The sequence below is a fragment of the Hibiscus syriacus genome, unplaced genomic scaffold, assembly GCF_006381635.1.
Source record: "Hibiscus syriacus cultivar Baekdansim isolate YM2019G1 unplaced genomic scaffold, ASM638163v2 tig00111213_pilon, whole genome shotgun sequence".
In the NCBI taxonomy this organism is placed as follows: domain Eukaryota; kingdom Viridiplantae; phylum Streptophyta; class Magnoliopsida; order Malvales; family Malvaceae; genus Hibiscus; species Hibiscus syriacus.
Window position 1 is genome coordinate 6389551 of NW_024063022.1, and position 72089 is coordinate 6461639.

The window sequence follows — 72089 nt, forward strand, 5'->3', positions numbered from 1 at the left end:
AAAATTAAAATTTACAATCTTCGCATAAAAAGACAACCGAAAATTAATTCTGGCCTGACTCACTTACCGGTCCCCAGCGGAGTCGCCAAGCTGTCGTAACCGTCTTTCGGTTGGGCCCCGGAATTGGGCTTCGACTTGAAAAATTGGGTTGGAGTCGCCACCGATCACTTTAAAAATATTTAGGTGGATCGGACACCATCTTACCTGATATGCGTTGTACCAGAAACGTGTCGGGTTCGGGAGTCGGTTACGGTCAAGGAAGGATTAGCACCCTTGAACCGCCCTTTCGGTACCAATTAATTTATCGGTTGTCTTCATTACGAGAAATTAGAAATTTAAATTAAAATTTAAAAACCCAATTCGAATCACTTACCTTTAATCGATCGAAAATATCCCTAAAAAGTCAAAAAGTGTTAGATAAAGAATAAAAAATAGTAAATAAATCAAAGAAGATAAAAAGGAATTAAAACAAAGAAAGAAAAAAATAAAAATGTTAGAAGTAAGGAATGAAATAAGAAATAAACACATAAAATAAATAGTAATTAAAAAACCGAAAAAAAAGAAAAAAAAAAAGGCTATCAAACAGTGGGACCAAATCTGGAAATCATCAAACATAATATATGAATTAGTGACTGAAATGAAAATATAAAAAAATGAAGGCTTAAATTGAAAAAAAAAGAAAGCTACATTAATGGCTACACGTCAGGATTATAAAATAAGGAGGACCAAAAGGGAGATTATCCCTTTATATTCAGAAAACACGGATGGTAAGGGCGAAAACGACGTAGTTTTAACGCACCCTAAAACGGCGCCGTTTCACTGAACCCATAAAACCCCCAAAATGCATCTAATTCTCCAAATTCCTCCCATTTTCCAGTTTACACTCTCTCTCTCAACAGATATCTCTCTCTCGTCCCTCTCTACATTCCTTCGCTCGGTGAGAAAGCCGGCCCCTGACCGGTAGCCACTCCGCCTTCCGCCGCCGCCTCCGGCTACCACCGGCGGTGGCCGGAAAGTCTAAACAAGCCCAGAACACTCTCCTTGACACCCCGAGCGCCAATCCAAAGTCTAAATCCCACAAATATCCCCAAAACGGCGTAGATCTAAAGTGTAAGCTTCAGTTTTTTACCCTTTAAAACCGGCGTCTCTTGAGTTCCGGCCACTCCTCGGTTATGGCTAGGCTCTTACGTACTCTCGATGAACAAAACCGAGTAACCCTCGATTTTCTGTGATTTTTCTAGTGATTGTTGCTTTGGCTTTTGGTTTCTGTTGTTTTTTGTGTTTGTGGTTTTTGGTTGTCTGATGTGTGTTTGGCTTGCTCCCGATGATACTTGGGTATTATTCTCGTTGTGGGTATTTTGGCTTTAGGCTTGTGGTTCTGTGTAGAATGGTTTTGTGGTCGATGGTTCTCGGTATCTCTCGATGATGCTGTCTTTCTCCTCCCCCCATTTTCTCGGTGTACCCTGTTGGTATTTATATAGCCCCCAACGGGGTTGTTTCCGGCGATGACGGGGTCATTCCCGTACCTTTCGGGCCTAACGTTGTTTCACGTGACCGGGAATCCCGGGATGGTGCAGTCCCGGTTTTCCCGGCCGTTCTTGCTCTCTCTTTGACTGTATAACTTCCCCATGCGCGGCGCCTGTGACTTGATGTCTCTTCAGGGTTTTCCAAACCCTAAACCTGGACGGGTTGGGTCAGGCTCAAATCTGACTGGACCAGACTAGTGGACCCTTTGCTGGATTGATTATTGGACATGAACAATAAAAATAAAATTAATAAAAATAATAATAATACTAAAATAAAAAAAAAAATGACAATTATAATAATAAAAAATATTTTTCAAAAACCTATATAATATATATTTTCAAAAATATTTTAAAATTATATATTATATATATATCTTTTTAAAATGTTTTCAAACTCATAATTTCAAAAATGTTTTGAAATTATATGTTATATGTTTTCAAAAATGATTTCAAAAACTATATAATATATATTTTTTCAAAAATATTTTCAAAAACTATATATTATATATTTTCAAAATATTTTTTAAAAAAAATATATATTATATAGTTTTCAAAATGATTTCAAACTATATAATATATATATATAAATAATAAAAAAGTTGGACGAAAATTAGTGTCTACACATCATAATCTGGGTTTCCTTCCTTTTCCTGGAAAAATCTTTCCTTTTGTTCCATGGGTAAGCCCTTTCAACCCTCTTCTAATCCACCTTTCCCCGTTTAAATTTCAATGGATTGATCCCTTTTTTTGTGAATATTGAAAAAAATTATGGGTTTTGTTCAATTGTAGCTGATTTATCTGTCTCAGTTGATTACCTGTTACTTTCTTTACAATTTTTGTCCTTTTTTGGTAGATGTGTGTGTGTATATATATTTTGTTGCTTTGAGTATTTACTTAGATCTGCCTTGAATTTTCATGTACTAACAGGTAATCATCAAGTGGAAAGAAAAACCAGAGTAAAGAAGGGGTTAGTTGTTTTTATCCCCATAGAATTGGAAGAAGAAAAAAAGATGATAACTGTTATGGATTCTAGGAAAGAAGTGATGAAAGATTCCGAAAAATGCTTAGATCATCGGCTATGGCATGCCTGTGCTGGTGGAATGGTACATATGCCATCAGTGAACTCCAAAGTGTTCTACTTCCCTCAAGGTCATGCTGAGCATGCCAATGGAAGTGTGGATTTCGGGAATCTCCCAATTCCGTCCCTAGTCTTATGTCGAGTTTCCGCTGTTAAGTTCATGGCGGATCTCGAAACCGATGAGGTTTATGCCAAGATCATGTTGGTTCCTTTGAGAGAGAATGATTTTGGGGTTGAGGATGATGCTTTTGATGGGAATGTTGGGGGGGTTGAGAGCCCCGGAAATTCGCCTTCCTTTGCTAAGACGTTGACTCAATCCGGTGCTAACAACGGTGGAGGGTTCTCGGTCCCGCGTTATTGCGCGGAGACTATATTTCCTAGGTTGGATTATAATGCAGAACCTCCTGTTCAGACTATTCTTGCAAAGGATGTCCATGGTGAGGTTTGGAAGTTTAGGCATATATATAGGGGGACGCCTCGCCGGCATCTTTTGACGACGGGGTGGAGTAATTTCGTGAATCACAAGAAGCTTGTGGCTGGTGATTCGATTGTGTTTCTTAGAGCGGATAATGGAGATCTTTGTGTGGGAATTCGTAGGGCGAAGAGAGGACTAGGGAGTGGGCACGAGTATCAATCGGGATGGAATTCGGGGGGTGGAAGCTCTGTTTCACAAATCGGGGGTTACTCTCCGTTCTCGAGGGAGGGGGAGAGTAAATTTATGCGGAAGGACTGTTATGGGGATACGAGGGGAAGAGTAAGGGCTGAATCGGTGATTGAGGCTGCCACTCGTGCTGCAAACGGGCAGTCCTTTGAGTTTGTTTACTATCCAGGGGCAAGCACTCCTGAGTTCTGTGTGAAGGCCTCGTCGGTTAGAGCTGCAATGCAGATCCAGTGGCATCCTGGGATGAGGTTCAAAATGGCTTTTGAAACAGAGGACTCTTCACGGATTAGCTGGTTCATGGGAATGATATCTACCGCTCAGGTTGTCGATCCCATCCGTTGGCCTAACTCTCCTTGGCGTCTTCTGCAGGTATTTTAGTTTTACTCCATCGATTGCCATTGAATAACTAGCATCCATATTTTCTAAGAATTAGTAATCAGCTCATGGATTTGTTCGATTTAACGTCGTCCAGGTAGCATGGGATGAGCCTGATTTACTCCACAATGTGAAGCGAGTTAGCCCGTGGCTGGTTGAATTGGCCACGAACATACCAGCAATCCATCTTAACAGTCCTTTCTCACCACCGAGGAAAAAGATGCAGCTTCCACAGCACCCGGACGTGCCCTTACCTTACCAAATTCCGATGCCATCTTTTTCCAGCAACTCTTTCAGGTCCAGCAGCCCCGTGTGTTGCATTACAGACAACATTCCTGGAGGCATACAGGGAGCCAGGCACGAACCGTTCGGAATGTCTTCATTAGATCTCCGCTCCAACAAGCTGCATCCAGGTCTGTTTCCACCTGGTTTTCATCAATTTGATCGTACTGCTCCACCTACTAGACTCTCGGGTGACAACTTTAGCAGCGACAATCGAAACAATAGGAATATATCTTCCTTGTTAACAATAGGAAATCCAACCCAGAGTTTGAAACGAAACAATGAAACAAAGACACCCCATATCTTATTGTTCGGCCAACTCATTTTCAGTGAGCATCAGGCTTCTCAGAGCTGCTCAGCTGATACTGTCGGAAACAATTCATCGGACGGGAATACAGAGAAAACTGTGGTCTCCTCTGATGGAATTGGATCCGCCTTACATCAAAATGCTCGGGAAAATTCTTCCGATGAAGGGTCTCCTTGGCACAAAGAACATAAAAAAACCGAGCTTGGTTTGGAGGCTGGTCATTGCAAGGTGTTCATGGAATCAGAGAATGTGGGAAGAACCCTCGATCTTTCAGTTCTCGGATCATTCGAAGAGCTGTATGGGAAGCTGGCTAACATGTTCGACATAGAAAGTTCAGAGATGCTGAGCAGCGTGCTCTACCGCGATGCTTCCGGTTCCGTTAAACACACTGGAGATGAGCCCTTCAGGTACACTACAGCTTCCTTAACATCAATTCCTTATCCTTCCTAAACATTTGCTTTCGGTTTATCTGACGTATAATCACTTCTCTCGCAGCGAGTTTTTGAAGTCAGCAAGGAGGCTAAACATTCTTATGGATTCGAGCAGCGACAACTTAGAAAGATAGAGACGAACCGATCCCCGAAAATTGTACAGTTTTTTTCCCAATACTTTGTTTTCGATTCCCATTTCATTTCTTCTCTGGTAGTTGCGAGAAAGCTCCATTGTCAACCATTCCTATGGAACTAAAATCCACATTAACTTGAATTTTCTTTCGACATAAGAAGGATCGATGTCCTTCGTCTTGTTCATTTAAGCAGAGTCCAAGAAACTGTACATTTTACGAAAGAAAAATAGTGCAGGCTGCCATTTTGCTCCTCACAGAGTGTAGTAGGGCTACAAAATGCTTAATAAATTTTCCTAGTTAAGCCTTTGTTTGTCAATTTTATCATCAAGACATTTGCCTGACCTTTTGATACATGTTTGATAAGGTGTTCTTTGAACGTTGCAAGAATCAGACAAAAAGATCCATGACAACCTGTTGTGTTAGGTCATGGGGTCTTGAATTTGTGTCTTTGACACAAAGATCACATCTTGAGATGGAAAAGGAGTTGTTTATTTTATATTAGAACTTTCGAATGTCGACTTTTAACGATGGTCGTATGAACTAATCGAGCGAGACTCCGAAAACTTCGAGTTTAAGGCGCTTTATATATGTTTATTTGATAGGGAGACATTCGTATTTCTTAAGATGAAAGTCGTTGATTGATTAACGGTCAATATGTCGTTTTCAGTGTCATCGGTTTTCGACTCAAATAATTAGATGGACTGATCTGAAAAGATGAGCAAAATACGAGGACTTGATGTGATGCAACAAATGAATGGGATCTTAGAGTATGCCACAGGTCTAGGATCCATTTGGTCACGTGTGTAAAAGTCAACGTCTATAGCATGGGGATCTCCTGTCACGTGAATAGTGCAAACATATAGATAGAGTCAACAAACATATAATCCTTAAAATGATAATATGTTTTTCAAAAGTTTAGGGAGTGGAATAAAATAAAATATATAATTAAAAATAAAATAAAATTTGAAAGTTTGAGTGATTAAATTAGGAGTAATTTGAAAGTTAAATAATTAAATTAAAAAATTTAAAATTCAGTGACCAAAATCGAAATAAGAAGATAGTTGAGTGAAAAATGATGTAATTTACCCATAAAAAATGAGCCACGTTTAAATCATCTCTTAAGTTTTTAATGACGAGATATCAAAATAAAACAAAAATTAAATATTGTGTATGATTTTTTTTTAAAAATAAAAATTTAGGTACTAAAACAGATCAAAAATGATAGTTTAAATACTAAACACGTAATTTACCCATGATTTTTTTTTTGATTTTATCGAGAAGAAAATAATAGAATCATGAATTATGTATACCAATTATGGAGAGAAACTATCATTTTATAAGAATCACTGGGCTATCACCCTCTACGATTGTTGATCATTTTATCAGTCAATAAATAAATGAGAACAAAATATGACTGAAATGAAAATTAGGTAAATTACAAGTTTAGTATCTAAACTATCAATTTTGATCTATTTTAGTAATTAAACTTTTAATTTTTCAAAACCATATATATCGTTTAGTTTTTGTTTTATTTTAGTACATTCCACTGCATTTTTATGTGTAAATTACATCATTTATCACTCAACTATATTCTCACTCTTATTTTGGTTATAAAGTTTAAAAAATTTCAATTTAACTACTCAACTTTCAAATTATTCCTATTTTAATCACTCTAATTTATTTTTAATATTTTTTGTGATATGACATTTATTATTATTATTATTATTTTATTAATATAGTTAAAAATAAAATAAAATTTGAAAGTTAGAGTGATTAAATTAGGAGTAATTTGAAAGTTAAATAATTAAATTAAAAAATTTAAAATTCAGTGACCAAAATCGAAAAAAGAAGATAATTTAGTGAAGAATGATGCAATTTACCCATAAAAAAGGAGCCATAATTTCAAATCACCTCTTAAGTTTTTAACGACGAAGTACTAAAACAAAACAAAAACTAAACGTTGGGTGTGATTTTGAAAAAATTAAAAATTTAGGTACTAAAACGGACCAAAAGTGATGGTTTAGATACTGAACACTTAATTTACCCATGAAAATTTTGATTTTATAGAAGAATAATAGTTGATGTTGAGGCTAGCTGAAGGCTGAAGCCAGTTGAAGGAACAAAGGGCAGTCAAAATTCTTGCCTTACTGGTTTTAATGGGAGTTGAAGAAATGATTTAAATGACACTCAACTATTAGTGAAAATCTGATAAAATTTCAAATTTGATGCATCAATGTCAGGGAAGGTTTGTTCAAGCTGTTTGATGTTCGGTAACCATTTCTGCCACTCGGAAACGACGACGACGAAAGCAGCAAGAGCTTAACATACAGAAAATTGCAAATTTTATGCATCAATGTCAGGGAAGGTTTGTTCAAGATGTTTGATGTTCGGTAACCATTTCTGCCACTCGGAACCGACGACGACGAATGCAGCAAGAGCTTAACATACAGAACCGATTCGAAACATTAACATTACAGACGATAATTACAGTGTAACTACAAATATCTGAACCAAATCTGATGATGTTCAGATTATATACAAACTAATTTCAGATATGCTACATATTTGCATCTTCGATGAGTTCTTCGGTTATCTTGCTGTGTTCGTAAAGGAATTTACGCGGCCGTAGGGGCTTTAAGAAGCTTCATCATGAAGTTGAACCTCACGTCCGGTCTTCGGCTGTGGCCAACTTGCTCCTTCTGGTACCTTGATGCATCTGAAACCTTGGTCTTTGTACAGTTCTATTGCACCGGGTTGTTCAAACCGCAGTGCAACACCCCAAAAGTAGGGGTCAAATTATGAGTTCATGAAATTTATAGACAAATATTTATAGTTGCAGGAATACGGGGACCAAACCCGTAATTAGACCATTTTCCTTTATCAGCAAAATTTAAACCCTTCCCCAAATCGTGAACCCCGATAACTCAAATCCCTAACCCCCAAATTATCAAACCTCGTCGGCCTCCCTGAGCGTCGCCGTCCGGCCAACATTGGAGTGCGCCACTGCCACCAATCAACTCCCCTCCAACCGGCGACTAAAGCCCGAGCATCGTCAAGCAGTGAAACACCTTATATCGCCGTGAATCGACGATTGTTCACGCGATTAAAATCCCAAATTTTGCCGTCGTTTTCTTCAAACTCCGGCCGACATAGTCGACGTTGCCATTCACCGCCCTTCTCATCGAGTTCCTCATGTGTTTCCGATAAGAACCCGACCCATCTCGTCGCCTCATCCTCATCATCGACCAATATAAGGCCTCGAGTTAAGCTCATCTTCTAGGACATGCAATAAATAGTCCGCATCAAACGAAAATATCGAGAATAGAACAACATGATTTGATAATTTATGTCGAAACTTTGGAACATATCCAGCTTCTGGTAACATCGAGCTCGATTGAATTTTTTAACGAGTCGAAACGAACAACCAGATACTCAAATCAAAAAAACTCAAGAGTAATTTGAAAAATAATATTTTAAATTTCTAGATTTTTTTAAAATTAAATTATTAATAATATTAACATTTACATGTTATTTAAAAAAATATAATATAACACTTTTATGTACATAAAATTTAAGTTCATGTTTAACCTTCAATAGAGTTAACTTTGAAAATATTTCGAGGTCAAATTTTTTCGAAATCGAGTCGGGCTTTAATTTCTAATTTCAAGTTGAGATTAAAAATTTTAAACTCACAAGCTTTTTAGTCGAGTCGAACTTGATAATTTTAAAATCATAAATTTTTGAGTTAAATCGAACTCAATTACATTCTTTTCGAGTCGAGACAAACTCAATAATATTCAACCTCAACACGTTTATAGCCCTACTCAACGTTTTCGTTTTAAGAAAGTTGAGGTCTTAAGAAGGTTGAATTAAAATAGAAGAAATAAGAAAATGACTAAAATATAAAAGTATAATATGGATTTTATTAAATAAAAAAAAACTGTACATGGCACGTGTTGGGAGGATGAATTAGGGTGGACGATAATGATAAACGTGTATAAGTCTTATCTTCAATAGTTCAATAAGTAAATATTTAAGCGTATATATTTAACCATTTAAAAGATCAATATCTAAATAATGTGCTATTTTTTAAAAAAATTATATCTAATATTTAGTTTTCATTTCATTTTAATATCAGTCGTTAAATTTAACTTGTTTAATACCTACACTATTAGTTTTGATCCATTTAGTACCTAAACTTTTAGTCTTTTCAAAACTTAACGTTAAATTTTAAACGAGTTACTGAAATGAAACAAAAACCAAAGTTTTTAATTGTGGGTACTAAAATAAAACAAAAAACTAAACTTTATATATGATTTTTAAAAAATTGAAAGTTTAAATACTAAAATAGATCAAAACTAACAATTTAAATACTAAACACATAATTTACCCTTTAATTATTTAAATTTTAAAACATTTTCCCAAGACAAATTATCTTTTTTTATTCATTAAATTATTAGGCTCAATATAAAAATAAGTGTTCAGATTATACTTAAAATTAACTTTTTGGTGTTTAAAGATATTTTTGTTAAAAATTGATGTCTAATATTTTCTCTTTTATATTTTTACGTGTCAATTTTTAAAAAATATTCGTTAAGTGACACTTGTCATGTCTATATTTTATGTTTTTTAAAATAAATTATTTTTAAGAAAATCTAAACTTGACATGTGACAGTTAACGGTTTTTAAACAGTATGTACCTAAAAGTGTAACGATAAAATATTAGACGCTAATTTTTAACGAAAAAATCTTTAAGTACCTAAAATTAACTTTGAATATAATTTAGACACATACTTTTATATTAAGTCAAACATTTATCTTATCAATTAAATTATCTATAAAAATTGAATTTGTTAAATCAACTCAATGATTAAAGGAAATATTATTGAGTTTGAGTTCGTAAATTATTAAAAAAGATTTTGAATAGATAATTCATGAATTGTCTAATCTCGAACCCGATAATTCAAACCCGGTTCATCAACGGGTCATATAAATTCCCAAAATCCCCAAAGAGGCCAGTCACTTTCCAGAGAGGCAGGCGGAGAAACGGTTTAATTTCGGGTCACCACTCACCATCCCCCCTTGAGAGATCCCGGCGGCCGGCGGGACCTCTCTTTCTACCTTTTCCACCTCCATTTTCCGATAACCTTAGAAAACCAAGAGAAAAAACAAAACTACGGTAATATTTCAACCTTCTTCTAGTATCTTCTGGATCTTTCTCTAAAATTTAGTTAGGGTCAGGGTTTTAGTTTCTCTTTTCTTCCTTTTTGAAACTAGAAAGAACTATGTCTGGGATACATCGGTCTTCGAGCGCGCCATTGAAGAACGGTCTTCCTCCTCAAGAGCTCCTTGACGATCTTTGCAGGTTTCAGTTTTCTTTTTGTTTCTGTAGAATTTGGTGTTTAATTCCAACTATTCGTTGTGGTTTTGGTTGATTTTGACTGATTTGGGGTTTATAGAAGAAGTAGCTGAATTCAGTTGCTTAATTGTTAAGTTAGGTTTATTAACACATGAATTTTTATGTTCCTTGTTTGAAAATGTCTGTTTTTGAAGGTGCTTACAGAGAATGGATTTGTTATGCAAACTAAACCTAGTTTTATATTGCACATTTCGGTATCGGGAATTCTTAATTTGAAGTGCTCAAGAATTTTTTAGCAAAATAATGTCTATGGAATTATCTTTACAAATTAGTAGTTGGTAATCAAGGGTCATTCTAACTATATACAAAATCGTTGGTCGGAAAACGATAATTATTTTGTAAAACTACATCGTCTATGGAATGAGTTCCTATTTCTTGAATCATGCAAAAGAGATTAAAAAACTGTGAATATTGTGTGCTTTTGTTCAGAATATAGACTTTGAGTAAGCAAGAGAAGATTGAATCAATATAACTCCTTTTTCCAAGTAGCTGTAGCCTTTATGTGGGGCCAATCAGTTAAGTTTAAGGTTTATGCTCAAGAATCTTTAGATGTTAGATTGACTTTTAGCCTTTTAGGTGTATCATTCGCCCAAGTATAACTCACAAGAATTTTTCCTACTAATTATTCTTTGGCAAGCTGTTTCACCAGTTTTTCACTGGATATGTTCTCAAAACCAGCAAAATGCACTGAGGAATTTGGTTTTGTTTCTAGGAAGTTCATATCTTATGTTTCACTGATATAATCCAATAATTAGCTGATGCTCTGTTTGTACGATGCTGCACTCTCTCTCTCTCACACACATTGCGTTTTTTTATCGCCCCCTCTGATTTTATCTGAAGTTATCGCTTATAATTGTTGTGCAGTCGGTTTGTTTTAAATGTGCCGAAAGAGGACCAACAGTCATTTGAGAGAATTCTCTTCCTTGTGGAGTATGCACACTGGTTCTATGAAGACAATACAGTGGAAAAAAATCCATCGCTTAAGTCACTGAATCTGAAGGAGTTCACCTCTTTATGTATCCTATATCTGATGCATCTTTACTGCTTTGTAATCTTGTTGCTACTTGCTAGCACCAGGGTCCACTACTTAAAAGCATGAGTTCAACATAATATTTTGGTGACCACTACGCAATTAAAAATTTTAATCGGTTAATTATATTGCAGTTATCATAGGTGATGTACTCCCCTAGTTTATATCATGAATTCATGATTACAAACGTCTGAACTATCTCATATAATCTGTACCATTAGAAAAGGGAAAACCATTATTTTATAACAGGGATTGGAGCTTGAGCTTATACTTTTAAGCTCCAAAATGGAAGTTAGAATTTATGCTATTAAGTGTAGCATAAGTCTAGATATCTTTTGACTTGGCATGCTATTTTACTGTTGGAAGACTATCTCTATTGGCCTTTTCTGACTCCTTTTTGTTATTCCATGCTCTGAGCCTGGTCTTTTTTTTTCTGTCAGCAATATTCTCTATTTCCTTTTCCAAAAACCAAAAACTGTTTCCTTAACTTGTTCCAGTGTTCAACAGCTGCGATGTTTTAAGGCCTTACGTTGCTCATATAGATGATATATTCAAAGATTTCACTGATTACAAGGTTCGAGTTCCTGTAACCGGGGCAATTATTTTGGATGAAACTTATGAACGGGTGAGTCTCTTCCTTTTCTAGATAAAAACAAGAAGTCCTTTGACCTATATAGTTTTTATTTTGAGTAAATATCACTTTCTTGTCCCTTGTTAACCAGTTTAACAAGTTGATTTCATGGTGCTCAACTTTAGCCCTTTTAATACGCTTCAGGCATAGGCATTCATGTCTGTGCTAAAAAACAGAACTTTCCTGTTCTCTCTCTCTCTCTCTCTCTCTCTATTCCTTTTAGTCTTTCCAAAAATTTCTGATCTTCTGATATGTTTATCAGAGATTTTTCTTTTAGTGCATGCGCATCAGTTTTTTCATCCAATTTTGTTTTCTAATTGATGGAACTCAAGGAAAGCTATTTTTTGCAATTAAAGTCATGTTGTGTAACATTTTCTAGTATTATCATGTTTTTTGGTGTTAATTGGTAAACTTTCATTCTAAGATTGTCTTTACTAAGTTTGTTTCCGCATTTAATAGTGCATCCTAGTCAAGGGATGGAAAGGGACAAGCTGGAGTTTCCCACGTGGAAAGAAGAACAAAGACGAGGAGGACCATGCATGTGCCATTCGAGAAGTAAGCTTATTTCACATGGATTAGGTTTTATTATTATTATTAACTAATTTTTTGTGAAGGGCTGGAAATGGATTCCTAAGGAATCACATTGAAAATTTTTGTTGATGGTTTAACCTTCTGCACACATGATAGATCTATCCTGTGTTGTATGAGCTTTTCAGACTCAGCGAGTAGTAAATTAGTAACTAGACTCTACTAGCTGATGCAGATGGCTATAGATTCAACAATTACGTAAGAATGATCTTACTATCTAGTTGTACAGATGGTTATAGATTCAATGGTTACTTCAGAATGATCTTGCTTTCTAGTTGTAAATGATACGGCTGAGGAAGAAATGTGGAATGTACTTTTTTTTTATTAACTAGCTTTCTTGTCTGTTCATTCACCTCTCAATAGTAAAAGCTACAGTTGAGTTGACAATCTCCCTATTAAACCTGTTATTAAACTTTCTTTGGGATGGAGCTAATGGATATGTAAATTATTACCTGTAATCTGTTCATTGCATGTTTCCCTTTTTGTTTAGAGAACTAACAGAGCTGATGTTGTACTAAAAAGATGCATTCAGTTTTTGGTGATAAGGGAATCCAAATAACTATTGAATTGTTATTGAATTCTTTTACCTCTCTTTTGTTTCTTCATCTATGCTTGTTGATGTACTTTCAATGAAAATACAGGTCTTAGAAGAAACAGGCTTTGATGTTTCAGCTCTCCTGAACAAAGATGAATACATTGAAGTGATATTTGGCCAGCAGAGGGTGCGGCTCTATATAGTTGCTGGTGTAAAGGATGATACAGCCTTTGCCCCACTTACAAAAAAGGAGATCAGTGTATGTTTTTCTTTTTTATTGATAAGTGCCATTACTTGGACCAAAATATTTTTGGATTAATGCCCGGATAGAAGTAAAATTAAGAAAATTAAGACCTGTAGAGAACTTTCTTTGCAAATAACGGAGAGGCTATCTAAGATATTGTATCTTTTAAATAGTAAAAATGCTGACAGCCAGCTTTGGTATGGTTGCAGGAAATTGCTTGGCACCGGCTTGATGATCTTCAACCAGCAACTAATGAAGTAATATCTCGTGGGATCACTGGCCTAAAGCTTTATATGGTTGCCCCCTTCTTAGCGTGAGTATTTTGTTATTAGATTATGATTAATTTTCAAATGCTTTTTACATTGTTGGGTAAATTGCTCATATGTGATGTCTTTATGCAGATCTCTGAAGTCATGGATTTCAAAGAATCCTTCCCCACTACATCCAAGACCAGATTTGCCTCTAAAAGGTTTTTCCCTTTCCCTTTATTTTTCGGTTTGCGTTTGAGGTACTTAGCTGTATCATTATTAACAACTACTTTGATTTACATTCTGCATTAGCTTAATCTACTTTTGGAGTTTGATCAGATAAAGATTTGAAAGCCTTATCTTAATCATATTAGTTTGATTGATTGATTTTAGCACAGTTATTATGTTCCCTAAAGATTTGGAGTACCAGGTAGGGATGGGCATGGGACCCGAACCCAACGGGTTCCGACCCGATCGGGTCGGGTTTTTTTTAAAAAAATCGGGTTTGGGTCGGGTCGGATTCGGGTTTAGGGTGAAAAATACATGACTCCGAAAAAATATAATTTTACCTTATATATTTAAGAATAATTACAATAATACCTCTCTATATATTATTTTTTTTCAATTAAATCACTGTTTTTATTGAATAAAAAATAATATTTTTATTATTGTTTCGGGTCGGGTCGGGTGGAAGGTATATATTATGCGGGTCGGGTCAGATTTCAGGTGGAGGAGTCATTGTTCTCGGGTCGGGTCGGGTGGACCTAAAACCCGACCCATGCCCATCCCTAATACCAGGGGTGTCTAAAATACAACTTGTTAATACAAGGCTAAAAAATGGTATAAATCGGTTGCAATCGAAAATTTTACTAATATCGTAACTTTTTAAGTTGGACAAGGTAACATTTGAGGTTGAAACCAAAAATATTACATTCTTACTAATATTTTAGGTTGAACATGATAATATTTTAGGTTGAAAACTGCCTTAAATTAGGCTGCCGCACTGCAAAACTACATAAACTACATGTACCATGGAGATGTTCTAGTGTGTGTTTTTCTGATGCGTTGTTTTTCGAATTGTTAAGGAATCTCTATTTGGAAAGCGAAGAACACTTCCATAGGAAGTAACTCAATGATTGTGGAGAGAAAATCTAATAAGCTTCCATCCGATGCTAAGCCGCCTGACGCCGGTCCTGGAAAAAGCTTCAGAAACTTTAGATTCGATACCGCTGCAATATTAAAAGCATTGGAAGGAAGCTTTTCTTCCTGAAGATCAGACTCAGTTGTTATCCGTGACATCCTTTAATGTTGGCACAGCAGAGACTTTTCGGTTGCTAGAACTTCTTCGGTCGTAAAAAAAAACATACAGCGTCGTGGCCCCGATCGGTTGGATATTCATGTGTCATGTCCGGGTTCGTTCGACATGTAAATTCTGTACAGAAAAAGAATGTTTGGTGGCAACTTATGCTGGTCTGCAAGTCCAAACCTGGTGAATGGTGAAATATTAATACTATAGAACCCCTTTAGTATGGCTAACAGCTCCATCACTAAATGCTACACACTTTGTCGATTCTTGTTATCTTAATGTTGTATTTGATCTGCTTTGTAGTACTTTTTACGATCCCAATATTATTCTTTTATCTATTGGTTCATAGACTAAACTTTTAAAGCCTTAATCAAAAAATAAATAAATGCTCATTGTCTTAGTAATAGGTTTTGAAAGTTCTTTTTAATTTGGGTAAATTACACATTTAATATCTAAACTATCAATTTTGGTCTGTTTTAGTATTTAATTTTTCCCCAAAATAATGTCTAATGTTTAGTTTGTGTTTTATTTTAGTATCCCGTTAAAACCTTAAATTGTTTTTTGCTTAAACTATCAATTTGGGTATGTTTTAGTACTAAAATAAAATATAAACTAAATTTAAGTACGGTTTTGAAAAATTAAAAGTTTAGATATTAAATCGAATCAAAATTTATAATTTAGGTAAGCTTATGAGCAATAAAGCTAGTGAAAGAAAGTTAGAGTCCAACTAGAATAACTTAAATTTTTTAGTAATGAGTAGATTGATTTTTAAGTTGAATCGAGTCATTTGACTCTGTATGATATATACATATCACATATGAAAAAAATGAAAGAAATATATATGTATTGTATATGGTTATAAAAATCATTTAAAATGGAATCAAATATTATCATAATATTATAAATATTTATAATTAAATTTTAACAGAAACTAAAAAACTCAACTCGAGTCAAACGACTCAAATTTTGTAAATTCGACTCAACTCGACAAAATTTCAAATCAAGTTTAAGTTATAAAATAGGACTCATAACTCGGAATTTTTTTACTCAACTTTATCGAATGCTCACCCCTACTTATGTCTTTGACATATTTTAAAATCTTATATTTTTTATTATTATTTATTTTAATTTTGACTTTATTTTTTACTTATTATTCCATAGAAATGATATACTTAATGCATATTTGATGTTATCGCTTATATTTTTTAAAATAAACAAATAAAATTATGTATAGAACTTAAAACCGTTAAAAAGATACAACCTCTGTTAAAATTAAGTTCTAGCTCCATCCCTAGTTGACACATCTCATCTCCTTTAGGTTGTCAGTCCAATATCTATTAGGATCAAAATTTATCTTCCCCTCTCTTACGTAAAAATTGTTAAAAAAATTCATCAAGTTATCTCAACGGATAAAGAGAATATTGTTATTATTAAAGTTTTGCTCGAATACAAAATGACACAATTTAACTGGAAAAGTAATAAACTTGATTTGATTAAAAATAGAGAACTTTATTAAAGTAGCTTTTTACTTTATTTACTTTTTATAAATAGATACTAAAGGTTAGGGTTAAAGATCGAGTTGTCCATATAGACTCCTTTTGTATTATTCTTCTCTTTCACATTAGTGAATTTTCTCCTCTTCTACCCGTGATTTTTCTCGAAAGGGATTTTCACGTAAAATTTTGATGTTTATTTTATTTGATGATCATTACGCATGCCGTTATCTTCTAACAGTCTTCCTTAAAGATTATGAGTTAAAACAACTACATCTACCTAGTATATGTGTAAAATATATTTTAAAATCCATTATCCTAAATTTTAAAGTCTAAATAAGATGCATGACAAAAGTAGAATCTAATTTGTAAAATATATTTTACCGCCAATATATAAAATAATGATCTTTAAAATACAATGATATTTTATGAATAAATTTTTGGATAAATTATCTATTTGGTACTCAACTATTCATATATTTGAATTTTATTCATCTAACTATTTTTTAAAATCACATCTTATGTTAGTTTATATTTTGGTATCTCGTTGTTAAGTTTGATCGCTGACTTAACATAAATGATATCATAATATGAAATAATAATACTTTTAGTCTCAAAACATACATGTTTTCCCTAATTCAAAATATTTTGATAAATCCTCAAATTTTAAAATTATTATTCAATTATTAGAATTTTAGATTATTATTATTATTCAAATGAAAATAAAGACCAAATTAATAGGATTTTTTAATATTGAAGCTTTATTAAATTATTTTAAATAATATCCAATTTAATAGGATGTGTAAATTTTGAGGACTAAAATTTATAATATTATCATTTGTTTGTCAAGCAGTCAAAATTAACAACAAGGTATCAAAATAGAAATAAAATATAATGCTAGGTACATGGAAGATCTAGGTGAGCTCAGTCGCCCCCTTGAAATTTTAAAACTACCATATATTTTAGAATTTTTCTATGTAATTTCATTCAAAATTTATTTTCGCCTCTAGAATTCTATAAATTCGAGTTTGCCTATTTTGAAATTTTACAAGTTCAAATTCATCCCAAATATAAAATCACGTGTATATCCCGGAGTAATAGGTTATTTCTCTTAAAACATCCTAATATATATAAGGAAGAATTAAAATTCTAATCAAACAATTCAAAAACAATAGGTACAATCAAACATTATACTATCAACGGTTTAGACCTCAACGTTTCATTTTAGATGAAAAACCCTTATTTTGGAACGTTAATCGTGTGTTAACTAATAATTTTCATCGATTTTTTTTATTTAAAATAAAACATTAAGGGCTAACTAATAATAATAAGAGAAAATAACCTCAGTGACCAAAAATCCCATATAATATACGATTTTAACCAACTTTTTCCGGATTTACCAAAATGACCAACAAAATCGCAATGCGATCGCTAATTCGTAACGCGATCTCCATTATCGCAAATTCGCGTTGCATTTTCGCAATGCGATAGTTGAAAATCGCGTTGCGATGGTCTACAGTATCGTTGCGATTTTCCCAATTCGCAATGCGAATAAGTAAATCGCAACGCGAATTGGGAAAATCGCAATGCGAATAAGTAAATCGCAACGCGAATTGGGAAAATCGCAATGCGATACTGACTATCGCAATGCGATAATAAAAAATCGCAACGAGATACTTACTTTCGCAACGCGATACTGACTTTCGCAACGCGATAATACATAATCGCAATGCGATTTTCAAAGCGCCATTAGTATCCTGGCCAAGTATTTTATTTTTAAATTCCAAACATGAATATTAATATATTGGAACACTGAACTGTCCACAGTATATCCCGTAATCGCAACTCATAACCTAAAACCTAAAATCACAACTCAGTCCCATCTCCATCTCTCACTCTCTCACCCATCTCCGATGAAATCCGTCCCCATCTCCGGCGAAATCCGTCTATCTAAATCTCTCAGAGCCACCCTCACAATCAGAAATGGAAAATCAACCAAATCAACCAACGAGGGTTAGTTTTTTTAATTATTTTCTTTTTGAAATTTTTGCATTATTATTAGGTTTTTCATATTGAAATTGATGATAAGTTTACTTGTAATTTCAATAATAGATTAACCATTTCACTTAGATTGCTTATTAAATCAACCAAGAATCGCAACACGAAATGCAAATCGCAACGCGATTTTAGTTTCGCGTTGTGATTCTCTCGTTGCGATAGTCATTTTCGTGTTGCGATTTTCATTTTCAGAAACTATTCTTCTTCTGCAAATTGAAACTTGAATGAATTGCATTACTTCAACCAAAAACAAAGACAAATACAAAATTCACAGTGTTGCATATTTAAGTTTGAAGAATAAACTACTACTATTTATGTTTATTATTGTTTTTGGTATATCTTCACAGTGTAGTTTTTGGTATATCTAATTTAGTATGTTTATTGTTTTTGTAGAACTTTTATTCGGCTCAATTGACCTTGAGAAATAAAGTCAGCCTGGCCAAAACAATTGCGTCGAAGCTTTCACCTGCACAAAGAAAAATGTTTGAGGATACATGCTTCGGGCCATGGCTGAAAGTACAACATCCCGGTGGAGATGCGATGTTGACACACCTGTTTCTTCAAACCATGACTAGAGATCTACCAGAGACTATACAACGTCGTGATGAAGAGATATGGTTTGATTTTCCACCGGCGTATACGTGTTTTGGGCGGGAGGAGTTTTGCTTAATCACCGGTCTACGCTTCGGACACGATGATGTAGGTCGGTACACTAGACACATTACCCGCCCATCATGGCTATCCTGGGTTTTTCCTGAGCTGGAGAGGCCGAGTCTACACGTAGAAGACCTGACAAGATTTTTGAATAATAAAGATGGTTTTACTCGGATGGATGACGTCGACGTTGTCCGAGTATGCCTTCTAATTCTTTTGCATGCCGACTTTTTAGGCAGAGAGGCCAGACAACCTATTCCAAATGATCTAATCAAATTGGTAGAAGACCTAAATGCGTGGAACCTGTTTCCGTGGGGCTCGTATTTATGGAAAGCTACATGGAATAAGTTATCGTCTGCCTTGGATGATCGAAAAAGTTTGCATGGCGATGGTTCCAAATACACTTTGACATGCTTTATTTGGGCCTTTAAGGTAAGAATTTTTATATAATGTTTCCAAAATTATAAGTAATTATTTAACAATTACTAATGTTTGTTATTATATTGTTTGTAGATTTGGATATTTGAGGCCTTTCCCGCCATGAAGACATATGCAATAAAAACTTCAAATAATATTCCCAGGGCTATTTCCTGGAAGAGGAAACGAACCTTGCAATGGGAAGATTTACTACGGTATACGACAATAAATAATGTAAGTTAACATAAATACTACCATATGTTTATAAACAAGTTATTACTAGTACACATTTAACTTTGTTTGAGCTTTTATATTTTTAGGAGGCCAACACTCCTCTACAGAGGCTGACACCCACGGAAGCTGAGCTTGCCACTGATTGGTGGCAAGCTAGTAAGCGTTTTTTTGATGGAACGGTTGATGAGCAGCCTCCACTTCGGGAGCCATCACCTCGGCCAGAGCTATCACCTCACCCAGAGCCATCATCTGATCGACCCGGCTATACACCTCCACAACGACAGCCATCACCTATTCTGTCACATCATCGAGCCTCTTCTCCACCATCACCGCAAGATAGGCGACCGGCAAAGATGCCACGACGTTTATCTCCCTGTTCTCCACCTCCTCCTCAACGGGATGAGTTAGGGGAGTTACGTGATGAGGTCAATGCCTTGCGTGAGGAGGTCGGTACTTTACGCAAAGACGATGGTGCATGGCGTGTTGAGGTGTCTACATTACACGGTGAGGTAGCCGCTCTACGTGAGATGGTAGCATCGTTGCAGAATGAGGTTCATACTCTACGCAACGAGGTAAGTTTAAGATTTTTCATACTCGTAATTCATTCGGTTGCTGCCAATCTGTTTTTGTTAGTATTTGTTTTTGGTTTTGTTTTTGTCTTTTGGTTGAAGTAATGCAATCCATTCAAGTTTCAATTTGCAGAAGAAGAATAGTTTACTTTCGCAACACGAAAATGACTATCGCAACGCGAAAATGGCTATCGCAATGCGAAATGAAAATCGCAACGACAAAATCGCAATGCGAAATGAAATCGCAACGACAAAATCGCAACGCGAAATGAAAATCGTAATGCGATTTGTGTTTCGCGTTGCGATTTTGTCGTTGCGATTTCATTTCGCGTTGCGATTTTGTCGTTGCGATTTTTATTTCGCATTGCGATAGCCATTTCCGCGTTGCGATAGTCATTTCGCGTTGCGATTTTAAGTTTCGTGTTGCGAAAGTAAACTATTCTTCTTCTGGAATGTTTATATATGTTGTCCTTTTAAATGTTTATATAAGTGCTTACTTCTGGAATGTTATCTGAGCATTTTGTGAACTATGATAGAATAATGATTTGGGTGAATACAATGCTAGTTTGAAACATATTTGTCTTTGTTTAATATCATGTCTGTTTATTTACTGATTTATGTATTAATTTTTTTTAGCGGCCCGATAAGGTGGATGCTTTACGTCGGGTTTTCCTTGCACGACGGAGTTCACGCATCAGACGGCGTGGACGTGCTATTACGTCTCCGTTCACCCCAATGGTGCGAATACTCCGCAAGAAGAAGCCCGACTCACCGGTCATCCCTCAAGAGTCCCCTCCAATCGTTCAAGAGGCCCCTATTCTCCCTCAAGATTCCCCCCACCGTTCAAGAGGCCACTGTCATCGTTGAAGAGGTCCCTCCCACCATTCCAGAGCCCGATTCACATGGGGTAATATATCGAAGTATTGAGAAACCCCCACCGGTTCCGGACATGATGGATGAGAGTTGGCTCTCGTATGAGTTATCGGCTAGTACCCTTCCGGTATCTGAAGTGGAGAGGAGACAACTACCGAAAACAATTGTGGATAATACCCTTTGGGCTAAGACCGCAGTTGATTTTTATCTACATGAGCGGAGCCAAGGGTGTTACACTGACATCAGCAAACTCAACGATGAAATGTTTTTGTTGCTTGATCGGTCTTGGTGGGGTGTGCTATTAGGGGTTGAAGACAGTGGCTATTTGGATGGGGAGGTTAGACTATATTTGTCTTATATATGATTTTGATTAATTTGTTTAAAAATTAATGTAATTCACTAATATATGTATTTTTTTGTAAAACAGCATATCGATGCGTGGGTGTCACGTCTACTAATAATAAGGAAGCTTAGGAAAAATAAAAAAAATTCGCTATATACAATAATGCCGACGGCTTTTCACGCAGTTCACTTGAAGAATCAACGAGATGAATCGTTTTTGTTGGGCAATGGACAAGCTAAACTTTATCCTGCATGGTGGGAGGTCGATAAGGTTAGTGTTTATTTTTTAAATTTTTTAAAGGTGTTAATAAATAAGTGAGCAAATAAATGAATTATTACTTATGATCGCAGGTGTTTATCCCTGTTTTGGAACGTCGTCACTGGCTTCTCGTCCAACTTCAGCTCCCATCCCTGAAGATAATAGTGTATGACAGCAAGATCAATTACATATCGCTGTCTGATTTGAGAGATATTTTCAAGGGATGGAGCTCTCATTTGGCTAAATTCTTGGATGGGATTAAGTATTGGAGTCATTCTGGACACAAGAAGCCAAAGAAGTTCAATGTCACAGTTGTCAGAGACGAGACCGCGCCACAGCAATCGCCGGGAGCCAGAGGGGATTGTGGTCCTCTCGTATGCCTTTGCTTGGCGCGTTTGACGACGGGAAGCACAGAGTTTTTACCTCCCACCGATAGAGATAGAGCTGCAGTAGGCTTGTGGTTTCGGCATTATATGGCTAGAGCAATATATTCGAGACGCTGCCTACCTGCATTCGCGTTATGAAAGTTTCCATTGTTAATTGGTAAGTCAAATGCAAGTTTTGTTAACATATATACTCCTTTTGGTTTGAAAATGTTTGGTTAAGTACCTAGAATTCAATAATTTGCTGTTTGTAGGTTTTAGATGTGTAAGAAGTCTTGTTTGAGCAAATGTTTGGTTTCTGCAGGTTAATCCTTAAGTGAGCTGCGTGAAATGGATGTACGGGGTCACAAAGTTGTTGATTCATTGATTCAATAATTGATGAAGAAATAAGAATTATTATTATTTTTTGATTGTTTAATTGATTTATAAAAGATGATTTGTAAATCTTGATTTGTTTAATTGATGTGTACATAATTTGTGTTGAAATGTAATAGTTGATTTGTTGATTTTCAATCTGCTTTATGTTGAAGGCAAAACAGACTATCGCAACGCGAAATGGCTATCGCAACGAGAAAATCGCAATGCGAAATGAAAATCACAATGCGAAATGAAAATCGCAACGAGAAAATCGCAATGCGATTTTCATTTCGCATTGCGATTTTCTCGTTGCGATAACCATTTTCGCGTTGCGATAGCCATTTCGCGTTGCGATAGTCATTTCGCGTTGCGATAGTCAAATGAATGTCTAATAAGTGATGACAACTGAACAAATCATAGCAATGTTCAAACTCAAGTTACTAATACATGCCTAACTGAAAATGTTAAAAGTGCACACATAAAATACACATAATGCAAGTTTTGTTAACATATATACTCCTTTTGGTTTGAAAATGTTTGGTTAAGTACCTAGAATTCAATAATAATTTTTAAAAGTTTATGCATGTTAATCCTCGTTGCCTTTTTCATTTCGCATTGCGATTCTATCGTTGCGATTTGCATTTCGCATTGCGATGGTCAAATGATTACCTTTCGCAACGCGATTCTGACTTTCGCAACGAGATAATACAGAATCGCAATGCGAGTTTCAAAGTTCGCAACAGGTTTTAGTTTCGCAAGCCAAATTTTGAGTGTATATATATACGCAGCAACAACAACTCATAACCTAAATCCCTAAATCGCAACTCATTCCATCTCTATCTATCACTCTCTCCGGCGACATTCGTTCCAATATCCAACGACATCCTTCCCCATCCGGCAACAGGTCTTAGTTTCGCATCTCGTTTGTTTAGTTACAACCATGAAATCATCTAATGTTGATCATGTTTGGATAGATTTGTGTTTTGGAGGGTCATGGGAGAATGTTCATGGTGTTTTACAATATATGCCTTTACCCATGAATCTTCAACTAAAACTGTCATTAAAGAAGTTAACTTATGAAACCCTAATGTTACGTGTTTCAAAGAAATTGAATTTAGAGCCCCTAAGTGGATTTAGGCTATCTTATCAGAGAAATGGTAAAGTTTATTTGTTAACCGACAATGAAGATGTTGAACGATTCATTGCTTACATTAATGTTTCAAGTGATGATGTTACATTGTATGTTGTTGAACCTAGAAGTAGTATTGTTGGGTCAGTAGCGGGTAGTAATCAACTAAGTGGGTCAAAAAACCCACAGCCTTTCTCTAATCCAAATCCAAATCAACTTTCAGCACCAAATTCCGGTTTCGTATTGACCAATTAGACGATGATGAGCCAAGAGAAAAAATTGTGAGTACTAGTCAGTATTCGAAATTTGATCTTGGTCAATACCCGGACTTTGATATTGGTCAATACACGGATTTTGATGATGTTTCAGAAGAAGAAACAGACCCTGCGTGTAATGATTTTGATATTGGTCAATACCCGAATTTTGATGATGAAACACCCGTTGCCGAGGAAGATGTTGTTGATGATAATGAGGAGGAAGTTACGACTGTGAATGAACATGTTGAACATCCATTCTGTAATTCATATAATCCTGAAGAAGAAAAAGAAGAAGAAAAAGTCCCCGAAGAAAAGAAAATGCCACGGGAGTATAACTGGAATATGCCAGAATTACTTCAGTTACCGGAAGAAGAGTTGGCAAAGAAAGCAGTTGATTGTTACACAAAAGTTATTCGTATCAAGAAAGATGATTGTTTTGATACAAAGGAAGACTTGAAGATAGCTTTGTATACGAAATGTGTGGAAGATGGCTATCAACTAAAAGTTAACAAATCAAGCAAAGATCGTTTCGAAACAAGGTGTACGATTGACAAAAACTGTACGTGTCGTATGATTGCAAAGAGGATAAAAGATTGCGCAATGTTTCAAGTTAGGACTTTTATTGATAAACATACATGTTCAAGAACCCAAGTTTTTCCTCACCATAGACAGGCAAACAAAAAGGTGTTGGGTGGTTTTCTGGCTGAGTTAATGTTTTTGAATGGCAGGGTATATCGGGGACATGAAATTATGACTGACATGAATGCTCGGTTCAAGATTAGTATATCATATTCTCAAGCTTGGAGAGCCAAATGTTATGCCTTGGAATTGTTGAGGGGGTCGCCAGAAGCATCGTTTGCCCAACTGCCGGCTTATTGTCACAATTTAAAGCTGAAAAATCCTGGGTCGGTAACTCATATCAAAACAGATAGAGATGGACGCTTTGAGTTGCTGTTTATCGCCATTGGTGCTGCGATTAGTAAATCAATATAATTCTGTTGACTCATTTCTGTTAGTTACATGCATTTAAAATTTAAATGATTATATTTCTTGTGTATATTATTTTGTAGATTCGTTCGTTTATTACTTGCATGCGCCCAGTTATTATAGTTGACGGAGCACATTTGAAAGGTCGATACCTTGGAGTAAACTTATTAGCAGTAGCCATGGATGCTAACAATGGGATATTGCCAATAGCTTACGGGGTTGGCAAATCTGAAACCTCTGATTCATGGACATGGTTTATGGGGCATCTTAGGGATTGCATAGGTCCTATTAGCAATCTGACAATCATATCCGATAGGGCAAACTCAATTGACAACGCTGTTAGAAGGTGTTTCCCAGATGCTTTTCATGGACTTTGTGGTGTTCATTTGTATAGAAATCTAAAATCAAGGTCTGCTGGTATAAAAAAGCACAAATGGACATACTGGAAGGCTATAAAGGCTTAACGGGAAGTGGATTTCAATAAGCATATAAACTGTTTAAGACGTGTTTTGCCTCAGTGTGCTCAAACACTAGAAGATGTCGGGTTTGAAAGATGGTCAAGAGTACATCAACTTGGAGCAAGATATGGTTTCATGACGTCTAATAGTGCAGAATCAATTAACGCTCTAAGTCGTCATTCCCGGAAATTACCCATTACTATGTTAATGGAGTTTTTTCGAGCCTCTATTCAACAGTAGTACTACAAGAAAATAAACCATGCATGTATTATTTCTTTGAATTCGTAACTTATCATATATTTTACTAAGTATTATTTATTTAAATTTACAGGAACATTGGAACATCGTGTTACACCATGGACTGAAAAAAAGATAGCGAAACGTGTTGTGAAGTCAATGTCATGGAGAGTTGAACCATGTTCAAACACTTTGTTTGAAGTACTGGATAATAACTTAAATGGGCTTGTCGATCTAAATGCAAGGACGTGTAGTTGTATGAAATGGAAAACATCTGGTTATCTATGTGGCCATGTTATAAAAGTTGCTCTTCATCTAAACCAAGATGATTCAAGCACATACGCTATGGATTGCTACACTACAGAAGTATATCGACAGACTTATGCCGAGATTGTCTACCCTATTTCACATCCTTCTGAGTGTGATATACCAGATGACTTACAAACAGTTTTGCCACCAGCCATGGACAGAAGGCTACCTGGCCGACCAAAAAGTCACGATCGTATACCGTCTAAGGGTGAAGAGAAGAAGAGATCGACATGTAGTCGGTGCAAGGAAAGTGGTCATACAAGGTTGACATGTGGATCACCAGTGCCATCACAATCATCTTTTCCTCTACCAAAATATGGATCATCATCAAAATCCAAAGCTCATATGGTGTCAAGAAAAAGGCAATCAAAATCGCAATCATCTTTAAAATCCCAATCACAACTGGCTTCACCTTTTGGGACTGTTAACTTAGGTGATTTTTAAATGCAAACGTTGTATTATGTAGATTTGATGTGTGAACTTTTAACATTTTCAGTTAGGCATGTATTAGTAACTTGAGTTTGAAAATTGCTATGATCTGTTCCAGTTGTTATCACTTAATAGGCAATCATCTTAATGTCCATCGCAACGCGGAAATTACTATCGCAATGCGAAATGAAAATCGCAACGAGAGAATCGCAATGCGAAATGAAAATCGCAACGCTAATTTCGCAATGCGAAATGAAAATCGCAACGAGGGAATCGCAATGCGAAATGAAAATCGCAATGCGAAATGAAAATCGCAATGCGAAATGAAAATCGCAATGCGAAATGAAAATCGCAACGCGAATTTAATTTCGCGTTGCGATTTTCATTTTCGCGTTGCGATTCTCTCGTTGCGATTTTCATTTCGCATTGCGATAGTACTTTTTGCCTTCAACATAATGCAGATTGAAATCAACAAAATCAACCATTACATTTCAATCAATTAAACAAGCACAAATAAGAATTATGTTAACATCAATTAAACAAATCAACTTTTACAAATCACCTTTTACAAATCAATTAAACAATAAAAAAATAAGCAATAATTATTAGAGAAAATAACACTTCTACTATTGAATCAACTTTTGCAGCCATACATCATTTTCACGCAGCTCACTTCTGAGATTAACCTGCATAAACCAAACATTTGCTCAAACAACACTTTCTACACATCTAAAACCTACAAACAGCAAATTATTGAATTCTAGGTACTTAACCAAACATTTTCAAACCACAAGCCTATAAACATACCAATTGTTTATGGACATTTTTATAACGCGGATGCAGGTAGGCAGCGTCTCGTATATATCGATCTAGCCATATAATGTCGAAACCACAAGCCTACTGCAGCTCTATCTATATCGGTGGGAGGTAGATACTTTATACTTCCTGTGATCAAACGGTCCAACGCCAAGCATACGAGAGGACCACAATCCCCTCTGGGTCCTTTCGTTTGTTGTGGTGCGGTCTCGTCTCTGCTAACTGTAATATTGAGCTTCTTTGGCTTCTTGTTTCCAGAACGAGTCCAATAATTTATCACATCCAAGTATTTAGCCAAATAAGAGCTCCATCCCTTAATAGTATCTCTTAAATCAGCCAATGATATGTAATTTATCATGCTGTCATATACTATAGCCTTAAGGGATGTGATCTGAAGCTCGACGAGAAGCCAATGGTTACGTTCCAAAACAGGGATAAACACCTGTAATCATAAGTAATAATTCATTCATTTGCGCACTTATTTATGAATACCTTTAAACTCAATCTAAAATGAACACTAACCTTATCGACCTCCCACCATGCAGGATAAAGTTTAGTTTGTCCATTGCCCAACGCAAATGATTCATCTCGTTGATTCTTCAAGTGAACTGCGTTAAAAGCCGTCGGCATTATTGTATACCGTGTATTTCTTTTATTTTCCTTAAGTTTCCTAATTATTAGTAGACGTGACACCCACGCATCGATATGCTGTTTTACAAAAAATACATATATTAGTGAATTACATTAATTTTTAAACAAATTAATCAAATGAAAATATAAGAAAAATATAAGACTTACCCCTCCATCGAAATAGCCATTGTCTTCGACCCCTAATAATACGCCCCACCAAGACCGATCAAGCAACAAATAGATATCATCATTGAGCTTGCATATGTCAGTGAAACACCCCTGGCTTCGCTCATGTAGATAAAAATCAACTGCGGTCTTAGCCCAAAGGGTGTTATCCAGAATTGTGTCCGGTAGTTGTTTCCTCTCCTCTTCAGATACCGGTATGGTACTGGCCGGTAACTCATACGAGAGCCAACTTGAATCCATCATGTCCAGCACGTCATAGGGTTTCTCAAGAATCCTACATATGACGCCATGTGAATCGGGCTCTTGAATGGTGGGAGGGACCTCTTCAACGATGACAGTGGCCTCTTGAACGGTGGGAGGGGACTCTCGAGGAATGATAGGGGCCTCTTCAACGATAGGAGTGGACTCTTGAGGGATGATAGGCTAGTCGGGCTTCTTCTTGCGGTGTCTTCGCACTATTGGGGTATACGGAGACTTAATAGCACGTGCACGTCGTTTGATGCGTGAACTCTGTCGTGCAAGAAAAACCCGACGTAAAGCATCCACCTTATCGGTCCGCTAAATAAAAATACAAATATCAGTAAATAAACAGACATGATATTTAAACAGTGAAAACAAAGATAAATATATTTCAAACTTTCAACCAAAAGACAAAACAAAGACAAATACTAACTTCACAGTGTAAAAAGTTTAGCAGTTTTGGCAGCAACCGAATAAATTTACTAAGCAATCTAAGTGAAATGGTTAATTTAAGTGAAATTACGAGTAAATTTATCATCAAGTTAAATATGGAAAATCTTAAACTTACCTCGTTGCGTAGAGTATGAACCTCATTCTGCAACGATACTACCATCTCACGTAGAGCAGCAACCTCACCACGTAAAGTAGACACCTCCACACGCCATGCACCATCGTTATCGCGTAGAGTACCGATCTCCTCACGCAAGGCATTGACCTCATCACGTAACTCCCTTGACTCATCCCGTGGAGGTGGAGAACAGGGAGATAGAAGTCGTAGCATCTTTGTCGGTCGCCTATCATGAGGTGATGGTGGAGAAGAGACTCGATGATGTGACGGGATAGGTGATGGCTCTCGTTGTAGAGGTGTATGTCGGGTCGATCAGGTGATGGCTCTGGGTGAGGTGATGGCTCTCGAAGTGGAGGAAGTGGAGGCTGCTCATCATTCGTGCCATCAAAAAAACGCTGACTAGCTTGCCACCAATCAGTGGCAAGCTCAGCCTCCGTGGGTGTCAGTCTCATTAATGGAGTGTTGGCCTCCTAAAAATATAAAAACTAAAACAAAGTTAAACGTCTACTATTAATAACTTGTTTATATATGATAGTATTTGTGTTAACTTACATGATTTATTGTCGCATATGGTATTAAGTCTTCCCAATCCAACATACATTTCCTCTTCCAGGAAATAGCCCTAGGAATATCATCTGAGGATTTTAATGCATATGTCCGCATGCTGGGGAAAGCCTCGAATATCCAAATCTACAAACAATATAATAACAAACATTAGTAATTGTTAAATAATTAATTATAATTTTGAAAACATTATATAGAAATTCTTACCTTAAAGGCCCAAACAAAGCCTGACAAAGTGTATTTCGACCCATCGCCCGCAAACTTTGCGGTCATCAAAGGCAGCCGACAACTTAGTCCAGGTAGCTTTCCATATATACGAACCCCACGGAAACAGATTCCATGCATTTAGGTCCTCTACCAATAATATTAGCTCCTGAGGAATAGGTTGTCTGGCCTCTCTACCTAGAAAGCCGGCATACAAAAGTAGTAGAAGGCATACTCGGACAACATCGACGTCATTCATCCGAGTAAAACCATCTTTCTTATTAAACAATTTCTTCATGTCGTCGACGTGTAAGTTCGGCTTCTCTATTGACTCATCAGGAAAAACCCTGGATAACCATGATGGGCGGGTGATATGACGAGTGTACCGGCCTACATCATCGTGTCCGAATCGTAGACCAGTGATTAAGCAGAACTCCTTCCGCCCAAAACAAGTATACGCCGGTGGAAAATGAAACCATATCTCTTCCTCACCACGTTGTATACTGTCGGGTAGATCGCTAGTCATGGTCTGAAGCCACAAATGGGTCAAACTAGCATCTCCACCCGGATGCTGTACTCTCAGCCATGGCCCGAAGCAGGTTTCTTCAAACAATTTTCTTTGTGCAGGTGAAAGCTTCGAAGCAATTGTAGTGGCTAGGCTAACTTTATTCCTTAATGTCAATGAAGCCGAAAAAAATTTCTACAAAAAAACAATAAACATACCAAGTTAGATATACCAAAAATTACACTGTCAAGATATACCAAAAACAAAACAATAAACATAAATAGTAGTTTATTCTTGAAACTAAAATTTGCAACACTGTTTTTGTCTTTTGGTTGAAATGAAAACCGCAACGAGATAATGAGAATCGCAACGCGGAAATGACTATCGCAACGAGAGAATCGCAACGCGAAATGACTATCGCGACCAGACAATCGCAACGCGAAATGAAAATCGCAACCGCGAAATGAAAATCGCAACGCGAAATGAAAATCGCAATGCGATTTTGGTTTCGCGTTGCGATTTTTATTTCGCGTTGCGATAGTTATTTCCGCGTTGCGATTTTCATTCTCGAAACTATTCTTCTTCTGCATTACTTCAACCAAAAGACAAAACAAAGACAAATACTAACTTCACAGGCTAAACAGTTTAGCAGTATTGGCAGCAATCGAATGAATTTAATAAGAAATCTAAGTGAAATGGTTAATCTATTATTGAAATTACCAGTAAACTTATCATCAATCTCAATATGAAAAACCTAAAATAATGCAAAAATTTCAAAATAAAAATAAAAAAACTAACCCTCGGAGGTTGATTTTCCATTTCTGAATGATTGTGAGGGATTTTTGACTGTGAATGGTTGTGAGGGATTTCGCCGGCGATGGGGACGGAAATCTTCGGAGATGGGGACGGATTTCGCCGTAGAGAGTGAGAGATGGAGATGGGACTGAGTGTTGTGTTTTTGGGTTTGAGGTTATGAGTTGCGATTACTGTGGACGGTTCATTTTCCGATTTATTAAGAAAAAATACGTGTTTGGAATTTGAAAAAAAAATACGCGTTAATACGAATGGCGCTATGTAAATCGCGTTGCGAAAATCAGTATCGCGTTGCGAAAGTAAGTATCTCGTTGCGATTTTTTATTATCGCATTGCGATAGTCAGTATCGCATTGCGATTTTCCCAATTCGCGTTACGATTTACTTATTCGCATTGCGATTTTCCCAATTCGCGTTGCGATTTTCCCAATTCGCGTTGCGATTTACTTATTCGCATTGCGAATTGGGAAAATCGCAACGATACTGTAGACCATCGCAACGCGATTTTCAACTATCGCATTGTGAAAATGCAACGCGAATTTGCGATAATGGAGATCGCGTTGCGAATTAGCGATCGCATTGCGATTTTGTTGGTCATTTTGGCAAATCCGGAAAAAGTTGGTTAAAATCATATATTATATGGGATTTTTGGTCACTGAGGTTATTTTCTCTAATAATAATAATAAAAAGGGTAGAGGCCAAAATATACTCCCATCAGCACACAATCCACGCCTCCCTATATAACCAACATTTCCCGCCAAATAGAAAGAAACGGTTAAAAGGGAAAAGAAACTCTCATTGCTCAAATCTATTTCAGAAAAAGAAGAAGAAGAAGATCATTACTGGTAATCAACAAATCTCTCCTCTCCTCTTTCGTTCCTACTGAATCTGTATTTGAAAGTTGAGAAATAACTTCTTTGTTAATTTGCAGGAACCGGTGTTAGGCTTTGATTTCGAATGGCGGCGTCTCCGAACATCGTTACCTTTTCGGAGGATGACGGTCATTTCTTCTTTTGCCGTTCTTGCGGCAACTACATCCTCAATGCCATCGGGAACAACTTCTTTTTCCGAGTGAAAATCATCTCTCTCTCTCTCTCTCTCTCTCTCTCTCTCTCTCTATATATATATATATATATATATATATGTCTGTGAGAGTGATTCTTGTTTGGCTCAAATTTTCAGATCCAAGTATTGTGAGTGTGATTCTTGTTTGGCTAAAATTTTCAGATCGAAGGGACGGCGGCGGATGGAGAGGACGTGGATGGAATTCTGTGCAAGGCCAACACACCGTAAGATATCTCCGTCGATCATCTTTAATTTGCTACATTTAATTACGTAATAAAGGACAGTAATTAATTAAACGCTAATCTTCATTGATATATAGTGTCAATCTGCGATTCGATTCTATAACGAATGCTAGGAGTCACAACGGTCGACCGGCGGTGGATGTGTTTTGCAATGAAGATCATTGCTCCGCTCTCCTTGGCAAGAAATTTGTAACTATTTCTCTCTTTTTTTTGGCATGCCCCAGCATTGAGTTTATATATTCTAAATAATCATAGGGTGAATTACGATTTTTAATATTTAAATTATCAGTTTTAATCTGTTTTAGTACATAAACTTTTAATTTTTTTTAAAATCATACTTAACGTTTAGTTTTTGTTTTATTTTAGTACCCGTTAAGTTTTGAAAAAAATTGAAAGTTTAAGTATTAAAACAGACCAAAATTGATAGTTTAAGTATTAAATATTTGTAATGGAAGACACTAAAATAAAATAAAAACTAAACGTTAGATATGATTTTGAAAAAGTTAAAAGTTTAGATACTAAAACGGATAAAAACTGACAATTTAATCAAATGCATAATTTACCCATAATTATATATGATATCTCTTTCACTCACTGTTTCAGATTTCGGGTGGTCGAGTTCTGAATGGGCTTCCGGTTCAGGTTTACATAGGAGAAGGACATGAAGCGGTTTTCCTTTACTTGTAAGTTTTATATTAGTGAATCACATTCGAAATTAGAAAAACTGTTTTTTTTAAAAGAAAATGGCAATCGGGCAGGACCCATTTGCTGTTTTGGAATGGAGACGGGGACGTTCGCCCTGACGACCAATTCACCGACGATGACGACTGAATCCCCGGCAAGGGAAACTAATGCTGTTGGTATTGTTTTTCATCTTAGCTTTGAGTTTACAGGCAAAGACAACAGCTTTGCATGCATATAGGATCTTTCATGTGCTTTAAACATGTTGCCTTTTCTTATGCTGTGCATGAAGTTTGTTTGCTGCATTTTAACCTAGAAATACAATTCTATACATTGTAAATTCTCAAATCACAATTATAGATCATTAAGTAAATGTAAATTAATATAGGGTAAAGTACACAAATGGTCCCACTATAGGGTATTGCTTTATTAAATCCATCGACTATTAAAAGTTACAAAATGGTCCTTTGACTATTCATTATGTTTCAAACTTGTCTTTTTTCATTAAAAAATTAGTAAATATTTAAGTTTGACGTTAATATGGTGACTAAGATATGATAGTTGTTTGAAATTCTAATATCAGATTTTATCATATCATAGTTAACAAATTAATGTTCAACTCAGAATATCATCCATCTTTTAATGAAAAAGGACGAGTTTGGAATATAATAAACAGTCAAGTGATCATTTTGTAACTTCTAATAATCGAGAGACTCAACAAAACAACACTCTATAATCAGAGAATCATTTTGTAACTTTTAATAATCGAATGACTTAATAAAACAATACCTTATAATCGGATACCATTTGTGTAGTTTACCCACTAGTATATTAAATTAAAAGTTGGGAATAAGAATTTTTTTTTGAAAAAATGAGTGGACAATCTCAATCTCTTTCTTTTTCATTTTTATCTTTTTTTCATTTCATTTTGATATCTATTCTTAGTATTTGAGCTTTTTTGTGTTACACTTTGGAGTTGTATATAAATCAAATTTTAAATTAAGTGGATGAATTAAAGATCAAAATCTGGATTAATTTAGACAGATTAAAAGAAAAGGAAAAAATAAAAAAGTAATTTTCTAAAACAATATTATTTTAGTATAAAATTATTTTTTATGAATTTAAAGTAATGTTATTTTGATATAAATTATTATATTATCAACGTTTATAATTTCCTAATCGATTGATAAATAAAATAAATATTAAATGATTAAATTAATTTTTTTTAAAATTAAATGATCAAAATAAAAATAATACAGAGTTGAGCAATGAAAATGATAGTTTTTCCAAAATAATATTTTGGAAAAATATTATCCTATATATGGGACTGAAAAAATCAGGCCATGTTTGATTTTAAGAGATAAATGCTATTTTTATTTTTATTTTCTTAGAAAATAAAAAATATTGATAAAATTAGGTTTGATTATAAAAATAAAATTTATTAAAAAATAAAAAATATAAAAAAAAATCATTTTATTTTAGAAAATATAGATTATTTTCATTTTTTTAGAAAACATTAAAGAAAATATATTTGATTGTAAAATTAGAAAATAATTTCTGAAAAATGAAAACAATTTTTTTTGAAAATTTAAAAAATAAGATAACACGATATCTAAATTTTTAATTTAGTTTACACAAATTAAAACATTTCTAATAATATTTTTTTCGGATTTAATGGTTTTTAAAACCATCAAACTTTTATAAAAATAATAATATGACCCCTAGATTTTCTTTACACTCAATATGGTCCTTAAACTAATTTTTTAATAATTTAATTTTATAATATTTTATATTTAATGTATTAAATATCTTAATAATTATTTATGGTTTATATTTAAAATTTAAGTACTATCTTATTTATTTAAATTTTTAATACTTTAATTTTATAATATTTTATATTTAATGTATTGAATTTAATAATTATATATGGTTTATTTTTCAATTTAAATATTATCATTATTTTAACAAAATTAAATAAGTCCTCAAACTTTCTAAAAAGTCAATTAGGTCCTCAAACTTGTTAAATAAATCAATTAAACTCATCTACCACATTATCATCTATCTTGTACTGCCACAATAACATTATGAACTGTCATATCAATATTGTAAATTATCATGCAACCTTTGTGATTTGTTATGCATCATGACCCTTTAATTATGTTGGTCAAATGATTAAATAGATTCACTAGTTTAAGAGATACAATAGTTTTTTTTTTAAAAAAAAATTGAAGACCTTAAATTCCACTAAATGTATTATTTTAATGATACTTTTGTGTGCTATTGTTTAATGACACTAAGGGGCCGGGCCGGGGTGGTAGTCCCTTAAATATTTAAAATTATCATATATTATAGATTTTTTTATATATTTTCTATTGAAAATTTATGTTCATCCCCTGAACTTTTATAAGGTCGTCCATTTTTAAGATTTTAGAACTTCGCTTCCTTAATATAGATTTTTGCGTTTGTCTTTAGGTATATTTTGAAAATAAAAATATTTAAATTTATTTGTTTTAAATAAATCCCTACTTCTCTCAATTCAAACCTAGGAGTGTTTAATCGGTCAATTCGGTTAATTGACCAAATCGAACTACAAAAAATTGTTAACCAATTTTTTCGTCTTCTTGTTAACCATTAAACAAACTAATTTTTTTTCAAAAAAAATTAATCGTTCCGAATAAAGTTAAGTTAATCAATCGGTTAACCGAATTAATCTAAATTTATAAATAATATATATTATATATTATATATATATTTTTAATTCGATTAATTCAGTTAAAACTGAAGTTTAAACACTCCTAAGACTAAGTATTATATAAATAGTATATATATAATATATATAATTTTTAAAATCTCGATTAATTTAGTTAATTAATCGATTTCTAACATAATTAACTGATAATTAAAATTTTAAATAATCTTAATTGGTCGAATAGAAAATTAACCGATCAATTAACCGAAAAAACTTTAACTCGTTCGATTGATTCAATTAAAACCAAACTTTGAACAAATAGTTAATTAAATTACCCTTTATTAATTAAATTATTAATTAATTGGAATATTATGCCAACAACCATTAGAACATATAGTTATATGTTTTTAGTTAACATTTTTCTCTTTAAATAAAAATTATTAAAATGTAATCTAAGATATTATAAAGTAATATATGTTCAATTCCTTTTTTAGTCATTCACAGTTTCATAATACGCACATACACCATACATACGTAATTGCTTAAATCCAAGACTATTAGAAATAACAATATTTTTTAAGTATTGTACTCGTTAGATGAATTTAATATCTAAGTTATTATTTAGATTATAATTAATAGGTATATAAACATAATTATAAAAAATAAATGGATTGATAATTAAAATATATGTAGATATATATTAAAATAATTCGAGATAAGATTTGTTACACTGAACAAATGTGAATTAATAACTAGAGATATTTTCAAAGTTAGACTTTAATATTTTAATTTTTATTTAAAATATCCCTTGTTAAATGAAAAATCGTTCAACAATGTTATCAATACGAATTTTCACATATGATTAATTAATGATGTGTCACGTACTACATCATAATTTTAAGTGACATGTCATATATTATATCATCATATTTGGTGATGTAACACACCCAATATTTTCACCTTAGGTAACGTAACACATGCCATGTCATCACCCTGGGTGACGTGGTATGTGATACGTCAGTAATTTAACACATATGAAAATATCATGTTATCAACCCACATTAACCGTTAAATAATTAACGGTTTCCATCCAAAAGAGATATTTTCAATCATTCTATAATTTTGGTTTTTAGATTCAGATTATTTTCAATTTATTGTTAATTCGAAATGCTTCCGATTCAAGTTACTTTTAATTTAGGTCAAATTGGGTATGTGCATAAATGTCCAACTATAATTTGGGTTAGCTTTGATTTAGTTCGGTTTTAGGTTTCGGATCAAGTTTGTGCCAACACGTGTGGATCCATATTGAATCTCAACAGAGAAAACCAATTCAGATAATCGTATTTTGGATTAAATTTGATTAATCATATATCAAATCTCGAATCGAATAAACCGGTTCATGTAAATGGATTTGGATCAAATTTCTCATACATGGGCCAATGTACCTCAAAATGGTCAAATTCCCTTTCCAATATCTTTAAATTCTAGACTTTAAATATGGTGAGTATGATATGGCTCATTAATTTTGGTGAGTTTGATTATTTAATGGACTGAGCATTTGAATTGTAAATGTATATATTGATGACATCTTTTGGTCGAATTTGGTTTTGGTCCCTTTACTATGCTTCATCTTACTTATTCCTTATATACTTAAATTTAATGCAATTTGGTCATTTATTATTTCGATTAAAATGACACTTATTTCTATTGAAATATAAATTCTATTCTTATCAGTGACAGATCTTGGGATTGTAATTTGGAGGGTTTATCATTTTTTTTTGAAAATTCTTGAAATCTAAATTAGACTTTTAAAAATTTTGGGAATGGATTAAAAATTTTAAAATTACTTTTTAATTTTAAATTTTTAAAAGTTTCGAATTAAATTTTTAAAAAAAAATGAAGGGTCAAAATTTGATCTTTTAAAGTTTAAGGAATTAGGGACCTTTTGACCCTTTACCGTCCACATAAATATACAAATATTTTATCCATCATAACTAATGGTGTATTGATGTTGATTATTTAAATTATTTAATAATATTATAAAAATAAACAGATATGATTATGTCATATTATTATGTAGAGACCAAATACAAAGTTTGAGTCTATTAAAGGGACCAAAACCAAATTTGACCAAAGTGTTTATTTACATATTCCGACCGTTTATCACGGACCAACAAACGATCAGCGATTTTCCTGATATATCACCGGTGACCGGTAATATTACCGATCTAACACCGGTCATACTATATTTCTCGATCTAACACCCTAAGCAGTAAAGCGCTCCCCCTGCACCGCGCTATACGATGATTTGGCGTCACGTGGGGTATAGCGCACCCCCTGCACCGCGCTATACGGTGAGCTGACACCACGTAGGAATAGTGCGGCCCCCTGCAGCGCGCTATATGCCACGTAGGGGTATAGCGCGGATCAGGTACCGCGCTATACCTTTACTCCTGACATAATTTTATATAGCGCGGGGCAGGTACCGCGACATACCTTTAAACATAATTTTATATAGCGCGGATCAGGTACCGCATTTTGTATAACTTTCCTCGCTATAAACATCATTCTCCGCCGGTTAATTTCTCACATCTCTCCTCTCAACTTATTAATTAATACAACAATTCTGTTAACGAGTCAATAATTCTGGCAATCTTCTCATATTTTATTTAGAAGTTCATGCGATTTTTCGTTATAAGGTAATTTTGTTATATTTTTTTATTATATTTATTGTTTATTATGATTATTTGAAAAAATATTATACTAATTATTTTCAATTAATTTTTGTGTTTGTAAAATTGGAAAGCGGGAGCATACGTCGAAATAGTTTTGCGGTGCAAGTAATAATATTAAATTATATTATTTAATTTATTTAGGTTGATGTGTAAATTTTTTTTTTGTGTTATATGTTCGTTCATATATAATTTATTAAAACATGTTTGTTTCATTTATTTTTTTTGCAGATTTAATAGTGCCGCACTTTTAAACTCAAATAATGGTGCGACTTTCAGTTATTTTTTATTATGATGGTGAAATTCGAGAAGATGAAGCCGGCGTTGTTTTCGTATCAAATGAGCGTGTTAAAATATCATTCAAGAGAAACATAACTCTTGAGGAGCTGATAAACGAAGATTTCGAGGAAGATTCATGTTGGAAGTAGTAGAAGAGTGTCGTCGTTGCAGTATAGATTTCCAACATCATTGTTGCCATTAACTTATACAGCGTTTGAACTTTCGAACAATGATGATGTTGAAATGATGGTTGAAGCTCAAAGTAATTATTCAGACGCCGCTATTGAGATGTATGCACATTTTGTTCAAGTGCGTGCTGTTCGGGGTCAATCATTAAGCTCCCACTATGGGCTGACTGAGTAAGTTGATCAAGTTGACAACCCGACGACAGTAATGTGTAATGATTTTAATGCTATAATGGGGAGACATTCATCCACAACTCCTTACTATATATACCGAGGTAGGTTCACGAACAATCCGTATGGCAACATCGCGTCCAGTTCAAGGGGAAGACATTCATCTGCAAATCCCTTTGACCTTAATATGGAGATGCCATCGACGCAACCATCTGTGCAGTTTCCATTTGACGTGATGGCTTCAAGCTCTAGGGGGAGGCATTCAACTGCGAGCTTTTTCGATCTCAATGTCAACATGTCTTCCAGTTCAAGGGGAAGGCGTGCAAGTAGTAGGTTCTTCGACCTAAATGTGGAGAGCATGGAGGAGCCATCATCTCCACCAGAAAAACCGCTTCGTGAGCCTGGTGCGGATGGTGCTGAGACTGGACTATTCATTGACCCAGAATCACCGCAATTCAACTCCGATGATGATGAAGTTCCAGGAAATGTGGCACAAACTGACCCTCCTGCACACATGTATGAAGCTGATTATGGTGCAATGTACGGGCCAGAATTTGCGGATATGTCTCATCTCGGTGACTATGGGTATTACTCATCAATAAATAATGGTGAGTTATCTTTAGGCATGGAGTTTTCAAGCAAAGAAGAAGCGATGATGGCTATCAAAAATTACAATATCCGTAATTCTGTTCAGTCCAGAGTAGACCGCTCCACGACCGAAAAATATGTATGTTACTGTGCCTAGCGCGAAAACGGATGCAATTGGATGGTATGCGTATCGAAGAGGAAGAGGAAAAATAACAGATGGGAACTAACAGTATACAACGGTCCTCACACATGTTGTGCTGGAGGGGTCAACCAAGATCATACCAACTTGGACTCTGAAGTGATATGCCAAATCATCATGCCCATGGTCAAAGCAAACTCTCATATAGCTGTTGCAGTGTTGATTTCAGCTATACAATCGCAGTATGGGTACACCGTCTCCTACCTCCGATAAAATTTTTCAGGACACGTCCTAGACTATCACGACACAAAGTAGTCCAAGAACCGGAAGCTATCCCCGATATCACATCTCCATCCACAGGAAGCCCCAGGTGCATAGAAACATCCTCAAGCGTGATCGTGCACTCTCCGCACGGAAGATGGAATGTGTGGGTCTCCGGCCTCCACCGCTCTACTAAGGCAGAAATCAGGTCTGGCTCTATCTTACAGTGATCCTGATATCTACCTATGTAACCGAATCCAACCTCTACTAAATACGGCAAGACACGGCTGGGTATCACTAACTTAAGATTCCTAATAAAAGGATCTAATACACGGTCCTTCTCCTAAAAATAAATAATTACAAAAATTAATTCTTAATCTAATAATCATGCATTAAATGAATCAACTAATTATTACTAATAATTTAAATTAAATTAAAACGTTAAAATGTTACCATATCAGCAAAGTGTCGAGATATTTAATTCTTAATCTAATAATCATGCATTAAATAAATAACTAAATATTACTAATAATTTAAATTAAATTAAAACGTTAAAATGTTATCGTATCAGCAAAGTGTAGAGATATATGATTTTCATCCGAGCGAAGTAGACTGTCTTCCATTATATATCTGCAATTAGTAAAATATTAAATAAAGTAAAAATATTATAAAATATAACTTAAAAAGAGAATATTTGAGATAAATTTAGAGAACTTGAGAAAATTTGGTGTGATAAAAGTGATTGAGGATGAAAGTATTTATAGGGAGGATGAGGACATGAGTAATTAGGGGTATAGCGCGTCTCCTGCACTGCGCTATACCTCACGTGTCAGATATACATGTATAGCGCGCTGCAGGGGCCGTGCTATATCCACGTGGCATCAGCTCACCGTATAGCGCGGTGTAAGGGGCGCGCTTTACTACTAAGGGTATTAGATCAAAAAATATAATCTGATCAATATTTGATTGTTAATATTACCGATCACCGGTGATATACGAGGAAAATCGCCCAAACGATCACATCCGTCAGTTAATCGTTGCTGCTCTTGAAATGGTAAATTCAGTACTTTATATTTTATTAGCATTTATTTATAAAACTAAAATGAAGCAGACATCCTCTGGAAGCAAACTGATGTTCTTCTTCTTCCCTTTCTCGTTTCTGGGTTCTGTTCTTCGTCTTCTTCCTGGGGTGGGTCGCTTTCATTTTCGAGGGATTTTTATTTAGAAAATCGACATATGTTAGAATAGATGGATATAATTTTGAAGAAAAGGATTTGGTTGAGCCTTCTTTTCAAATAAGGTGGTACTTTGATTTTATGTTTATTGTTTGTTTTGTTGTTTTTGAAGCTAAAATTACAATTTTTTTGTCTGGGCAGATGAAACTGGCGTTAATCTCAAGGTTGAATACGAAGTGGTGTGTGATTTCATAAAAAATAAGAGATTTTTGGGGTTTTTTAGGGTTTTTGATGATGTCGTCGACTGCTTCATCGGAGATGCAAGAACCGAGCATCGACACCGATAAGTTGAGCTACGAAATCTTTTCGATTCTCGAAAGCAAGTTTTTGTTTGGGTACGACGATAATCAGAAGCTGTGGATTCCGAAATCGATTTCGCCGCCGTTGATTCAACTGGGCGACGAGAATCCCTCGTCGGCGATCAAGAACCAGAGAGGTAAAATCTGTATTCTGAGCATCGATAGCGGCGGCATGAGGGGGATTCTTAGCGGGAAAGCTTTGGCTTATCTGGAACACGCCTTCAAATCGAAATCTGGTAATCCGAATGCCCGAATCGCCGATTTTTCGACGTCGCCGCCGGTTCCGGAGTCGGTGGAATCTTCACCGCCATGCTTTTCGCCACCAGAGACGGCAGCCGCCCGGTTTTTACCGCCGAGGAGACGTGGCGGTTCCTTGCCGAGAATGGGAAACGGATGTACCGGTCCGGGAAGGGTAAAAACGGCGGTATTTTGAAGAAGATTTTGAAAAACGGTTCGACCGGGTCTGATTCAACCGGTTTGGAAATGGTGGTTAGGGAGGCGTTCAAGGCGGACGGTCCGGACCGAAGGAGTTTGACGTTGAAGGATACGCTGAAACCGGTTTTGATCCCATGTTACGATCTTTCGAGTACGGCGCCGTTTCTGTTCTCGAGGGCGGACGCCCTCGAGACTGACAGTTTCGATTTCCCGTTATTGGATGTCTGTCTGGCCACGTCTGCTGAACCGGGTTCATTCGAACCGGTTATGATGCGGTCTGTAGATGGTCAAACCAAATGCGTGGCGGTCGACGGTGGGTTGGCAATGAGCAACCCGACGGTGGCTGCGATCACGGACGTGTTGCATAATAAACAGGAGTTTCCGTTTGCCCAAGGGGTCGAGGATTTGTTGGTGCTGTCGTTGGGGACCGGTTCGTTACTCGAAATAAGCTACGAATACGAAAAAGTCAAGAATTGGAGGGTCAAGGATTGGGCTAAACCGATGGCTCGAATATCCGTTGACGGTTCAGCCGACTCGGTGGACCAAGCCGTTGCCATGGCCTTCGGACAATGCAGAAGCAGTAATTACGTAAGAATTCAGGTAAATACATTTCATCCCCAAAACTCCATTAAAATATATATAAAAAAAGTTAAAAAAATTACAAATGGTAAAATATTTATTTTAAACATTAGTAGATAAAATATGTTTAGAATTATCATGAGTCGGATTGGAGTAGGTTAAATAATTTAGCTCATTTAAACTTGACTCGAGGATAATACCTCCTCATTAGTCAATGATACTATTATTTCTAGATCGGATCAGGTCAGATATTTTTTTTATCTTAAATCCGATACGATTTCATGTTTTAAGTTGACCCAAACTCGATTTCTTTTAAAAAATGATGTTATAAAATTAAATCTAATCAAAAATTTTCGAGTTTGAATCAAGTGTATGTCGCTATATTGTTTACTAGAAGTAGAAGCTTTGTTGGGTGAGTTGGGACATGCCATTTGAGCAGGGCCGTGGCTGGGGATGCAAACTGCGCGACCGCGCAGGTCCCCTAAAAATGGGGCTCAAAAAAATATATAGTGGCGTTTTACCAATAAACGCCACTATAGATAGACTTATTGCGACGTTTTTTTCCAAAAAACGCCATTATTATTGCAGCTTTATTGATAAAATATCATTATAGATAGATTTATTGCGACGTTTGTCAAGAAAACGTTATTATTATTTCCCCGAAATCGAATATATCTAAAAAATAGAGGCTCCAAAAATCCTGCCACCGGCCTGCATTTGAGTAAAGCAAAAGGTATACCATTTTGATTCGTTTCATTATATCTAATAGTTTCTTTGGTTGCAATGAAAATTTTGGCGAGACAGGCGAACGGGAGCGGTATAGGGCGATGCGGACCGAACGTAGATACGGACCCTAGCCCCGGCAACGTGAAGCTACTGGCGGCCATCGCCGATGAAATGCTGAAGCAAAAGAACGTCGAGTCGGTGTTGTTCGGCAGCAAAAAGCTGGCCGATGAGACCAATTCCGAGAAACTTGACGGGTTCGCTGCTCAGCTCGTGCTCGAACATCAGAGGCGGAGTTGCAGGATCGCTCCCACCGTGGCTTTCAAGCAACCTAACCCTAAACCCTCTCCCTAAGAAAGAAATTTTCTTTAAAGAAAAACTGTACCAAATATAATTTTATTATAATTATTTTATAGTCCTTTTCATATTCCATGCATTGATATAATATATAGTATTTTTAATGTTTGTCTGAAGAAGGCATCTTATAGTTAGGGATGAGCATGGGATCCGAATCTGACGGGTTTCGACTCAAGCGAACCCAATCAGGTCGGAGTTTTTTAAAAAAAATTCGAGTTCAGGTCGGGTCGGATTCAGGTTCAGGGTGAAAAATACTCGACCCGACCAGAAAAAAATAATTTTACCTTATATATTTAAGAATAATTACAATAATACCATATGTATATTATTTTTTTCCAATTAAATTAGTATTTTTATTGAATAAAAATAATATTTTTTATTATTTCGGGTCAGATCGAATTCATATTTTATCTCAAAAAGTCAAGTCAGATGGAAGACGTATATTTTTCAGGTAGAATTGAGTGAATGATTTAAAATTTTTAGGTCGGGTCGGTCAAAACCCGACCCATGTCCATCTCTACTTGTAGTGGACCCTTACATTAATGGAGATGATCAAGTGGGGACATCTGTTTTATTAGAGGATGCTGACATTCTTTTAATCTTATAAAGTTGTGCAAAAAAAAATTATTGGGTTTTAATTGTTTTCCTAAAATGTGAATTTATTGAATTATTTTAATAGTAAAAATTAATTTTTTTATATATATTTTTAAAAATTTTATAGTTCAAATAATTATCTTTTTAGTGTATATAATACTCACTATTCAAAAAAATGATTTTCTCCTAAGTGTAATAATTTCTTTAATAAATCAGATGGTTGTCCAATTTTCATTGTGTTTTATTTTGGTCATTTATTTTTTTAATTTACGTCACATATTAATTTTTAAATTATATTATTTAAGTCATTAAATTATGTCAAAAAATATCTTTGTAGTCAATGATTTTTTTTGGAATATTACAAAATATTTTTTAAATTTAACAACAGTTATAAAATTGTTAATATTATTTTCAAATTGTTTGTAAAATGATTTTAAATATTTTCAAATTATTATAAAATGATCTTTAGACTTATTAAAGTATATTATTATTTTATTATTGTGAGAGATTATATTAAAATCATTTTTAAAAAAAAGTAAACTACGTACTCAGTCTTATATCTATTTTCGTAGTTTTGTTTTGGTTATTTAATTAATTTTTAATTATTTATTATCCAAAAATAATACCACATTATTATTAAAAATTAAAAAAATATTGCATTAACATTTTTATTTATTCATTTATTTATTTTTAATAATAAGTAATTAAAATACAACAAAAATATGATATTAAATGTATTTCACTTTAATTATATTATATATTTACCTCGGACTATGTGTCAATGATGGACTATATAGTGTAATTGTCATTTACATGGATTCAAAGAAATTAAAAAGAGCAAGGCTTACATTATAAATGGGTAATTAAAGTTTTTTTTTTCATTTAAGTATGTAAAGTAATTTTTTGATCGAAATAAGTATTTAAATTTATTTTTTTGTCAAAATCAGTATCTAAATTATTTTTTATCAAAATAGATACATAAAATATTTAATTTTTTTATCTAAATTCTGAAAATGTTAACATGTAACATTAATACTTTAAGTATTTATATAAAAAATTAAATACTTTGGATACCTGTTTTGACAAAAAATAGTTTTAAATATTTATTTTGACAAAAATATTTTAAATACTTTGAATGAAATAACGATATATTTTTATATGATATATTTTAGATACCAGTTGATTTAGTGAGATAAGACATTAGATCTTTTAAACACGGTCAGAAGTTCGAATCCTAATCATTACGAATGAAGCAAATTTGAATGGGAGGGTCATTCTTGTCTTTGCAGCACTCGATCCGAATTTATCGATTAATAGACCAGATATAATTTATTATTAAAAAAAGGGGGAATAGTGTTGTGGGGAAGACAGCTCCCGATGTTGTCTGTCGACCGACACTCGTGATTTGAAAATTTGAAAGAATGAAAGGGTAATTTCGTCATCTCATTAGACAGATCTCTCATTTCAATGAAACAAAAGTTTGTCCGACTCCGTAGTCCGGAAAAAGGGATTTGTCGCTTTGAGTCTGTGATGATCATCTTATGCTTCAAAAGCTTGAAATTCTTTTGCCCTTTGTTTTTTTAGGTATAATGTTAAAATTAGTCCTAAATTTTATCAAAATGTCATTTAGATCCTACTTTTTTATGTATATTTTAATTTTCGACATTTTATTTTGACGTAAAAATATCTATACGAATGAAAATTACTAGTTAATAAATTGTTAACGTTCTAAAATAAATTTTTTTCTCTAAAATGAAACGTTGACGGTTAAATTAAAAAAAAGAATCAAAGTGATTACGTTTAAGACTTTTTACCTTAAAATAAAATGTCACGAGCCAAAATGTTAAAAATAAAATAAAATGATATCATTTTAATAAACGTTGAGGGACTATTTTAGCACTATGACTTTTTTATCCAGCCAACTAAAATTCATCGTTTGAAGATCGAAAACAATATCAACAAATTAATATTCAACTCTTGTACCACTTCATTTATGTTGATTTGTTAATTGAATCTAATTCAAAATGTGCATGAACGAAGGTCGCTCAATGATAAATGGATTATTGTTATTTTTTGAGCTCACAGGTTCGAGTATCGGGAATGCTAAGGGCATAAGTGTTTAATATCAATAGTTAAGAGTTATCTTTGAACATACGCTGTATTATATTTACCCTAAATTAATAAAAAAAATATAATTTATTTTACTTTTAAAAATAAATATTATTTTGAATTAATATAAAAGTTTTGTGTTATTGGAAGTAAGGATGAAAATTTTATAAAGTAACATAACATGTTTGGCACATTTTACATTTTACAAGTGAAGATGTCAACCATTGTAAACTAAAGGGTTGGGGGATAGATCTTTGTGGGATACTTTGTCTACAAGAGGGCAAGCATGATTTGTCTACTCCATCTTTTTATCATTCTAATAAAAGGTTCGAATCATCGAATCAGATTTATTAATCGATTAATCAAAAATTAATAATCTATTTGATTTATTAGGTCCATATAAATTAAATATTTGACTAACTTTATATTTTTTTCATTGAAAAAAATTAGAATTATGGAAAATTTTGAAATTTGTTTTTGACACAATGTCAAAATTAACTCCTAATATTTATTAAGATAATTATTTTGATCTTTATTCTTTTTAATATTTTGGAACCTAACATTTTATTTTCGGGTAAAAAGGCTCGTATGTGAATAGAAACCTCTAATTAGCAAACAATTAACGTTCCAAAATAAGAGTCCTTTTTACCCTTAAATGAAACATGGGAGGCCAAAGTGCTCCAGGAAAAAAAAAAGAATAAGAGTCATAATGACTATTCAGTCAAATGTCAGAAGCTTTTTTACCCTAAAATAAAATGTTAATGGTCAAAATGCTTCATAAAATATATATATACCAAAGGATAGGCATGAGACATGAACTTGATGGATTTGACTTGATTTTATTGGATTGAGTCAACTTTTTTTAGAAAATCAACACTGGGTCGAGTCGGGTTTTTAGAGATTATGTTTGGGTAGAGTTCATGTTTAGAATGAAAAATACATGATCTGACATGACCTGAAAAATGTAATTTTATTTTAAATATTTAGAGATAATTATAATAACACCCCTCTATCTATTATTTTTTAGTTTAATCCTTATTTTTATTGAATAAAAATAATATTTTTAATAAATATATTATTTCAAGTCGGACTGAGTTTAAGTTTTATCTTAAAAAGTCAGGTCGGGTACGGATCTGATGAAGGGTGTATATTTTTTAAGTTGAATTGGATCAGATGAAGAGTGTATAATTTTCGGGTCAGATCAATTTGACCGAAACCCAATCCATGTCCATCCCTAACCATGTCAAATTATATTTTTCGACTGAATTTTATTGAATTCACATGCTAATTAGGTATCAACTCAACACCAATTTGATAAGCAGATGAATGAAAATTTAATTTTAACTTAGATGGTATACCACTTATATAACTGAACTTTCAATTGCACCAATTTAGCACTAAGTTTTAATTTTGACTTAAATTATACCATCGAAACATTAAATTTTAATGACACGACGATATGGAAAGATCTTTTTGTAACCCTGATGACATGGATAAAAAAACAATATCGTTTTGGTGTGATTATTGATGCCTATAACGACTTCGTTTTAGACACTAAATTTTGGGGGTCTATTGATTTTTTCACTAGGCAAACATATCATTTTTTAACACTACACTTTTCCGACCACCGTTGGTAGTTAATCGCACCCTATCATCTAACGTCTTTCATGATATGATTAGTATCAGAACATTCATATTTCATATATATTTCTTCTCGTATGATTAGTTTTTCACGGAATTCAACCAAAAAGTGTGGCGCTTCTTAACTTAAGAGCAATCCTTCTTTAATATAAACGTCAAATAATTTACATTGAAGTTGAATGGTGCTCGTTTGTTTTGGTTTGTGCTTCAAAAGTGTGATAATTACCTATACCAAAGGGGAAAATCAATTAAAAACGGCCGTTTCTTCTTAGAATTCTCAATTTGGTCACCAATGTTTGAATCTTCAAGATTTTGTAATTAGTATACTTTATTATATTATATTCATACTTTATTAGTTGAAATTAGGTCACCCATCGTTAATAATAACGATTATTTATTCATCGTGAATGCTCTCTAAAAGAATAAATAACTGATCATGAAGTATGTTCTATTTAATATATTAATGTTAGGGTAACTTACATGTTTAGTACTTCAATTATCATTTTCATTTTGTTTTGGTCACTTAAGTATTTTTGTTTCAAAATCATACATGCCTAACGTTGTAGTTTTGACTTCGTCTTGGTTACCCGCCGTAAAAAATTAACCGTGACGCTGACATGTCACCCGTAAGATAATGCCACATCATCATTGGAAAAATGAAAAAATGTCATGTTAGCAGCTCTGTTAAATTTTTAACGGTGGACGGCCGAAATGAAACCAAAATGTAACGTTAGATATGATTTTGAAGAAAAAAAAATATTTTTTATTAAGCTATGGTGATTACAAAGTAGTATCTATTCTAAATACTCTCAACCATTCGACAACGAACGTTCAACCAGCCATGCTGCAGTCGCTAGTGCTCGAACCCGAGACCTCTAGGAATAACGACCATTCCTTTAACCGCGGAGATAATTTGGTTCGTGCTTGAAGGAAAAATAATTAAATGACCAAAACGAAGTAAAAATGATAGTTGAGGTACTAAACTTATCGTTTACCCTAATATTTACGTAAATGTTATTGTATATTTGTATTAATAATCTATTTTCCATACTCAAAACCCATTTTCCCTTTTCTCTTGATTATTAAAAAATAATCCAAATATAGGTCTCTCGTGACCATTATTTTTTTAATAGTCTGAAACGATTATACGACAATATATATTCAGAATCTTTCTAAATCATTAAAAATGCACACACCTTACCGATATAATTGTCTGAACTCAAAACATTTAAGGAGAATACACTCGACACCATTATTAAGAAACAATATTTAGTGGTTGGATAATGAAATAAAGTGAGCCAAACTTAAAGAAATTAAAGCAAAATTATTAATATTTTAGCTGTTGCAAAGTCCTTATTAAAATATATAATTAAAAGGATAGAGTGTGTTTGTATTTTCGTTTATTATTAATTAGGTCATCTGTCCTACAAACTTATCTTATTCTTTTGGAAATATATATATATATATATAATGCATTATTGTGAACTCTTAATTCTTAGTATAATATATATATATATATTATCATCTTGTTTTGGTGTATACTTTAGTAGCCTAACTTTATTAATTATATTTGTTATTATTATTGGAATCTGCTTTTTTCCCTTATCATAATTAAAGGGATCATATCCTTGAGTTAGGGTTATTTGGGTCTTCTTATTTTCCCATTCACACACTGCACTGCACTGCACTTTATAAAAAGGTTAATTATAAAATAAGTGTCTAAATTATATTATTTTTTCTAAATTTGTGTTTAATTTTTTTTAATCATCCAGGTACCTAATGTTACAAACGTTATCATTTTAGGTGTTCAGATTGTACCTGCCGCTAAATTTATTCATTACGTGACACATGTTATGTTATGGTAATTTTGAAAATTTATTTTTTAAAAAATAAAAATATTATTATATTTATATAAAAACTAATTTCTCTTAAATTTAAAAAAATCCAAATCCATAAAAGTCTTAAATCCCTAATCCTAACCCGCCGACGTCGCCTTTGTCGGCCACGACCACCACCGCTGATGTAGTCTCTACCATCTTACTAGTCATACGACGCCATAATTGTTGCCGATTGACCATCGGGATCGTGTGGGGTCGTGATTGGTCGTGATTTCATAGGGTTATTGATCGTTGGGGAGACGAGGTCGGGTGGAGTTTCATCGACAACAAAGAGCTATGTGGGTTTAGGAGTTGAAATTAGGGTTTTCAAAGTTTTGAGAATTTTTTAAAGTATTTCGAAAATTTTGTGTTTTTTTAAATATATTTTTAATTTTTAAATAAAATTTTAAAAATATCAAAACGTGACATGTGTTCATTAACGACATAATTTAACGATAGTTACGGTTATGTTTGTAACGTTAGGCACCCATAGGGATGGACATGGGTCGGGTCAAATTTTCGTTCCACCTTACCATACCCACAAATTTTAAATCCTCCACTTGACCTGAACTCGACCCGACCCGATTTTTGAGATAAAATTGGAATCCGACCCAAACCAAAATAATATATTTATTAAAAATATTATTTTTATTCAATAAAAATAGGAATTTAATTAAAAGAAAATAATATATAGATGGGGTATTATTGCAATTATCTTTAAATATATAAGGTAAAATTACAATTTTTTAGGTCGGTTCGGATTATGTATTTTTCACCCTAAACTCGAACCCGACTCTAACCCAAATTTGAACACAATTTTTCACCCGATCTGGTTGGGTCGGAACCCGTTGGGTTCAAGTCCCATGCCCATCCCTAGGCACCCAGATGATTCAAAAAAAGTTTGAACACCTATTTAGAAAAAAAATGTATAATTTAAACACTTATTTTATAATTAATCCTTATAAAAATAGACCTAAGATTATATATGTTTAAAGTGTCCAAATTTGATAATAATTATACTATTCATTAATAGAGGCTCTCTTTGAAATGATGACTCATGCGTGTTGTATATAAAGACTCGTTTGCTATTGATAAACTCAATTAATTAGTTGATTACTAAATTCCATCTATTATTACTATTATATTATTAAAATACAAAAAATTAAAATAATAATCAATTAGTGCATTAGATTTTTTAATCAAGGATTAACATAGAATTTTATGTCAATGACAAACTTTTAAAATTTAAAGAGAGGCTGGAATTTTAAAATTTTAAGAGACAAAAATGAATTATCAATAGAAAATACAAAGAAAATATCTAAAATATATAATAATTTAAAATTTTCAGAGCCGATTGCCCCCAGTCCTCTTTTGGTCCATCACCGCCCTTAAGTAAGGTCAGAGATTCAAATTATAGTGTTGTTAATATAGCAAATTAAGTCGGAACTTGGAAGGGTTGTCCATGTAATAAATCTGTGTAATATATGATTTACATTAATCGATTAATAGATTGGATATCGGTAACTGAAAAATAAATGATATAAAATTACATATACACATGTTAATGAGGTTGATGTTGGTTTAATTATTTAGATTTGAAGTCTCAATTACCCTTTCTAGGATTGGAGTGACCTATTGGAGTATTCCAATACTATGTGAGGATTGGAGTGACCTATTGGTGTATTCCAATTAGATCTGGATCCATTAATAAATCAAATATATTACATAGGTCAGATATTGTTTTAGAGTTTAGGATAAATTATATATTTAATACTTAAACTATTAATTTTAATCTATTTTGGTACCTAAATTTTTAATTTTTTTTAATAATCATACATAACGTTTAGTTTTCGTGTTTCATTTTAGTACCTAACCGTTAAAAATTTAACGACACTGCATTTTTATGGGTAAATTACATTATTGTCACTCAATTATCTTCTCACCCTTATTTTGATACTAAATTTTTTTAAAAAAATCAGTTTAACTATTCAACTTTCACTTTACTCATATTTTGATCACTCTAATTTATTTTATTAATAATTATTATGACATGAAGTTTTTATTATTATTTTATTAATGTATAATTAAAAATTAAATTTTTTTTAAAGTTATAGTGATTAAAATATGATTAATTTAAAAGTTAAGTAATTCAATTAAAAATATATAAACTTTAGTGATCAAAATAGGAGTGAGAAAATAGTCGAATGATGGATGATGCAATTTACCTATAAAAAAGGTGTCACGTGAAAACGGCAGCTAAGTTTTTTAACCATAAGGTACTAAACGAAAATTAAATATTAAATATGATTTAAAAAAATAAAAAGTTGAGGGGCTAAAATGTACCAAAATTGTTAGTTTAGGTATTAAATGCGTAATTTACCCTTAAGTTTAAAATATATTGTCTTGATAAACGTATTCTTAAAATACGTAGTCTCGTTAATATAAATATTCTTTTTGGGTACATACTTGTTAATATAAATATAGTATTTGTAAAATTATATTTAATTATTTATCCAGAAAATAGGTATGTACTCAGTCATAGGGATGATCATTTAATAGAGTCAAATCAAGCAAAAATATTTTAAGATATTTGAATTGATGAATCATTTTATAAATCAAAATTTATTTGAAATTTTTTTGAGTCGAATTAAGTTATTCGAGTTTCTATTTAAATTTAATTATAAAGATTTATAATATTATAATACTGTATGTATGTATGTATGTATGTATGTATGTATGTATGTATGTATGTATGTATGTATGTATGTATGTATGTATGTATGTATGTATGTATGTATGTATGTATGTATGTATGTATGTATGTATGTATGTATGTATGTATGTGTATGTATGTATGTATGTATGTATGTATGTATGTATGTATGTATGTATGTATGTATGTATGTATGTATGTATGTATGTATGTATGTATGTATGTATGTATGTATGTATGTATGTATGTATGTATGTATGTATGTATGTATGTATGTATGTATGTATGTATGTATGTATGTATGTATGTATGTATGGTATGTATGTATGTATGTATGTATGTATGTATGTATGTATGTATGTATGTATGTATGTATGTATGTATGTATGTATGTATGTAGTATGTATGTATGTATGTATGTATGTATGTAGTATGTATGTATGTATGTATGTATGTATGTATGTATGTATGTATGTATGTATGTATGTATGTATGTATGTATGTATGTATGTATGTATGTATGTATGTATGTATGTATGTATGTATGTATGTATGTATGTATGTATGTATGTATGTATGTATGTATGTATGTATGTATGTATTAGTATGTATGTATGTATGTATGTATGTATGTAGTATGTATGTATGTATGTATGTATGTATGTATGTATGTATGTATGTATGTATGTGTATGTATGTATGTATGTATGTATGTATGTATGTATGTATGTATGTATGTATGTATGTATGTATGTATGTATGTATGTATGTATGTATGTATGTATGTATGTATGTATGTATGTATGTATGTATGTATGTATGTATGTATGTATGTATGTATGTATGTATGTATGTATGTATGTATGTATGTATGTATGTATGTATGTAGTATGTATGTATGTATGTATGTATGTATGTATGTATGTATGTATGTATGTATGTATGTATGTATGTATGTATGTATGTATGTATGTATGTATGTGTATGTATGTATGTATGTATGTATGTATGTATGTATGTATGTATGTATGTATGTATGTATGTATGTATGTGTATGTATGTATGTATGTATGTATGTATGTATGTATGTATGTATGTATGTATGTATGTATGTATGTATGTATGTATGTATGTATGTATGTATGTATGTATGTATGTATGTGTATGTATGTATGTATGTATGTAGTATGTATGTATGTATGTATGTATGTATGTATGTATGTATGTATGTATGTATGTATGTATGTATGTATGTATGTATGTATGTATGTATGTATGTATGTATGTATGTATGTGTATGTATGTATGTATGTATGTATGTATGTATGTATGTATGTATGTATGTATGTATGTATGTATGTATGTATGTATGTATGTATGTATGTATGTATGTATGTATGTATGTATGTATGTATGTATGTATGTATGTATGTATGTATGCATGTATGCATGTATGTATGTATGTATGTATGTATGCATGTATGCATGTATGCATGTATGTATGCATGTATGCATGTATGCATGTATGCATGTATGTATGTATGTATGTATGCATGCATGCATGCATGTATGTATGTATGTATGTATGCATGCATGCATGCATGCATGTATGCATGCATGTATGTATGTATGTATGTATGTATGTATGTATGTATGTATGTATGTATGCATGCATGCATGTATGTATGCATGCATGCATGCATGCATGTTTGATTCAAACTTAAATAATTTTCTATCACCTTATATAATATACATATTATATTATTATATTTTTTTCATGTAATATACATATATCATGCGAAATTAAGAGACTCGACTCAAACTTAAAAATCAATCTACTAATTACTTAAAATTTCAAGTTATCCGAGTTCTATTTTATAACTCGACTTGAATTTAAAATTTTATAACTGGTATAAATTTCTATTGCCATCAATTACTATTACAAAGTTGAGAACATCTTCGTTTGAAACAAATAGCTTTCAGGGTCATGATCGAATAATGGTATTGCGGTCGCAACGGTTTCTGAAACTTCTATCGTGAAAAATAACGATGTAAAGTTGGATCACACTATTAGAGGTGGATCGTGGTCAATCGCAGTAATAGCGGATCACTATTTCGCTATTATTCCATTATTTTAATTTTTTATTAAAAAAACATGTTTTTTTAATAAAAAAATCAGCTTATTCGAAAAAAATTCACGACAGCGATATCCGCAATGACATTCGTTATATCCGCAACCGTGATAAACACGACACGACCTAAAACGTGATCGCGAACGTTATTTAAAACCATTATAGCTTTTGTTCACCTTCAGCAGAAATAAATCTGGTAAAACCTATGCCAACATTGCATTGCTGCATTTTCTGCAGATTCCGACCTATATTCCCAAAACAATAACTCGAGACAGAAAATCGACATCGAATAACGTTCGTATTTGATTCAGTTGACGCTAAACGTGATCAAAATCCCATCACGGCATTGGCCGGAGCACGCGTTTTCAATACCATTTCCTCGTACTCTTTTTCCGGATCGGATAGGGCGACGATCGCCCCTCCTGCACCTATAGATGCTTCATCTTCATGTATGACGACTGTTCTTATCACGATATTAAGGTCAAAAGTCTGATTATAGGAGAAAAATCCGATGGAGCCCGAGTATATACCTCGGGAGCAGCTCTCGATGGAATCTAAAAGCTCCATTGATCTTAACTTGGGAGCCCCTGTCATCGAACCGCCGGGAAACGCTGCCTTTACGCAATCAACAGCGCTAACATTTGACTGTTTTTCCCCCTGGATTGTACTCACCATAGTATGAACCGTTGCATAGGACTCCACTTCCATGAGATGAGGCACACAAACGGTGCCCGGTTCACAAACACGACCCAGGTCATTCCTCAGAAGATCGACAATCATTAAATTTTCAGCCTGATCCTTTTCGCTGCGTCGAGAGAGCGAGAAAGTTACTTGAACTTCAAGAAATAAGAGTATGACATGAACATAACTTCAAATGTAACTAGAATAGATTGAATCACCTGTACTGCAAGTGCAACTTGAGCCGTTCATCTTCCTCCAATGTTGCACCACGAGCAATGGTCCCCTTAATCGGCTTGGCTTCAAGTACACCGCTTCTATCTAGTCGTAGGAACCTTTCGGGAGACGAAGAGCATATGCATAGTTTTTCTTTCGAAAAATTCAGCCATGACGCGTAAGGAGCCGGATTTTCCTCTCTAAGATGAAGATAAAGTCTCAAAGGATCTACTTCGCCAACGGATTTTCTAAACTGAGTTGTGAGGCAGAGTTCGTAGCTTTCTCCATCTTTAATGTACTCCAGGCATTTCTCGACGTCACTAATGTATTGCTCCCGGGATTTCTCGGAATGAAAGCCTGCTTCATGTGGAGAGCTTGCCGCAGCTTTCAAAATCCGCTCATCTAACTTTCTTGTGGCAGAACCTTTCAAGCTGACAAGCTTCGTTTCAGTATCATCCAGCCACTGCGTCTTGGTTGTATTTCCTTCGTGTAACGACATCACATAAACATCATCGAAATGATGATCGATGACTACAAGGTTATCCGCAAAGAAAAAACAAGCATCTGGAGTTGTGGATTTGTGAGCGTTGGATTCCGCGCCACATTCTACTTTAAGATTATACCTGCAATAGGAGCAACCTATCAAGCTCGAGTAACGTTTTGTTTTCGTTTCGGTAGGGGAGGAATAACCGAAAGAAATCAACATTTTTGCAAACAGAATACCCTATATAACCAATAAATCCACCATAGAAGTCAAATGGCAGTCCTTCAAAATCTTTTTCCTCATGGCAGAGTGACAGAAGCTCCTGTTACACAAGTAGAAACGCGAGTTATTGTAAAACCAAACTGTTTAATCATATAAATAAGAAGGAAAGCAGAACATAATTTTCAGTACTATTCGAAGACGCATAACCGACTTATTACTCTCATGGGATCGGACTGAATGTTTTTCACTTCGACAAGTTTATGCAGTCATCCTCAGAGATGATATACACTTGGAACATACAACCCTAAAACTAACATGAATTCCATTTGATAACTTCGATCGAAGCTGTCTGATGTACTGGCTAGGAATGAGTAATACATTCATCAAAATCCGGAAATACCTTGTTCAAATATTCGAAAAAACCTTCTTCCAAAAACGTGCTGTTAGTAGAGCCTTTGGCATCTTCAACCAATAAATGACCTCCATGCCTACCAGCTGCATCGCTACAAAAGAAATGAAGTACTGCTTAACTATCATACGTTATTCAAAACGACAAGTGAAAATCGACCACTGATAAATTGGAACCTCAAAATATTTATGAAGACAAAGAAACTTCGACTACATCGATCAACAGATGACCAAAAACAGATTTCATTCAAACCTTTCTTCAGACAATCTGAAAGTTAATTGCTTCCAAAGATCTCCACCTTTGCCCCCCATGAATGAAAACCGTGCTCTTCCCTGATTGTAAGAGGAAAAAATTAAGTTCAAGAAAAGAAGATGATCAATCATAAAATAAATCCATGAACAAACAAATTATGAAAGCCAGTCAGTCGGATTTGCTTCTAAACATACTACTAAATCTTTTGCTTCTGCAAACCGGATAATTGAAACTTATATCCGACAATTAATAATGAATTCTTACTAAAATTTTGATTACTAATTGAAAATTGCAATGTTCCACTTGCAACATATTTTGCAAAGTGATAAACCTACCTTCTCTGTTGATGAACTGTCCAACCAAAAAGTGTTTTCAGCCTTATTTTTCCCGAAAAGTTCGGAAAATATGTTCTTTGAACCACCAACTTTACTAGCCAAGTGATCAAACTTCCTCCATTTTAACCTTAGAAATTTAGTGTGCATGCTCGGAGGCGAAACATTTACCATATCAAAATGTCCTAGATTTCTCCATTCTGCACCTTGCATTAATTGCGTCCCGGTATGAATGGCTCCAAACAGTCTATTAACATGGGGTACCTGCATGGACTCTAAAACAAGTTTACTGCTCAGAGAAGCATATGCATCTCAAAAGATGAAGCAGAAGATAAAAAAAAAGCAGGAAAACTAGACGACTCGGTCGAATTATTAATGATTTAAAATTGTCTAAACAGTACTTGGACAAACTATAAGAGGTAGGTCAAGACTTTTTCATTATGTTGAATCACCATTTACTCCACAAGAAAATTGTGTTTAATATCACAAACATTACATTTGAAGTTATTATTTTAGTGAAATGACCATCTCCAAAGAGTATGAACACTCAAGAGGAGGAAAGGATTGAAAATAAGTACACAACAAAAGAATAACAAAATTATATTTCTAAAAGGAGTCTCATTTTACCAGTGTAATGGATATTTCTTTCCCTGCTGAATGATGAACTCCGTAGCCAATAATCCCGGGTTATTTCTCTGAAGTTCATGAATATCTGTCTCCCGTAAGTTGTTGCAACACTTTCGGGATGAAACTGAAGTAAAATGACTGATGTCAAGAGAATGAGATAAATACAGCTTAAAGCAAGATAATCTCGGAGCTTACCTGCACGCCATAATGAGGCCAAGTAGCATGCCTAATTCCCATGATGACTTTTCTACTTTTCGTTCCATTAACATGGCTGGAAGCCCGATAACTCTCAATCTCAAAGGTATCAGGGATGGCAGCATCAAACTTCTGGGTCTCCAGGAAAGAAAGTGTGTCATCAGAAGAGGTCCAAGCTATTGGTATGAGCTCTTCCGGGAGAGATTCTCCATCTATAACAAGTGAATGATATCGAACAACCTGTAAAAAGGAACCAGCCTTAAAATGACATAATCACTATAGTCGTCCACGTGATATCCCCTCAAACGTGATGCCAAAATAACCAATGATATCACATAACTACAGAGCAACATGCAAATGAGCTTTTACAGAAACGGAGAAACCATTGTTTTCACATTCAAGCTCAAAATAAGAGAAGGCTTACCTTAAACCTTGAATTTCTGTCAGACGGTATATTAGCAAATAACTTGCAGCCATCATGCTCAATTTCACTATACGGGAACAAGAAATAATAAATGCTTAGGAAAACAAGAACTTTTTCCATGAATTAGAGGAAATAAGACACATTTCTGCGTTTGTGTAAAACAATATTGAAGTCACAAGGACGTAATGAACAATTAATTGAAGTGAAAACTGTCAAACTCGTTATAAAGCAAACAAGATAAATTTGTAATCATAAATCACAATACCTCAGACGTCCATGGATTGGCTCAGATGCATGGATAATTTGAGCACCATGTGCATAACCTAGAGCCTGCCAAACCAAAAAATCAATCGAGTCAAATGCGGACAACCAGACCTCAATAAAAAGAGACTGAATGAGTGAAAACTGATTGGAATGCTATAGGTGCAAATAGAACCTTCATTGAAGCTTCTCAACATAAAAAAAATGTTGACCGAGAACTTTCAAGTTCGGCAAAGAAAATCTCTAATCATAGATTAAATAATGAAAAAGAATTATGCATAGGAACAAAAAAGGAAGGTCTATTTAAGTCCACCAAGATTGAATGGAACTAAATTGAAAACCAAGACATGTGATGGAAAAATTCAAGCATTACTGCATACTGTAGAAGTTACAACAATTTTTTTTCATTATAAAATGGTAATAAGTGCATTGCAAATGCATGAAAATAAAAGACCTGATGTCCAAGACAAACGCCCAAAATAGGGATATCCCAGCACTCCAACAGCAGCTGAAGACACAATCCTGTCATTTTCAAAGTGATTTATTAGACATGGTCGTAAAATGATTTATCATCGTAAAATCTCAGAACCCCAAATAGATTGCATTCTTCAATGCCATTCTTTTGTATTTGGGATAAAAAAATCAATCACGTTCATATAAGTAAAAAACTATTTGACTAACCATCAATCATAATAACTCGAAGCCATGATTCTCTATCCATTCGATATCCTACGTAAGCCAAAAAGCCCATATATAAAAATTGAATTCTACTTCTAACAGTCTCACCTATATCTGCTGGGCATGTAGGAGAACCAGGTCCAGGTGATATAACAATATTATCGAATGCACCCTTCTCATACAAGAAAGAGCAGATGCCTTCCCATGTCAGTTCATCGTTTTGAACAACCACCGGTGGCACTGACAAAATAACACCATAAAGGAACAGCTTCAATCAAGCTAATCTTTAGTTCTTCAGTAACAAAAACTGATTCCATCATGCAGAGTGCAGAAAACAAAATATACAAGCTTAGAGTCATGGGTGGAACTGGAATGATTTACTTGAATGAAGCAGTGACATAAAAGAAATTGAGAATTCAGATAAGGTTGTGACTTAGTACATCGAATAAATATTCGAAACCATTCTAGACCATCATGACCAGATCCACCATTTGTTTCCAAGTACGCAAGCAATATTTTGAAATCCCAAAACGGAGATTAAAAATGCATCATATGCCAATAAACAACTTGATCAAATACTTGTAAGTATGTTTTCCATAGAATTCAAAAATAAAGATCCTTATGCACTTCAAATTAAAGTTACAATAAATGCATCCAATCTAGTAGAAAAGAATTAAATCAGAAATAACGGTAAGTAATTGCGATAAACATATTCACGCACAAAGACATACACAATAGGAAGGAGATGGTAAGAGAAGAGAAAACTCACAGCCATTGATGACACTTAGCTCCTGGTAAATGTTGTATGTATAGCTATCGTAATTATCAATCAACAATGTCCTCACGAATTCGAGCTTCCTTCTGGGATCTGCCTGCCGTTTCTTTCCCATGAATGATCCTTCTAAATGGCCAGGAACTAGATGACTTGATATCATCATTTTTCTAGCATCAGAATATGATGATAGAGAATAACAACCAGCCCTTCTAAAAGAGTTAGATGCCACTGGATTTGCCTTTGTACTCCTCAAACCCTCTACATTGGGGTATGTGAGTTCAGAACAACATAACCTGAAGCTCATTTTTTAGCCTCGAAAGGGAAGTTCGGCAAAAATGTTCACGAGAACTCCCCTTTCCTTCTGCAAAAAGTGTTCTTCTCATTAGATTCTTTTCTAAAGTAGAAAAGGAGTAAATAGCTATGATCCCATACCGGAAGATCATAAGGGAAAAAAACATTAAATTCTCAGTGAAAAGCCAGTCGAGGCTTGAGATCCAGTCAAGAATTTCCAGTGAGTTTCATTAAACTCAGCTCACCGCTGCCATCTAAACGGTATATCAAAGTCCGGTTGAGGGAATTTTTGTCTAGAATGCTGCGAAATGCAGGTGAATTTGTATGTGTTTGGATTCAAACGCACTTGTGGTAGTGTATATACTGACACAATTATAAATTGGAGGAAAGAGGATTATACCTAGGGCTGTAAACGAGTCAAGTCGAATTATTGTATTGTTGAGCTCAACTCGAAAAGTTTAAATCTGAACTTGACTTGACTCGAAAGCTTGTGAGCTTATAATTGTCAAACTCAAATTCAAAAATCAAAGCTCGACTCGAGCCAAAAAAAACTTGAATTCAAAACATTCTCAAGTTTTTGCCTAGTCGAACTCGAGTTGCTAGCAATATGTGACGTTTCATTTACATCCTTAATCATATCCACAGGGTTTGAGCCTTAATCTATTTGTTTTCTGATTCCAACCTTAAAATTGAATTAATTTCACTCGATTCATGAACAATGAATACGTCCAAGAAAAATATACTTTTTATACCACAAAACCAAATGTTAACAAGAAAAGATAACACCCAACAAGATCAAGAGCATAATCCAATTCAGTTCAACAAATTTAAAAAGCAAACGCATAGAACATAGAAAGTAGGCAAGCACAAACCTTTAGCAGATCTTACACATAAAGAAAGAAAATGGATGGAGAGGAGATGAAAGAGAGCAAAATACCTTAAGATTTGGAGAACATAAAGTTGATGAATTTGCTGAGGATGGTTGTGTTATTGGTGGTGGGGGAATGAGGCGCCTAACAGGCGGCTGAAAATAACAGGGAAAGACAAAATGAAGGGCCATCCCCATATTCCAACTATTTAGGCGGCTTTTGGGCCCTACTTAATTTTTACTTGGATCTCAATAATCAAAAGGGTATATTACTTCAAATAACAATCATCTTTAAGCTTGAGTTCGTTTATGTCACTAAAGTTTTAATTTTATCAATTTTAACTATGATGTTTAAGTTTAAATGCAATTAGGCTGCCGTTAATGACTTAACGGTATAATAACATGACATCTCTACGCCGTGACGTTGTTGACGTAGCTTACTCACTAAAACGATGTCTTTATGGCACGACTATTTTTATACTTAAAAATCACCAAAACGACGTCGTAAATCCATTGCTTCTAAAAAATATTCGAAGTTGGTGTCTCTTCTTCGAATCCTCTGCATATTTCTCTTTCTCTCTTCTTCGAATCCTCTGCATACCCAATGTCTTCTTCAACATATTTCTCTCTCTCTCTCTCTTCTTTGAATCCTCTACATACCCATTGTTTTTATTGTTGTCGAAGCAAACTCATTAATCATCCATGGTGAAGGAAGGATGGCACGGTTCATTTAACAGCAAAGATTACGTGGATCCCCGGTGACGCCATTGATCGATACAGTAGAACTTACGATCGAAAAGGCCATTCTACAAGGCTTTTATAGTAGAGTTCATCGCCACTCTACTCTTCCTTTACATCATTAGTTCATCGTCTCCACCATAATCGACTACAAAAGCCATGATAATTTCTCCACCGATCCTTGTGTTGGTGTCAGTATTCTCGGCATTGCCTGGACCTTCGATGGATGATCTTCGTTCTCGTTTACTGCACTGTTGGTATCTTTGCTACCCTAAAACCCTCGTTCTGATCTGTCTCTTTTCCCACTGTATCCCTCGATTCTTCCCCTTCCCTTCCGATCCCTCCCGACTCACCTCAAAACGAAACTCTTTCAACTCAAGCTCCGGAAACCACCCACATGGACAGAAACGCTTCGTCGATGCCGAGCCCGCCCTTAACGAGCAATCGTCCCTCGCGGGCTTGTACAATCCGAGTCTCCCAAAGGCTCGCTCAAAAGTAGCAGGCCACGAATGAGCGCTGACAGAAGCAGGCGAAGAAGGAGCGGCAACACAGCCTGCAGCAACAGAAACAAACCAAGGACGAGAGTGAAGATTCTTCGTCGCCGCCGCAGCAGCAATGTTGCGCTAATAGCAACTGCAAAATTAAATTTTTAGAATATTTATAAAAATATAACAAAAATTAAAGTTAGCTCAATAATGGTTAAGCTTTAACTTATATTTCTATGAGTTAAAAGTTCAAATCACCCTAAGAATGTTATTTCATTTTTTTCTTAATTAAAACGATTTCGGACTTTTCGAGCATCAAAATAGTTGCGCTAAAACAATGTCGTTTTGGTGAGGGAGTCATGTCAGCAACGTCACGGCATGTCATGTCATCGTATCGTTAAGCTATTAATGGCGGGGTGGCATAATTTCAGTTAAACTTAAACGTCAGTGTTAAAATTGACAAAGTTGAAACGTTAGTGACATAAACAAGCCGAGCTTAAAAGCGAGTGATATTTGAAATAGTTTACCTTAATCAAAATTATATCCCGAGTTGAGACTTATTAATTGGTCGAGCGGTTAAAAATGTTGAGACCCCAAACGAACATTTATCTTGAAAATGTTAAGACCCCATGTACGACCTTCATAGAATTATATACAATCTATTAGGAGCAAACCAAATAAATAACAATTTTAATTTTTGTGGAGGGATGACATGAGTTGAGTCGGGTCGGGTTTTCAATCAATTCGATCTGACTCGAAAACGTAAACCTTTCACTCGAATATGATCCGATCTGAGTTCAGGGATTATTTCACCCGACCTAATTTTTTAAGATAAAATCTAAACTCAATTCGATCCGAGATAAATATGTTTATACAAAAATATTAATTTTATTTAATAAAAGTAGGGATCTAATTAAAAAAATATAAAGAGGATTATAATTGTAATTATTCCTTAAAAATAAATATTATAAAAAGTATTATAAAAATGTTAATATTTGGTAATATATAAATATTTTTTTAACATGACACATACATTACTTTATAATTGAATGAAAATATTATAAAAAGTATATATTAAATAAATTGTTAATATATAAAAGTTTTTAGAGTAAACTACAATTATTACCACTTAACTATGAGTGTTTTAAAATGGAAATCGATCTTTAAGTTTTACCAATTAGACCACTTAATTATTGAAATAAATATCAATGAATGCATTAACCATTAATATTTGATGAAGAATGTGACATGATAGTACTTGATCTTTATTATTTACATATTCTATCGATTCGATTCTAATTTTCGATAATCAGATTAAAATATTTTCATAATTAAGTGATGAGGGGTGTAGTTTATCCAAATACTTTTTACGAGCAAGAGCCTAATAAATGAGAGAAAAATGAAGAAATAAGGTACAATTGAAACAAATGGTCCTTTTGTCAATGTCTGATTCAGTTGTCCTTGTTGACCTGCTTTGACTGTATTGCAGTCTTCCCGCTGCCCAATCAGAAAACAATATTTTCAACAATGAATAATTAAAGTTAAATAAAGGTGGTCCAATTTTCTTCCTCTCTTTTTCATTATCAGATTCCCTACTGCCCCGTAATCATAGTCCTTCGTTTAAATAAATATATATATATATATATCGATAAGATAGTATTCGTTTCAACTCATTTTTAATTATCGATAATATACGCATCTTGCCTATGTAACTATTCGAATTTAATAAATAATAAAACTTTATTTCAGGGACAGACGTATGATAATTTTAAATTTTCAAAGAGGAAGATTGCTCTTACGCGCGTCCCCTTTGGCAGTGGTGAAGCCACAGCTTGGTGAGGGCGGGAATGTGTCCACCTTTAAATCTGATTTTTCTTCAATTAGTTACTTATTTTACTAATGGTGTCTACCCTGAAATTTAAGTTTTATTCAACTAACTACTTATTTTACAGATGGTGTCCACCTTAAAATTTTATTTGTACCCATCCCATTTAAGATTTGATATTGTTAACATATGTGAGCTCACCCTGAAAAATATTTATGGATCGCCACTGCCCCTAGAGATGACAACAAGTCGGGTTTTTGGTCAACTGACCCGATCCGAAAAATATATATCCTCTACCCCGAATATGACCCTACCCAAAAATTATATATCCTCCACCGACCGACCCGACTTGAAAAATAAATATTCTCCACCCAACTCCAACATGATCTGAATTTTTAGAGTATAAATCCAACTCGAAATAAGGAATTAATTAAAATAATAATAATTTTTTAAGGAAATTACATTATTATCCTCAGGTTGGGTCGGAGTTTTTCACCCTCCACCAGACCCGACCTTACCCCCTTAAAAAAATTCGTCCCGACCCAAGTCTGACTTTCTTTTAAATCCAACCCTATCAAATTAGGTTAGATCGAAACCCGTCGAATTTGAATTAAATTACCACCCCTACCCCTAGAGGTGCATAAAAAATCTGAATATCCGATTTTGGGCAAAAAATATCCGAAACTGGATTTGGGAAAAACCGGTTTTTTTTAAACAGGATCGGATATTTAAAAACCCGGAAAAAAATCTGGTGTGGGGTTTTAAAAACTAGCCGTTAATATAGCTGTTCGGGGGGTTTTGTGACCGTTTTTTATATAAAAAAATCACCATTTTACCACCCTAAACATGTATAAATAGGTTGGTGATGTATTTGGTTGATTACAACTTTTTCAAATATTATTACACGTCACCTAAACATCTATCAAATCTTATTTTTGTAATTTTTTGTTCATAATGGCTACAAATACCGACCCTAACAGTCTGAATCTTCCGTCGGAGGAAACCTTGAAGTCGTAAGAGTGATCGAACACACTCGAAACACCGGTTTTTTTATATCCCGTTTTTTAAAAAAAATCTTTTTTTTCAAACCCAAACCGGTTACACCATCTGGCCCTCCAAACTGGTTAGGATCCGAACCAAATTTTTTTAAATCCAGTTTCTTGACTAGGTGAAAAACCGAATCGATTTTTTATCCGACTTTGTGCAAGTCTACCTACCCCTCTTAGTTCATCTCTACTCCCTTTAACTATTAAGTACTCTCAATTTGTTCTAAAACATATACAAAATAGAGACGAATATATGTTGTCTTAAAAGTAATTTATTATAAGTGTAATTATAGAACGAACATTGTCTTTAGAATTAATACAATGTTTTCACATTCGTACATCCAAATAAATAAGATAAAAGATCATTTACATTACTCTTTTATTGAATGAAAGAAAATATTTTTTTATTATAATATAATATTACATCTAAATACTCATGATAACTAATACTTGATCGATGTGGGATTTTCCAAATTATCAATACTTTATGCTTTTTTATTATTGAAATACTTTACAATATATCTTAAAACACGTATTAATCAATACGTAAATATTATTTATATATTTCTAGTTTAAATTTATTTCAATTATTATTTCTTTTGTATATTGTAAAGATCGATTTACTAGGAAGCATGATATTTCATGTGTTCTGAAGACACTCTCCATCTTACACCTGACATATCCAGGCTCGTATACCTGGTAACATGCAGCTATTATATATACACATACACATGTATGTATGTATGTATGTATGTACGTACGAAATATTCAGTATTACAGATCTTGTAAGCAAGTACTGGAAGTAACCCAGAAATTAGGTTTAACTTTTATGATTAATGGTAGCTGATGAGCATGATTTTACAGAGAAAAAAAAGATCATAAACAAAAGGGATATGATTAAGTATAGCAGTGATCACATGAAAGATCCGTCAGACAAGAGTTGTGTACTAAACAACAATAATTTACATACAACTTAGGTAAAGTTCTGTACAATACTTTCACCATTGTCAGTCAACAGTTGATTGTTTCACTGCAATAATTTTACATCCCATTTGGTAAAATTAAAAAAACCAAATCAGAACCTCTCCAGCAAGCTCAAAGAATCATGGTGTAATAGTGTATGTCTCTCTGCAAAAAGAAAAAAGAAAAAAGAACAGCAATCATATGAAGATGAAGAAGAAACCCTAAAGAACAAGAAGAGGAGGAAGAAGATGAAGTACCTTGAAGCGAGAAAGATATGTACATACGTGTAGAGTAATATATGCTTGGCTCCTCATACGCCATTCGCGGAGGCCATCGGTGATTCGATAGGTTCTGACAAATGGCATACAGGGAGCCAGGCACACACATGATACATACATACCTACCTACCTACATGGATGCATGGTTGCATGTCATAGAGTATGCTAAATGCATGTTTCATGGAGGAACATATAGGAAGAGCCAGCCAAAGTGTGTCTTCTTCTTCTTCTTCTTTGGCCTCAAAATGGAGGTTACGAGTTGAAACAAGAGAGCCGGGCACATACGTACATGGATGCATGGTTGCTTGTCATAGAGTATGCTAAATGCATGTTCCATGGATGAACATGTAAATCTTCTTCTTCTTCTTTCTTTGGGGTGGGATAAAATTAACAAGGGGGAGGAGAGGGTAGATATAGGGAAAGCTTAGGGCACAAGTGATTTGAGAATGTGGTGAAACAGCTTTTTACTTTAAAAACAGGGTTAAAAATAATGGTGAAGATGTCCTTAAATGGAAAGGGGGAGGGGTTGGGGTTGTGACCACGCAATTCCCTAAGCCAAACCATGTGGTGTTTTCAAATCTCTTTTTCTGGGGTCTTAAAAGCAAACCTTGCTTTTCTATTCTGATCCTATTCTTTTGTCTTCAAGTGCTTGGAAATTACTTGGATTCCCCCTTTATCTCTACCACCTTTCTTTAATATTAATTCAAGTCATTTTTGAAAATAATAATATTAAGGTAATTAATATCGTGTATATATATTTCACAAAGTTGAATTCATATATGATTCCATTAACAACGAGTTGATCTAATAAAACAAGACCCTAGATAATAAGGTCAAAGGCTTGAATTTTGATGTTGTCAGTAAATTCAAAATTTAAGACCAAATCGTTCATCTTTATTCTCTCGTATTCTCTTAGGGTGCGTTTGGTTCACGGAATGTAAGATTACCAGTGGGAATAAAAGATTACCAGGGAATAAGATTACTGGGAATGTTGTATTTTGTGTTTGGTTGGTTTAGCAGGAATGTAAGATTACCGTGTTTGGTTAAAGGAATAAAAGATTATTGGAATGTATATTTGACCAAACTGTCCTTATTATATATTTGTATAATATTACAAATTGTAAAATATTTATATATTTTCTTTAAAAAATTAAATTCATAATATTTATATAATTTTTTTTACAAAATTAAAAATATAAAAAAGGTTCAATGAAAGGGTAAAAAAAATTTTAACCCCTAAACTTCATATAAAATTTTAATTATAGATTTTTTTTGTAAATATAAAATAATTTAAGGATAAATTTGTAATTTAACCTTCGTAGAATTTTTATTATTCAATGACAGAAGAATGATATTTTTGAAAAAAAATAAAAATTTAAGGGCATTTTAGTCCAAAACGTCGGTAATGTTACAATACCTAAGGGAAGGGAGGTAATGACATTCCCCGGTAATATACCCAAAAAAATCTACTATTGGTAATAAAATATTACCGGGAATGAGATTCTCTGCCAACCAAACATGGGAATGTGGGATTCCCATCCCATGGGAATCCCACAATCCTTGAACCAAACACACCCTTAAGTCATGGGTTCTAGACCTATTAGAAGCACTCCTCTTCCTTCTCATCCCCTCTAGGTATATATAATATGTATAAGTTATGAGGACAGAATATGCAATTATATCAATTTTATTAATTGTCATGTGAATTGTTCTGTTAAATTTTAACCGCATGGGGTTTGATTGAAATCACTTAACTATTTATATGATCATATTGTTAAAATTGAAAGTATAGTGGTCATATCGCACCCACCTCATAGTTAAGTGATTATCCGAATAGTTTACCCTACTCCTAATTAATCTTTTCATGTCATGTGTTATTAGTAATGGGGAATTGATGAAGAAACTGAAATATGTATAAAACGATATGCATTTGTGTTTTTAGGGAGAAAGAGAATTTAACATTTTAATATTTAGCATGGGTTCGAGTATTAGGAATGTCAAGGTGTGAGTTTTCAATGTCAAATTGCCAAGAATTATCTTTGAACATATATTATCTTATACTTACCCCAAATTAATAAAAACATATTTTAATATTCGAGCGAATATGAAAATTATTAGTTATTTAAGGTTTAATGTCTAAATTTCTCATTATCCTACCTTAAAAAGACCAAAGTGATCATTAAAATGATATTGACACTTAATCAATTTTCTTGATCATTTTGACTGTTATTTTCATTTAATTTTCTTAAGGTTGAATTTGATTATGCTTCAACCGATTAAAACGACACTTATTTATTGTTAAATTGATATGTTGTTTTAGATCTTCAGATAGATTCAGATATATAATTTTCGTTTAGAGAATTTTTTCTTATAATGTTTGACTTTGATTTGTGGTTGTCGATTGTCTTTCAATAATTTGATCTTATGTTGTGGTTCAATTATCAATGCAATCAAATCTGATCGTATTTATCTTTTGTTTAATTTTTTATGGATGAATCTTTAAGATCCTTTTTTAATATCAGATAACTAATTTTTTGTGTCAATAATTATATTTAAATATGTCTTAATTATGTGTTTAGTGACATCGACTCTACAGTTCCAACTAGGGATGGCAACGGGTTGGGTTTTTAGTCAACCAAACCTGACCAAAAAAATATATATCCTCAACCCGACCCGACCCAACAAATATATACCCTCCACATGACTTTGATATGATAAGAATTTTTAAAGTATAAATTTGATATGACCCGACCTGACCTAGTATAAAACAAAAAAATAATTAAAAAGGACAATAGATAGCGGGGGTAATATAACAATTATCCATAAATATATTTTAAAAAATTACACTAATACCTCTAGGTCGGGTCGGTTTTTTTGCACCCTTCACCCAAACTCACAAGACATGACCATAAATTGATTTTTTTTAAATCTAACTAAATCAGATTGAATCAGATCGAAATCGATTAGTTTTATATTAAATTGTCATCCCTAGTTTCAACACATGAATTTGCAGCGTTTTGGATTGTTTTCTTCTTCTTTTCTTTTGTTCCTACCTTTTCCTGTCGAAACCCATTTTGGGCTTTCCTTTTGCACCTGGACAACTCTTAACTCAAACCCTTGAAAAACACTTGTGATTATTAGGGAGGTAAATGAGACGAGACATATTATGAGTTATTTAAGATTGGCTCGATTAAAACTCGATAAATACTTATTCGAATGGACTCGACTTGAATTCGAGCTTGAATCTAGTTCTTAACGAGCCGAAACGAGCAACTTGATACTCGACTCGAAAAAATCAAGAGCGACTTGAAAATATAATATATTAAGATTTAAAAAAAAATTACTAATAATATTAATATTTATGTGTTGATTTAAAAAAAATACAATATATTGTTTTTGTGTATTTAAGTTTAAGTTAGAGTTAGAGTTTGAGGCTTCAATCAACTTAAGCTTAAGGGTTTTTTTTCATTTTGAACTTTTTTGAGATTTTACAAGTTTCCATTTGTGGTTTCGAATTCGAGTCAAGTTAAAAATTTTATGCTCGTGAGTTTTCGAGTCGAGTCGAACTCCATTTTAAAGTTTTCGACTCAAATCAAACTCCATTTTAAAGTTTTCGACTCAAATCAAACTCATCAATACTCAAACCCGACTCGGCTCGTTCATGGCCCTATTCGATAACTAATATAAAAAAAATAGATTTCATAAGAATTTGAATCATGGACCAACTCCAATAATATTAAATCAGCAATAGGCTTTCATTATCTAAAATATATAGTAATTTAAAATTTTAATCTTATTTGTTGTGTATCATAAAGTTGAATTCGACGTGTCAATAATAATGTAACAATATCATTAAGTCTATGAAAATTTTCAAAAAAAATTAATTTGACCCCTCCAAAATTTTTAGAATTTCAGATCAAACTTTATTTTTTTAATATTCTTAATTAAACCCCTCCCATAATTTAAAAAAATTAAGTCTCTGAAAATTTTAAATTATTATATATTTTGAACATTATCTTTTTAGGTATCAAATTTGGTTTATTTTACATTGCTTTGTATCTATATCTATTACTTTCTTCGTTATTTGTAACAGTTCTTTACTTAGAGGGTTGAAATATTTCCATTCCGTACGTATTTGTTCCTGAGCTATTTGAAATAAATAAAATGAATTGAATCTTTAGAACGACAATTGGTATCTTTATTACATTAGTTAAAAACTTATTTGTTTTTGTTTATTTCTATCGCAACACGATGGACTTTACCTAGGTTAAGAATGGACCAATTATTAAATTTTGGACGGAAATTTCGTTTACCCATTTCTCTCGGTAATCTATTTTTCTATTGAAAATCTTTTTTCATCCCTTAAAATTTTTTAAATTCGTTTGGTAAAAGGGTCATTTTGCCCCTGTAGTACACCTAAATTATCATTTTCTCTCCCATCGTATTTTTGCATCAATTTAACCCTCGAAGTTACTCAATTGCATCATTCTATATTGCACCCCTAACTTAAAGCTAAATTATAAATCTTAAACCTTAAATCATAACTACATAACCTCTAAATCATAAACTATAACCCTAAACCCTAAACCCTACCTTAAGATTTGTAATTTAGGGTTTTATGTTAAGGGTAAAATATATAATGATACAATTAAAAAACTTTAAAGGCTAAATTGATACGAAAATACGATAGAGGAGAAAATAATAAATTGAGTCTACTATAGAGACAAAGATAACCCTTAAGCCAATTCGTTTACTCTTAAAATTTTAGAAATCCTCTTCTCACAGTGGCTGAATACAAGAGAGATTAGTGGGGGTTGTGCCCCCAAGAAAGAATTTAAAAAATTATAATTTAGATCTTTAAAATTTCAAAAAATATAATTTGGTTCCTTCAAAAATTTTAAAAATTCAAATTAAACTTTATTTTTTTAATAGCTTTAATTAAACCCTCCCATATTTTTTAAAATTCTCATTAAATTTTTTTCTTGGTGTCTGGATAATGGGGTTTTCAAGCTTCTTTTTGCAGACATTTTCCATTGTTTCTCCCCTCGTTTATCCTTTTATTTTCTTTTAAGTTAAGTTGAGTTTAAAAATGCAATTTTATAGAGTCCGCTATTCGACTTTCTATTCAAATTTAATTATAATTATTTATAAATTTATATTACCATTCGACTTTCTATTCAAATTTATTGATTTATGTCTATAGATATATATTATTTATTGATTTTTTCGTACTTTTATTCTTATAAATATCAATGGTTAAGGGGAGTGTTTATGTCTATAGAGGTTTTAGGTTCAAACAACTGCTTCTGCAGGGTGTGTGCATTATTAATATCTAAAAAAATTATGAATAAATACTGTAAGCACAAATTTTTTTTCTAATTCAACCGATCCAACAGACCCAGGCCTCAATTCAACTCATTAAAAAACCCGACCCAAACCGAAGTAAAACCCAACCACATGCCCGACCCAACTAAACCCAAAGCCCATAACCCCAATTACAACAGGCCCAATCGAACCACTAATTTGACCAGGGAACAAACCAAACCCGACC

General features: G+C 33.7%; 3 protein-coding genes and 1 pseudogene across 3 annotated transcripts; 3 read left to right on the forward strand and 1 right to left on the reverse strand.

Annotated features, from left to right (window-relative positions):
* The first annotated feature begins 2159 nt into the window (after positions 1-2159).
* LOC120156151 (auxin response factor 16-like) lies at positions 2160-5096 on the forward strand. Its single transcript, XM_039167559.1, has 4 exons — positions 2160-2205; positions 2454-3634; positions 3738-4636; positions 4725-5096. Exons 1-4 carry the CDS (start codon positions 2202-2204, stop codon positions 4792-4794), a joined length of 2154 nt encoding a protein of 717 aa, XP_039023490.1. The 5' UTR covers positions 2160-2201; the 3' UTR covers positions 4795-5096.
* Positions 5097-9807: 4711 nt separating this feature from the next.
* On the forward strand, positions 9808-15106 carry LOC120156099 (mRNA-decapping enzyme subunit 2-like). Its single transcript, XM_039167517.1, has 8 exons — positions 9808-10159; positions 11078-11229; positions 11741-11868; positions 12334-12429; positions 13104-13256; positions 13451-13554; positions 13643-13710; positions 14575-15106. Exons 1-8 carry the CDS (start codon positions 10080-10082, stop codon positions 14757-14759), a joined length of 966 nt encoding a protein of 321 aa, XP_039023448.1. The 5' UTR covers positions 9808-10079; the 3' UTR covers positions 14760-15106.
* A 26137-nt stretch (positions 15107-41243) lies between these two features.
* LOC120156135 lies at positions 41244-43451 on the forward strand (annotated as a pseudogene).
* An 11163-nt stretch (positions 43452-54614) lies between these two features.
* Positions 54615-61364, reverse strand: LOC120156168 (aminodeoxychorismate synthase, chloroplastic-like). Its single transcript, XM_039167572.1, has 14 exons — positions 61273-61364; positions 60039-60405; positions 59378-59509; positions 59046-59113; positions 58596-58660; positions 58331-58397; positions 57907-58146; positions 57712-57835; positions 57088-57359; positions 56753-56832; positions 56492-56594; positions 56109-56191; positions 55391-56008; positions 54615-55296 (listed from the first exon to the last, which is right to left on the reverse strand). Exons 2-14 carry the CDS (start codon positions 60346-60348, stop codon positions 54819-54821), a joined length of 2640 nt encoding a protein of 879 aa, XP_039023503.1. The 5' UTR covers positions 60349-60405; positions 61273-61364; the 3' UTR covers positions 54615-54818.
* Positions 61365-72089: the final 10725 nt, after the last annotated feature.

Coding starts and splice junctions, on each gene's coding strand:
- LOC120156151 (XM_039167559.1), top strand. Junction 3,635..3,737: donor CTCCTTGGCGTCTTCTGCAG/GTATTTTAGTTT, acceptor AACGTCGTCCAG/GTAGCATGGGATGAGCCTGA. Junction 4,637..4,724: donor ACTGGAGATGAGCCCTTCAG/GTACACTACAGC, acceptor CTTCTCTCGCAG/CGAGTTTTTGAAGTCAGCAA.
- LOC120156168 (XM_039167572.1), bottom strand. CDS start 60,348: ATGAGCTTCAGGTTATGTTGTTCTGAACTCACATACCCCAATGTAGAG. Junction 57,360..57,711: donor AAGAAATATCCATTACACTG/GTAAAATGAGAC, acceptor AACTTGTTTTAG/AGTCCATGCAGGTACCCCAT. Junction 55,297..55,390: donor AAGTTGCACTTGCAGTACAG/GTGATTCAATCT, acceptor CTCTCGACGCAG/CGAAAAGGATCAGGCTGAAA.
- LOC120156099 (XM_039167517.1), top strand. CDS start 10,080: ATGTCTGGGATACATCGGTCTTCGAGCGCGCCATTGAAGAACGGTCTT. Junction 10,160..11,077: donor CTCCTTGACGATCTTTGCAG/GTTTCAGTTTTC, acceptor ATTGTTGTGCAG/TCGGTTTGTTTTAAATGTGC. Junction 12,430..13,103: donor ATGCATGTGCCATTCGAGAA/GTAAGCTTATTT, acceptor ATGAAAATACAG/GTCTTAGAAGAAACAGGCTT.